General features: G+C 41.6%; 4 protein-coding genes across 21 annotated transcripts; 3 read left to right on the forward strand and 1 right to left on the reverse strand.

Annotated features, from left to right (window-relative positions):
- Positions 1-10,204: 10,204 nt before the first annotated feature.
- On the forward strand, positions 10,205-22,897 carry LOC120740557 (matrin-3-like). Of its 4 annotated transcripts, none has more exons than XM_040042989.1 (22): positions 10,205-10,388; positions 13,489-14,537; positions 14,696-14,757; positions 14,839-14,877; positions 15,979-16,040; positions 16,122-16,165; positions 16,252-16,374; positions 16,502-16,627; positions 16,957-17,073; positions 17,187-17,311; positions 17,409-18,043; positions 18,117-18,207; positions 18,314-18,450; positions 18,549-18,685; positions 18,778-18,850; positions 18,971-18,996; positions 19,079-19,210; positions 19,746-19,876; positions 19,961-20,820; positions 21,260-21,326; positions 21,456-21,577; positions 21,661-22,897. In XM_040042989.1, exons 2-19 carry the CDS (start codon positions 13,593-13,595, stop codon positions 20,499-20,501), a joined length of 3,546 nt encoding a protein of 1,181 aa, XP_039898923.1. In that variant the 5' UTR covers positions 10,205-10,388; positions 13,489-13,592; the 3' UTR covers positions 20,502-20,820; positions 21,260-21,326; positions 21,456-21,577; positions 21,661-22,897. The 4 variants fall into 4 exon arrangements, with proteins under 4 accessions (XP_039898923.1, XP_039898921.1, XP_039898924.1 ...); XM_040042987.1 differs by having other exon boundaries at positions 13,558-14,537; XM_040042990.1 differs by having other exon boundaries at positions 13,558-14,537; positions 16,122-16,156.
- On the reverse strand, positions 22,223-48,194 carry matr3l1.2 (matrin 3-like 1.2). 15 transcript variants are annotated; one of them, XM_040042992.1, is made up of 24 exons: positions 48,081-48,194; positions 46,535-47,421; positions 45,524-45,585; positions 45,071-45,109; positions 44,582-44,682; positions 44,162-44,205; positions 43,942-44,058; positions 43,375-43,500; positions 43,043-43,291; positions 42,022-42,146; positions 40,560-40,920; positions 40,341-40,469; positions 27,491-27,508; positions 27,216-27,413; positions 27,053-27,143; positions 26,849-26,865; positions 26,331-26,453; positions 26,017-26,145; positions 24,842-24,970; positions 24,629-24,759; positions 23,668-23,941; positions 23,436-23,574; positions 23,228-23,343; positions 22,223-23,107 (listed from the first exon to the last, which is right to left on the reverse strand). In XM_040042992.1, exons 2-24 carry the CDS (start codon positions 47,264-47,266, stop codon positions 23,048-23,050), a joined length of 3,510 nt encoding a protein of 1,169 aa, XP_039898926.1. In that variant the 5' UTR covers positions 47,267-47,421; positions 48,081-48,194; the 3' UTR covers positions 22,223-23,047. The 15 variants fall into 15 exon arrangements, with proteins under 15 accessions (XP_039898926.1, XP_039898927.1, XP_039898930.1 ...); XM_040042993.1 differs by having other exon boundaries at positions 46,535-47,424; positions 48,081-48,168; XM_040042996.1 differs by lacking the exon at positions 48,081-48,194 and having other exon boundaries at positions 40,590-40,920; positions 46,535-48,074.
- Positions 48,195-49,417: 1,223 nt separating this feature from the next.
- Positions 49,418-53,691, forward strand: LOC120740559 (polyadenylate-binding protein-interacting protein 2-like). Its single transcript, XM_040043008.1, has 4 exons — positions 49,418-49,554; positions 49,812-49,954; positions 52,256-52,435; positions 53,026-53,691. The coding sequence occupies exons 2-4, from the start codon at positions 49,814-49,816 to the stop codon at positions 53,089-53,091; spliced, it is 387 nt and encodes a 128-aa protein (XP_039898942.1). The 5' UTR covers positions 49,418-49,554; positions 49,812-49,813; the 3' UTR covers positions 53,092-53,691.
- Positions 53,692-68,322: 14,631 nt separating this feature from the next.
- Positions 68,323-69,720, forward strand: neurog1 (neurogenin 1). The gene has a single exon (XM_040043214.1). The coding sequence runs from the start codon at positions 68,493-68,495 to the stop codon at positions 69,078-69,080; it is 588 nt and encodes a 195-aa protein (XP_039899148.1). The 5' UTR covers positions 68,323-68,492; the 3' UTR covers positions 69,081-69,720.
- Positions 69,721-70,332: the final 612 nt, after the last annotated feature.

The raw sequence follows: 70,332 nt of genomic DNA on the forward strand, positions 1-70,332 counted from the left end.
TACAGATCAAATGCTCCTGGCTGTCCCGAGGTCCAGAGGAGATCTGCCCCTTCACATCAGGACCTCCCCAACATTAGACACTTTTAAAACCCGTCTGAAAACCCACTTTTATTCCTTGGCTTTTAAATCAGAATGAGTTTGAATTACTTTTATTTGTCTTATATCTCACTCAAATCTTCTAATTTTATGATTCTTTTTGTTAACTCTTATCATATCTCCCTATGTTTTCATTTCTTTCAATTGTCTTAATTGTACAGCACCTTGGTCAACAGTTGTTGTTTTAAAGTGTGCTATATAAATAAATTTGACTTTGACTTTGGTATTACAAGAAAGGCACAGAAAGGTTTATGCACTAAAAACTACTCGGGGAGATTTACATGCTACAAGACAGTTAGCTTTAGGTACTAAAAATATCTGCACTAGGTTTAAAGTTAACTGTAGTTGTCATGTATTACTTTAAAAGTTTTGGGTGCTAAAAACTACTTGTGGAAATTTACATGCAACGATCTACGAGTTAGCTTTAGTTGATATAAACTACTTGGAAAAGTTTTGGTGTTTAAAATCTACTCAGTTAGCTTTGGGCGCTAAAAACGTATCAGTTAGGATTATGTTCAGATTAAGATTATGTACTTAAAGCTACACAGAATTAGATGTTATAAACTATTCTGAAAGTTTTAGGCAATAAATACTACTCGATTAGGTTTAGGCCCTGAAAAGAGCACCAGGGATCGAACCGGCGACCTTCCGGTTACAGATGCGATTCCCAACCCCCTGAGCCACGGTCACTCCACAGCGAGTGGAGGTGCTAACAACTACTCATTGTGGTTTTGGTGCTAAAGATTCATGTCACATTAGTTGAACTAATACATTTGGAATTGCGAAAAACACAAAACAGGATTTGTTCCTGATTAAAATTCTGACTGGGAACTCAGAAATTCCAAGTATGAAGTGCCAACATTTAATTTCAGTGTGAACATGTTTCCAAACAAATCATTACCAACCTTTCCTCATCTGGTCACAGTTAGGTTTCCTCCCATTGGTGGTTCTGAGAGATGACAGCAGATGAAAAATGTTTTGGTTGTTTTTTTGTTTGTTTTTTCAGAAAGCCCAAGCTGGAGAGGCAGAAAGAAAGAGTGAGACGGCGATTAAAACCAGAGACAGAGAAATGGAGAGAAAAGAATAAAAAGAAGCTCAGAGTTCCTCTGGGTTCAACATCGAGCTCCTCAAACTTCTGCAATTTTAAACTGAGAGAAGAAAAGACAGAAAAAACTGCCTGTGATCAGGAATTAGCCTCCTCCATCCCTCCAGGATCTCTGCTCCATCATCCTTTCTCCCATCATGCCTCACCTGACAGAACATTACAGATGCATTATGGGGTCTGAGGGAGGAGGGCGAGGGGACGCAGAGCTTCATGAATATTTGATAAAACATGAGACGACCAAACAGAGGTCGTCAGGAGAGGAGGAGGGTCATCAATATTACATCAGAGCGCCACATTGACTGCCTCGCTTCACTCTTTTATTTCTGCTCTTTGTTTCATGGAAATTTAGGAAAGTTTGAAGAGAAGAAAGAGTTTATCCTCAGTACACCTCTCCGCTGCTGGAAAAAGAAAAAAAAAAAGACAAAACTTTCCTCTGCAGGACCTCAGACTCCAGTACAGTTTTCCTGCATGGCTGTTTTTGCATGCAGGGTTTTGGTGTTGTAGCTCCAAAAGTCATCAAATTAGAGTCAATTGTTTACTATAGCGTATAAATTATCCTTTATTTGATCTATCATTCTTTTTAAATTTTCCATGATGGTGGATTTTTTTTCTCTGTAAATGCAGATGGACTCAGCAGACAACACTGAAGTTATGAGCTGCAAAGATAATCAATAAGCAGAAGATGAGGGATGAAGCCTGTAGGGTTCAGATCTGTCACATAATTAAAGCTAACTAAGAATCAAAAGTGGGTTTCACTCATACAACCATGAATGTTTAGAAGACCTGCTATGAAGACTGAGATGGAGGTGGAAGAGTTGAAGATCATCCGTCAGAGAGAGCTCAGAGTCAAAGAAAGCGGAGATGGTTTGGATATGTGCAGAGGAGGAAGAGTGGATATACCGGAGCTGCCAGGCAGGAGGAGAGGAGGAAGACCTTAGAGGAGGTTCATGGATGTAGTGAAGGAGGTGTGACAGAGGAGGATGCTGGGATAAGAGGAGATGGCAGAAGATGACCCTGAAGGGAGCAGCTGAAAGAAGAAGAAAGATTTCCTGTTTGACGTGTAGAAGCTCAGCTCCTTAACTTTTAATACTCCATGTAAAAGTTCTGTTCTGTATGAAGATATATTTATTTTTTTAAATCTGTGTGTTTTTATGTGCACTCGTTTCCCCTGATAAAATCCAACTGAAGATAAAGAAACCACTGCACTTCACAGTTGCTACAGTTCATTTTGTACCTGTTTGCAGTGTCGCTACCTTATTAAAAAGGTAAAAACCCACGACAGACTGACAATAAAAGTTGGACAGAGTACTGTGCTGTCAGCTATGTGTTTGTAAACAGCATGTGATGAACGAGGGTGGCTCTGACTGAGAAACTGAGCATGGCAGTGACCTTTTATTGACACTATAGCTCGTCCCCGGCTTTATCGTCTTTTTTTACTCTAGTGATGTCAAAATTTACAAAATGAAAACTATTTTTTATTTAATAAGAGTTAAAAACAGCAACTGAGACCATAAAGTCATCACTAAAACATTCACTGAAAACATTAATCAAGTGAGCAGTAGGGTCATTTTCTCATAGACTTCTATAGAATCAGACTTCTTTGATCAGCGGGTGTGTCGCCCCCTGTTGGTCATTAAAAAAGTGCAGGTTCAGGACATTTTATTAATTTTGTGCTCGTTTTGTTGGTTACGTCTCGCTTTGACATGTTCTCCAGGCTTCAAAATCAGCTGTAGTCTGAAGTATTTTTATACCTGTATTTTCCTTTGTAAATATTATGAGTTAAATGACACTGATATAAGAGCAGGTGGCATTTTTTGATGCCTCTCATTATAAAATTATTAATAACCTTCCTGTCAGGTCAGCGCTGGCTCACCCTTGAGACTCGCTGTAATTACAGTCGTCTTTGTGTTCGGAGCGTCTGTGGTCCTGCGGGACGAGCGGTGACGTTGGCGGATCTGCCGCCGTCCCACAGAGTGTCACACTGCAAAGGGGATGATGCTGAGCTTGTTTCACGGCGGCTCAAAGTGATGAAGACGTGACTTTGATCGCGGCCCTGTTGATGAAGATCAGACTAAATAATCAGGTTGTCGAACATGGAGGAAACATGAAGCCGTGAAGGAGATCGGAGAACGCAACTTTGAACCGTGAAAGCATAGAACTCACATCATTCATGAGGTGCAGCGACCTTTGACCTCCACCCAAGTGCAGCGTCTTTAACTTTTTGAGTATGAGATGTACATTTTTTGAGAGTTTAAAAAATTTGTTATTGGGTTTGTTATAAGAAGCTCATGACAAACACTTTAAATCCAGAAAGTCCACCTTAATCCGTGTTAAGGTGGACTGATTGTTAAAAGTTGAAGCTTTTTTATGACGCAAGTTTTCATAGGGCTCATTCATTCTGTTATCTGGTATTAAAATAAAACTAACTACACTTATCAAACAGAGGGATAAGGAAACAGCTCCATCAGTCCTTTGTGACCTCCTGGAGGGCTGCAGACCTCAGTTTGGACCCCTTTGCTGGGCTCTCTGAGGCCTGATGGGTCCCAGAGGATGGATTCAGTGTAATAGTCCTCCTGAATGTAGCAGGGTTATTTAAATTGCTAATTATGATGGAACAAATAAATAAAACATGACCTTAGCGTGTTTTTATGTCGCACTGTAAAAACTTTGGGCGACAGTAAATCTGTTCGCTGATGACTCGCCTGTTGTCGGGTAGAAGCTGCTGCTGCTGCTGGGTAAATGTCACTGTGTTTAAACAGCAGAGAATCCACTTACATTTGTATTTAATTTTGCTTTTATGTTTTGATGCAATATCATTTTTGTCATGTTACACTTTACATATCAGCACTGTTGTTCAGAATAGCGCCTCAGTGCTTAATAGCTGACATTTCAACTATGATTTTCAGTTCTTTCTTTGCCTTACATCAGGTTTTGGTTCATTATCTATATGAAAAATGCTGTTTTAGCTCCTCCCTCCTCTCAATCAACTTCCTTCTGATTGGTTGCCCTTCTGAAACAGATTGTTTAAACACCAGGTGGGTGGGGCTTCTGTGCCTGACATCACTGATGGCATCATACAGATCCAACAGTTGAAAGCTCAGCCTTCAGACTTCACTGTTTCACTGTTTATTTTGGCTCTGTGTGACGTCATAGAGGGATTGTTTACTAAATATTGAGCTAGAAACGAGCCCTGTTCTGACTCCATTAACTGCTTGTGAACAGCTTCTGTAGTGGTTTTGCTGAGTACAGTGGGATTGGAGATTCTTCTGTAGCAGCTAATAAGAGACCGCTCTAAGAGGGCCTCCTTCGATGGTGGTTTAAAGCTAGCAGATTAAAGTGAGGTATGACATTTAACAGAGTGTAGAGAGGCAGTTACAATCGTTAAAATCTTCTTAGATTAACAGTTAGAAGTGCTTTTAAAAAAGGATGGAAAGGTGGGGTCAAGGGAGGTGTGGGAGGAGCATGACTTTGCCTTGATAGTCATATTTTTGTTGCAAAATCATCGCACCTGCCAAGTTGAAATAAAATCACCTGGTCCTGCATTTACAAACTTTCAGAGAACTTGTAGCTTACCCTAAAAATATCAGCAAGCATTCCCAGCTCAAAGCTCTGCCCACATGGGAAGCATTCAGCAGACATGTCAGTGACTCTCTGTGGTCTCTGGTCATCACCTCGCTGCTGGTTGCTTCTTGTGTGGACGCCCCTTCACAGTGGTTTAAAAAGACTAGAATCCAGTGTGGCTGAACCTGTCATTGAGTATGATGTGACATTATAATCAGCGGAGACCTGCATGCACAATCCGACTCCTTTCTACAGTAATTGAATCAATGAAAACAGAAAACAATCAAAGTTAGGCTGCAAATGTAGTTACTGCAGTCAAGAAACAGTCGCCATCTCTCCATTGTTTCTTAACCCACCTTGAATATCTCCGCCTTGTTCAGTCACTTTGTTTTTATTGGTTCTCTTGGATGTCATGATTGGATCCCCTGAAGCTTAAAGGTGAAGATTAACAGGATGTTATGTCATGTAATTTCAGGTCTCTGCTCCTTACAAAGCTCATAAACGACCTTTAAGCAATAAGAACTCCTCAGATGACTTCTGATTAACATTTATTTTTACCTTGATTTAACTTTCAGGGTGAGTTCTTAGAGCACAAGGGTTGTTTGTAAGTTTGTCTAAAGTCTATTATGGTTAATTAAATTTCTTAACTCAGCTTTCTGAGGAAACCCGGTTGAACTAGCAGCGTAATCTCGTGCGGTATAACAGCGCAAACTACACTGGACAGATGCTGATGTTTTAACATGTAGTAGAGGTCCAAACATTAACGAGATTATTGCAAGAACGAGATGAATGCATGTGTCTTTGTTTTAACACGGGTCACAGTGCAGCATGATTTTTAAATTAGTTTCAGGCCATTTATTTTTATTTATTGTGAATTCTGACTCATGTGTTGCATGGTGAACCTAAATATGGGCCTGAAAGTTGTAGGTTGGGGGGGGGTATTTTCTTCCAATTAGTTAGAAGCTCGTATAAAACAATTCTTAAACTCTTAACAAGGATGTCCAGGCAAAGTTATTGAAGTAGCACTTTCATTTTGTTTGCTGGCTTGCTTTTGTAATAGCTAAACTAAACTAATTTATTTTTATAAAATATGGATCATTGAACAGTGTTTTATGGTTTTCGGAGCAGTTTAAAAACTCGCCTCGATGTTCAGGAGCCACTTTAGCTCGAGCTGTTGTTACACAAATGCAGATTAACTTCACTGATGAATATTTTACTTTAATTTCACTTAGCAGGATTGTGTTTGAGAGAAGTGATGTGAGCTGCTCCTCCATTTTAATGACAAAACACTTGATTTAAACATTAATGCCGCTGCAGATGTATATCCAGAGGAGGGAAATGGGGCAGAAACCTGAAGGAGAGGATCTCATCAGGTTTGGACAGTAAGTGCTCCGACGAACAAAACAGCCATGCATAATGTAGAAACATCCATTTGTCATCTCTGAGTGTGACAGAGAGCAGAAACAAAGATCACCTCATTACTGTCATTATCACAGAATAAAAATCTAAAGGGAGGTTTGGAGAGGGCACAACATGGTCCCACAGTCAGCTTTAATTTTGGAGGGATTGTTCCTTTAAAAGCACCTGCTGTCAGATATGACTCCCACTAACAGAGAAGCAGGATCTTAATTATCCCCTCAGGACCAAATGTTGGACCCCATCAGCTGATTAAAGACACAAACTTCTTGTAATCAGTCAATGGACGAGTGTCTGCTGGATATTTTTATCTGTTTCCATGTATGAGGCTGACTGTGGAGATTTTTCAGCTTCTTTTCTTTTACATTATAAATAAATTAAACTTCAAGTAAGCGTAAGCCTTCACTGTGGGCTCCAACATTTTCCCCTTGAATAACAGCTGAATACATCATTACACACCAAAAATAACATAAAACACTTAGAAAAGCTAAACGCTGTAATAATCACTTTATTTCAGTCGGAAAAAACAGCTTCAAGCTTTAAAACACATTAGGCTGGCAAACACCAAGCAGATGTAGCTTTAGCTCGGTAAGCTGCCTACACTGGCTAACAGCTCATTTAAGCACAACTGTTTACCTCCAGTTAGCGTTCAGTTCAAGAGAAGGACAAATATATACTTAGCTGCTGTATAATTACAAAACAATGTTTTATCCCTGTTTACTTTATTTAAAGAATGCAAGAATATTACATAAAAAACTACTAATTATTATATTATATTATATTATATTATATTCTTTAAATAAATACTTTCATTTGCTGAAACCGATAATGACTTAAGAAGACGAGGCTCCTGTAGAAAGGTACCTCAGAGTACTTTGCTATCAAAATTGGAATTAAAGTTCATTACAGTGTGTACTTAATTAAAGCTCTTTGTATAAATTTCCAGCAGCTGAAGGATGGCTGTTTGTCATGCTTCCACCTGGTGACAATAAACAGTTACAACATGTAACTGATGGGCTGACGGCTCTGCATGGAACCAACACACAACTAAACTACACCCGCAGCACTGCTGCACAGTGATATACACAGGAAAGGATTTGTATCAAAGGAAGAATTTTTATAATAATAATAATAATCGTTGAAATTGTATGTGTTATCATTAAAATTATTACAGCTATTATGACTAGTATCAGTACTGTTTATATCATCACCATTTCCATGAATGAAGAATTTCTTGATGTATCATTTATGTATAAATGTATATGTAGACTGGTGTTAATCTAGCAGTAATGCATCCTGAAAACCTGAATATATTAAAGACAGATTTTTCCCTTTGTTTGAATGTTTGAATGCAAAGTTTTGTGACTGAAATGTTTTAAATACTGCATGTTTTATGTTACATTTACAAATTGTTACAAATTTTACAAATTACAAATTGTTCCGAGTTTGTCGATAAGCAGCGCTGATAAATGGACTGATTGTGAAGTTTATTGAGGTTGTGTATGAATTTACTGCGTAGTTCAGACACAAAAAGAAGAGTATTTTACTGAGTTATTTGAAACAGTACAAATACTTATGGTACTTACAGTACACATTCTGCTGTACTCACAGCTCTGATAGCGGCCTCAGTGATGTACAACATGTGGTCTGTGGCTCCACCTGCTGTATGACTCATACTAATAATAACAAGTTTACTTTTATTTCAGCAATTTTTCAGTGAGATGTTTTTGTTTTTATTGTGTTTCACCTTCATTTGTTTCGGCTGAAACATAATTTACTGTCATATTTTTAATGTATATGTTGCTGAATAAATTGTCCTTATTCTTATGATATTTGTGTCTTTAACAGTAAATTTTCTGTTTTTGATTTTAAGGCAACAAAAATGAGACAGGCTCAGTTTCTTCTTTCTTTCTCTCCTTTTTACGATTCTTCCTTTTTTTGTAAGTGTTATAATTTTCATGTATTTCTTCTCCTGGTTTGAAATCTTGAAGTGAAAGTGAAGTGAAATCTAGATTTGTCTTGGATCATTACAATACACACACATATATATATTATTATATATTATATAGTTTATTAATTCAATGTATTTAAACCAGTTATGTTATTCTGTTGTTACTATATTTGTTGTATTACGTTTTTGTTTATATTTTATTTTCATTTTGATATTTTATCTTGTTAACCTTTTATTAAAATATTTTACTGTTTTATCAAAAATGTATAGATCCTTGTTTTGTTCCTTTTTAACTTGTAAAACATGTAACGTGTTTTAATATTTAAATATTTATTTATATTAATTTACCCAGTGATCATTTTATTTTTAATTGCAGTATTTTACAATTATTTATATTTTGTAACTGTCATATATTTACTGCATTAAAACAAATTTCCTTTATTATTATTATTATTTTATTATTTATTTATGGTTTATTTCTTGATTTCTTTTTTAATTTAGCTTTTAAAAATGATTTTAAATTTTTGGTGCGTTTCATTAGAGACTGCCTGGTTATCAGTATATTAGTATACATTTATTAACATCACTTTGTTTTTATAATCCTTTCTGTGAATAAATGTTTTTGTTATTAGTTAAATGTGTTATATTTAGTGCGAGCATCATATGTAAAGTATATCGTGTTTTTATTTTTTTTTACTGTCAGCTCTGAATCTGAATGTTGTGTTCTTCATCTGCCTCAGCTTTCCAAAAATCCACACAGGGAGGAGGAGGAGAGGTAAACGTTTAACAAGCTCACCGAAGTCTTAGATCGCCACCTTGTGGTTACACACAACAACACAACAAAAAAATTACTGCAAATGAACTTCTCAAACATAATTCCACAAATTTATCCCAAAACATTTCATTTATCTATCAGATGAGCACCAGTAGGAGAAAAAACAAGTTAAGATTTTAAGTTTAGAGGACAGAAATCGAAACTAAACAAATTAATTAAATAAACTAAAAAACAAAACAAAAACAAAGTACATTAAAAGTACTTAAAAGCAAAATGCTGAATCACTTTGGGTAGCTTTGATAATATACATCATATATGATCATATACACTTTTACTGTATATAAACAGTAAACACAATCCATAAGAATATAAAAGAATAAGTCCCTCTAACAAATAAAGTAGCTCAACACATAAAATTACAACAAATTAAGTGTTCACTTTAGTAAAATATAGCAGGTCAGTAAAACACTGAGTGAAAAGGTCAGTAAAGTACAATAAATATATTTCTATAGACCAGTGCTTCTCAAACAGAGGCCAAGTGGGGCAATCAAAACATGATTTGCGTCCACTAAAATTAGTTTTCTGATACTATTCAGCTTCCTTGTTTTTCATTATTTTTTAAAATAGTTAATTCAGACATTATGTGTGACATGTGTGAAAATGTTGATAAGCTATAAAGTAACTTTAGTTATTTTGATTAATTAGCATTTATTTACATCCATATTCTCTAATATTTTTATTATATACATTTTATTTAATTTCCATTAATTTTATCTCAAATGATTGTTTTGTTATTTTTATTATTACTTTATTATTTTAGTACATACATTTTTGAATGTACTGTATTTTATTACTTACATTTTTTACATCATGTCATTTTACATTTAATCTATAAATATGTCTTAATTTTATTCATTATTTATAAATTTTAGTTTTTGTTACTTTTATCTCTGAAAATATTGTATTGTATTAATTTAGATTGTACTTTAAATTAATATAATATTCAATATATATATAATATATTACTAACCTAATATATTTTTTATGAATTTTAAATTTATGTACATATTATGCATTATTTTCATGTTTATTAATGTTTTCTTTAATAAATAATTTCAAGTGTAATATATTAATATATTAGATTATTTTATATTTTAATAATAAATATGTTTTCCTTCAAATTTATTTTATTTTGGTTTAATTTAATTTGACAAAATTTTTAATTGGTCTATTTTGTTTCAACTTGTTTTTCCCCACCAGCAGAGGGCGAGAATGCGTCGATGTACAGACCCCTGTAAACCTAAGAAGGGGAAGAAGAAGAAGAAGAAGAAGACGAAACAGCTAGGTTATTTGCGGCTTTCAATCGTCGACTTTCTGCATCTGTTTTCGTGGAAAACCAAACCAGCGGCAGGTCCAAGGTCCACGAGTTGTTTTTTTGCCTGGAGCTGCGTGGATCACCTGAGAGGGTGCAGCGGTGATTTGAGGTGAGCCGCTGATTTTATTTCCTCCTCTACATTAGCCGCTAGCTAACTGTTAGCGGAGTTTTTTTCTACACAGGTTAGAAATTAGACGGGTTTTTTGGTTCGGTTTTGTTCGACGATGTTTCTGATTGAAACTCGGCATTTTCTTAGATCACACTTTCAGTTCGACCATAATGAAACCACTGCGCGCTGAATTTCCTAGGAGCCTCTTTCGCTGAACGTTCAACACATCTCTGATCAGAGAGGATTAATTCGGGTTACACCAATCCTGCACAAACCCTGCTCTACATTAATGAAAATTACATGCATTTTCCCCGCTCTATGTCCAACATTTTATATGTTTCTGTGTCGCGTTATAGTTCCACCTGTAAAACACAGTCTACCTGCGTCAGTGTCTCTATATTTAAACTTAATACCAGCTGGTTAAACTGATCCCCCCCCAAAAAAATAAAAAATAACAAAACACTGATAATAAAAAATGGTCAAAAGAATATGGTAGGCAGAGGAGAAACTGATGCTGCATGAGGAAGTCAGGAGTGGTTGAGAAGTGAAGGTATAAGGGCAGGATATAAATGAGGACAGCGAGATGGTTTCAAGGTGGGAGTGGGATTGCATCAAGGATCTGCTCTGAGCTCCTTCGTGTTTGCAGTGGTGATGGACAGGCTGACAGATGAGTTCAGGGAGGAGTCTCTGTTTACGTTAATGTTTACTGACGACACTGTGATCTCTAACAAAAGTGTGGAGAGGTGAATATATGCTCTGGTGAGAAGAGCAATGAAAGTCAGTAGAAGCAAGACAGAATACATGTGTGAATGAGAGGTGGGGAGGTGGACATGTGAAGAGCAGAGAGAGTAAAAGTTTAGATGGGTTTGAATATCTGGTATCATGGACATTTGCAGAGGACGGAGAGTGGATATATCGGAGCTGCGAGGCAGGAAGAAAAGAGGAAGACGTCAGAAGATGTTCATGGATTTAATGAAGGAGGACATGCAGAGAGTTGGTGTGACAGAGGAGGGTGGGATAGGAGAAGATGATGGCAGATAATCTGTTGTACAGACCTCTAAAGCTAGCAGTTTAAAGAAGAACTGTGTTTATTTTTTATTAATTTCTTCTTTATTTTATTGAAGCTTAAACTAACAGCATTTAGGGATCAGCAGGATATATTCTTATCACTTTTCTGGTTTTCTATAATGTTACGTAGGGCTGTGCGATATGACCAAAATCTCATAACCTGATATAAGACATCTATTGTCCCGATAACGATACAAATCACAAAATTTAAAATTTTCTGTAAATTCTGTGAATCTCGGGCAGCTCGACTTGCGTGAAGCGTTTCTAGTACCTGGAGTCGAGTGTTTTAACTGATGCATGAAACGATGCATTTTTAGACATAAGTTGTAACGGCCGCCGTTTGCTTTGTGAGTATTTATTACACAACGTGCTGCGGGGAAAAGCCTGTTCTAACGTTTGAGTCCAAGGTTTATTTTTTAGCACCTGACGGCTCTTTTTGGCTTCTCATCCGTAAATAATCTGCTCTTTCACGTGATTCGGTTTATTTTGAAAAAGTCTCAACAGGATCTTGAGCTTTATTGTGAAAGGTTTATGTGCAAAGTAAACCAGCGGACACGCGATGGTTTTACCGTCGTTGTTGCTAACAACAATGCATAAAGCAGGCGCTTGTCCATCTGTAGTGTGGTTATATTAAATATAAGAGAAAGAAAGAACTTTAAGAAATTAATATAGCCACTACAGTGACCATCAAAACGATGAAAAAAATATTGCCGTAAACAGTTTATTTTGCGACACCACTAAACAAACGATAGCATAAAATGAAACGATAGATGTTTTTATATCGTCATCCGATATATATCGTTATATGAACAGCCGTAATTTTACGTTAACTGTGTACAACTGTGGTTAAAAAGAAAAGTACACCTGCTTCAAATTCAAAGGTTTTCAGTATCAGGATGTAATGAAAATCATCTGATTCTTAGCAGGCCTTAAAATCATTTAAATACAACCTCAGATGAACAGCAACAGATGACATATTACATGTGTCATTATTTATTTCACAAAAACCTAGACAGAAGCAGAGTGTGAAAAACAAAGTTCATCCTTACGGGTTACATGGGAATGAAGAGGGTAAGTAGCAGCCGGGTGCTGGTAATCAAACGCATTGATTAGTTGATCTTCATCGAAGCGGAATTATGGTGGTCTGGATTACTCAGGTGTGTTAACAGAACAATCTTCCCAGGAGGGGACATCCCAGCAAATTCACCCGAGCTCAGCCCGTGCAATGATCAACTACAAGAAAACCCAAGAGCTCCGTGTCAGACTACAGGCCTCAGTTAGCATGTTAAAGTTCATGACAGCACAATTAGAATAACATGTGTGGCTTGTTTGGAAGGTTTTCCAGGAGAAAGCCTCTTCTCTCTGAGAAGAACATGGCAGCACAACATAGGTTTGCAAAGCACAATCGCCTCAAACGAGCTGTCAGCACGGTGGTGGAAGGTTCATGTTTTGGGTACCTTGCAGTCCCTGAGTGAACAGTGAACTCTTTTCTCTACTAAAGTATTCTTGAGTCAAACGTGAGACCACCTGTCCCACAGCTAAAGCTCAGCTGATGTTCAGTTGTCCAGCAGGATGGTGATCCAAAGCACAGAAGCAAATCTCCAACAGTGGCTGAAAAAGAAAATAATCCCAATGCTGCAATGGTCCAGACCTCAGCCTGACTGAGATGCTGTGGGTGGGACATTCACAGAGCTGTCCATGAGTGATTGCTGCAAACCTCAATGAACTGAAGCAAGAAGAGTTTGACCAGAACTCCTCCACTGTGATAACTCAGTTATTGCTGCTGGGTGTGTCGTTTTTCACACGCTGCTTCTGCATGTCCTCATACTTAAAACCTTACATCTGAAAGAGGGTGTACTTCATCTTTCACCAAAACTGTATCAGGATGAACACTTTTTATGTTTTTGTTTACATTATCAGCAATTTCCTATCATAAAGTAGCCGAGGCAGACGTGACACCATCTAGAAAATGTTTTTTTTCTTTCTTCACTTCCTGAGCACGTGGTGTTCACTCTTAAGTGTTTTCTCTCAGGGCAACTCGTCCTCCACCTTCACATCACCTTTTACGTCTTCTGTCTTCCCTGACACCTTCTGTCTGCAGGAAACGCCCAGAGCGTTTCTCCACAGCTCGCCATCATGTCTCAGAATTACCCGTACAGAAAGCCGCCGTCTGACACCGACCTCAGAACTGATCCCGGGCCTTACAGATCTGTGGACTACCGCCACTCCTCAGCGGACCGTGACTTTTACAGGCAGCCACAAGACTCCTTCTCTGTCTCCTCCTCCTGCCCGTCCTCGTCCAGGGGCTCTGGAGTGCTGCAGTCATCGCAGGACAATGTTCTGAGCATCCTGAGCAGCTGCGGTCTGGAGCCCAGTGATCTGGCGCTGCTAGCCGAGCTGCCTGAAGACGTCCTCACTATTGAGTCTCTGCCACACATCCTCAGACAGATCAAATGCAAGAAAGGGACCGTCAAACCTTTCCCTCCCCGGGCTCCGTCTCCCTCCTCCTCTTCCTCCTACCCTCCCAGCTCCACCCATCGATCCGCCACGAGCAGCTCCTCCTCCTCTAGAGACTGGGACCAGCTCCATCGCACGTCGGTCCAGTACCCGCTGGACCACCTGCCACCACCACCTCCTCCCTCGGAGCAGCTCATGGATCGCTGGAATAATCCGATTACCGTGAGCTCCGGCCGAGCAGAGCTGCCACCATCGTCATCCTTATCATCGTCGTTGGGGTACACGGTGGACTTCCACCGCAGGCAGGGCCCCTCTGATTATGGTAAGGCTGGTCCAGTTCCTTCTTACAGCCCAGCGAGGCGAGGAGATAGAGCGCCGTCATCTCGATTCTCCGAGGCTGGACCAGCTGATTACAGGTCATCAGCGCTGGTGACGGCTTCTCCTCTTCCTAGCGAGCACCAGTCCAAACCTCTGGCAAGCCGCCGTGACACGTCCTCCACGAGGAGCAGTCAGTCCTCGCCCTCAATGCCTACACGGAAAGAAGCTCTGGATTTCCACGGGAAGGTCCCACCGTTGTTCCCGTACTCGTGCTCGCTGTGTGATATCACTGTACTGTCGCAGAAGGTAAGTGCACCTGTCCTCGAATCTCTCTCTCTGCAGTCTGTGTGGGTGGTGTGAGGGTCTGCATTCAGCAGCAAAGGATGATGGGAGCTGCACGTGTCCTACAAGACCGGAGTGCCACAAAGAGAGATGGTAACGGGTTTACTTCCTGTTGTTTTTAGGTTTGGATTCAGCACGTGACCGGCAGGCACCATGCAGATGGACAGCTCAGCCTCCTGCAGCAGTGAGTTTACTTCACATCAACGCCAAGTTTCTCCATCTACTGCTTGCAGGGTTTAATAACGCTCTCCCATCTGCTCCACAGGTTTCCTAACTGGGACTGCCGCATGCAGACGGTCCGAAGGTCAGTGACCGAAACCACATCATCGTTCTCACGCCTCTGAACAGAAATCTGAATTTTATCAAAGTGGAAAACTTTGGCATGCCTCAAAGATGAAATGTTGTTTTTTTTTGATGTGAATAAATAATCAGCGAGCCAAAAAAACATGGATCAACTGAACAACGTGGATGTTAATGAACCCTGAAAAACGTTGACCAATTTACAAGGATATGACATATAATTTAACCAAAGCGCCACATTTCAACAAACGACTGTAAAAATATTTTTTAGTAAGTTTCCCATTTTAAATTGCTCGATCTTTTAAAACTACTTCAGCCTGAAATATAAATGTCAAGTATTAATGATATAGTTCTTTAAAGAATAGGGACCCCAGCTGAGGTGGAGCAGAGGCTGCAAATGGACAGACTGGTTATTGTGGGTAAGCTTCCCACATGGCGCTGCTGGCTCTTCTCCTTCTGTTCGTGCAAAACTCACACCGCCCTTACGCTTGCTGAGGAGAGGGGCTTGCAGCAGCAGCAGCCAGCAGATTTGAATTGATTAACTTTTTGACTTGTGACCACCGAAAATGACCACCGAATTACTGTGTCCATGCTTTGAATAGTTAAAAAGTAGTGCCACCTGGCGGACAAATAAAATAAAAATTTCAAATTGAAGGCGAGTGATCCAACATTAAAGAAATGCTTTGGTTGATGTCAAGATAAATGTGGGATCAGTGATTTTCAATTGAGCATTTTTTGGCTCCAGGATGAAATGTGGCCATTTTTGTGTAGCTTAGCTATTTTAAACTAATTTAAGGAACTGAGACAACAATTCTAAAATTAAAAAAAAAGAAAGAATGGCAAATATGAGCGATGTTCATTCAGCACAGCCAACTAAGTCTGGGGAAAAAAATTAATAAAAAGCTGTGACCCGTGCCAAAAATCAATCAATTTTTTATTTTTCTAATAATTGAAGGACGGGTTTTTGGTCCAGATGTTAGCGGTCCTGATATTGATCCAAAGCTGCTGTGATCAGCTTTTTTTTTTTTTATTGATAAGATGTTTGTTTTTCATTCAGTGGCTCGGTTTTTAATTTGTTTGATCGTCCTCTTTTTGTCATTTTTAGGGACGATAAATCAGAGAAGAAGAAGAAAGATGGAGGAAAAGGCGCCCCGGCAGCTAGTCAAAGTAAGTCTGCCTCACTGGGCTGTGCCTTTGTGTTTATACGTTTAAGTTTTTCTGCTTAAACTTGTTCTTTCTGTTCGGCAGCATCGCAGTCGAATAGCAAGTCGAAGCAGAAGAAGGTAAAGAAGGTAGAGACATGTGTCTAAGATCTCGATGAGGTTCGGTTTAGCCCCTCCTGAATCAGCTGAAAGTCTTTGTGTTTGTTTCCTGTCAGACTTTGGAGAAAGGGAAGGTAGTGTGCATCAAGTTTCCGTCTCAGTCTGTCGATGAGAAATACCTCAGGAAGCTTGCTGAACCGTTCGGGAAGATCATCAAGGTCATCATGTTTCCGTCTCTGGTGAGTCTGCGAGGTTCTTCATCATCACACTGATGATATTTGCATGTTCGTTCATTTAAAGACGAGCAGCAGCTTTCTTTCTCTTTTTTGCACTTGAGCGTTATTAAAGTGGGTTTAAACCCTGCAGGGCTTCGTGGAGATGGGCTCGGTTGATCAGGCCAAAGACTTGGTGAAGTTTCACAGCAATTATCCTCCAACTGTGAACGGAGAGCAGATCGAGTTCAGCGTCTCCAACGCCTTCAACTTTCTCCAGGTAGAAGAGAAACACTTCCAGTGTCCAGTTTTTGCTGCATACGAAAAGTACAGAAAGTCCCAGTGTCAAACGTTTGGTTATTACTAAGAAAAATATCTCAGTCTGGAAAAGCTCCCGTCTCACAAACACAGCGAGAGGTGTCAGCTTTTTTTTTTTTTTTTTTTTTTTTACATGCAGGGAAATCCCTGATTGCAGGCAGGTGGGGCTTCTGTGTTACAGCCGGGCCATATGAGAGTATTCCCTCTTTGTGACGTTGTACAGTTCAATATTTAGAAAAACGTCTGTTTTCATTGTTGATAAAGTCTCTTCACACTTTGATGTCTCCTCAGAGCTCCCGGGTGGTGAGTTTCACGCCCGCTCCATCAGGAGAAGATGGAAAATCCGACCTGATCAATATCATCAAACGCTTCGGCCCGCCGCTCTACACCCTGTTCCTGCCGTCAATGGTGAGGCTCAGCCCATTTAAAAAACTATACCGGAGAGGAAGACAGTTTCTTTGTTTTTCTTAAATAACCACTTTAAAAGACTTTAGAAAACACATACAAGGTGTTGTTTTCAGGTGTTCGTTGAGATGAAGAACGCCCCTGATGCTCAGAAGCTGGTGGATTATTATCTGTCCAACACTCTGAGGATCAACAGTGACTTGATTTGTGTCTCCTTCTCTGGAGAGTACAAGACTCTCATGTGAGTACGACCGACCCGATAGGAAGGTAACTGGCGGATTATCATCCAGGGGGTGATCAGTGATAATGGTCCTGCTTTTGTCTGGTCTGTCCTGTAGGCGGGTTTCAAAAGCCAAGAGGTACGAAGAAGAAAACGAAAGTATGAAGAAGAGTACCACCAAGAGGACAAGGAGCTCGAGCCGAGACAGAACGACAGAAAATAAGAAAAGAAGGTCCAGATCCAGAGACAAGGCCAGCAAAGAGGAACGGACCAGAACAAGGTCCAGGTCCAGGGATAAATCTAAAGAAAAATCCAGCAGAGATGCCAAAACTAGATCTAGGTCCCAAGACAAGTTGGATAGAAAAAGGAAGAGCAGAACCCGGTCCAGGTCCAGAGATAAGTCCACTAGTGAGAAGCGGACCAGGACCAGGTCTAAGTCAGGGTCCAGAGAAAAAACAAAAGAAAAATCCAACAAGAAAAGCAAGAAAGGGTCCCAAGAGACGAAGCCAGACAAATCGAGCGAAAAATCCAACAGAGACCAGAAGACCAGGTCCGCATCCAGAGACAAGTCCAGCAGAGAGACAAAAACCAAGTCTACAACCCAAGAAAAGTCAAGCAAAGAAAGAAAAAGCAGGAGCAAATCTAGATCCGTGGAAAAATCCAGCAGAGATAAGAAATCCAGGTCTAGAGAGAGATCCAGCAACAAGTCCTCCAGACGGGACGGAGAAAAGACGGCAGAACCAGAGAAACCAGGTAAGAAAACGCAACACGATGCCAGGACCAGTCGCTCCAGACAGGCTGGTGTTAAATCTTCTTTTCTACACAGATGCAGAGTCCACATCCAAAGGACAACAGTCTCCTCTCGAAGACTCCAAACCTGAAGTTTCAAACACAGAAGAAGTGGAGGGGGAGGCAGCGTGAGTTCCTCATGTTGCTGTTTTTTGTTTTGGGTTTTTTTTTTTTTTTGCAGAAAAGCCTCTGCAAGTGAAACTAGAACAGTCTTAACTAAAGATGCCACTTCAGGTTGCCTGGAGAGGAGAGCGACATCGAGGGGATGGAGGTGATTGCTGAGGATGGAGAGAATCTGGCAGATGACGATGAGGAGGCTCTGCAAGAGGAAGAGAAAAAAGAGAGTCCTAAAGAGAGAGCACCTGAAAAAGGTAGAAAATGAGAGCTGAGCTTTCACAGCAAAGCTGGCTTTAAAGGAAAACAAAGGAAATGCTTGACTTTGTTAAAAAAAAAAAAACCTCCCTTACAGATGAAGTAAAGGAGGTGATAGGTGGAGAGCCTGGCATTGAGGAGAAACCTGCGTCGGAGAAGGAGATAAAGAAGGAAGAGAAGGAGGAAGTAGAGGAGTCAAAGGAAGCAACAGAGACTCCTCTACAGGAGGATTTGGTAAAGACTTTTAGATGAACATGTTAGTGTGGACATATTTTAAGCTTTAAAGTGGAAAAAAGGGATTCAGTTGGAGCGATGTGCTTTTTCAGGAGGACTTCCCTGTAGACCTGGAAAACTGCATCACTCTGGATGAACTGGAAGAAGATGACTCTGACGACCAAGGTATACCTGGAAGTCTTGTGATGCTGAACACAAAAACATATTGTTGTACCAGCACGTTTGGTTGACTTTTAAAGCTCACTGTTCAGTTTCTGATATTCTTCCTGTTTGATTTTGTTGCAGGTGGAGAATCAGCAGATGAGCCCAAGGTAAGTGTTACCTTTAATATAACGGCTGAGTTTTTGTCTGATATGTTGCTGATTTAACAGTTTGTTCTTTCTTTGCTTGCAGTCAACATCGAAATCCAGCAGGGTTTTTTACTTCGGCCACCTACCACCTAATTACGCCCTCTTTGACTTCTTCCAACTGCTGCGAAATTTTGGGAAGGTGGTGCGCTATTACCTGATTGGCAATCGACGAGAGGTCAGTAAGAAAATGAGATGAGATAAAAAATATAAAAAATTAAAAAAAAAATAATTTTTTAGCTTTTTAAAATTTAAATACCGATTATAAATACATGATACAAAGTGAATATCTTTGTAAATGAAAATCAAATTTGATACAGTTATGAGCCTGAATACAAACTGCATAAAGGATACATTGATCATATACATCATTCATCACAGTCATTTTCATGACCTCTGTCAGCTGATAGAGGAATCCAAACTGTGTTGATTCAGCCCAGCAATAGGAATGATGATTATAATCCCTGTGCATCATCAGGCTCCTCCATCCTATTGGATAAAAAAAAAAAATAATATGGAAGTTGATTGGCCAGCCAAGTTGGCTTGAGGCTATCTTACATTGCTGTGTTTGTGTATGTTGGCTTTGGTATTTGCTACTAGCAGTAAGAGTTATAGTAATTACGTCGATCCTGTTTATGTTGTGACCCTTAGTGTTCAGAGTTGAGTGGATTCTTTACCTTTGGGACCATTTTCAGACTCTTTTTGTGTTTCAGGGTTTCATTGAGATGTCGAGTTCTTCAGCGGCCCTGAAAGCTGTTGAAGAGCTCGTCAGCAAACCAGCCATCCACAACTGCCCCAAACTCAAAGCCCGCATCTCCACCAAATACTACAGACTTGACAACGGGTCCGAAACCGCCTCTTCACTCTTCCTAATTTCTTTTCTGTGAACTTTTAATCATGAAATTCATACTTTACCCCTTTCCTGCAGATGGGTTGTTCACTCGGACGGCAGCGATGACAAAGACAGTCGAGGCAGGAAGCGCGAGAAACGAAGCAAATCCAAGACCTCAGACCAGGACGAGACCGACAGGAGGTCTAAAGGGAGGAAGGAGTCCCCGAAGAAGACATCAGAGAAATCAGGCAAAAAGACTCCAGAAAAAGATTCTGGGTCAAAAAAGCCTCCAGAGAAAGACTCATCAGGGAAAAAGACCCCAAAGAAAGAGTCCACATCCAAAACGTCTCCAGAAAAGGATGCCAAAAACACCTTGGAAACGAAATCCACTGGGAAAAAGACTCCAGAGAAAGATTTGCCATCTAAAAAAACTTCAGGTAAGGATTCTACAACAAAAAAGACTCCAGCGAAAAAGTCCGCATCCAGAAAGACTCTGGAAAACAAGTCTACATTCAGAGAAACTTCAGAAGAAGAGTCCAAAAAGTCTCCAAAGAGGGAATCGTTGGACAAAGAGCCTCCAGAAAAGGTCCTTAAAAATGGCCCTGGAGAAGGAATCCGCGGGGAGAAAGACTCCTGAGAAAGGGTCATCGTGTGCAGAGATTCCAGACAGCGAGACGCTGGAACCAAAAGGAGCTCCTGACAATAATTCAGTGCCTCAGACAACTGTGAAGAAAGAACTAAAGCAAGAAAATACTCAACAAAATGAGGAACCAGCAGCTGATAAAGCGCCACCTGAAAAAGATTATATCAAAAAGGAAACACCACACACAGTCAAGCAGGAGGAGCAGGAAACACCAATAGACGTTTGTATGGAAGCAGGACCAAATGTGAAAGATGCAGAGAGTCCAGATCCACCAGTCTCCTCTACAGAGCCCTCAAAACCACCACCTGAACAGGTATAACTGAAAGCCCGAAGGTGCTGTGATCCCAGCTCAACAGAAATATTAGTTTCCCCAGGATAACATCAAAGTCTTAAATGCTATTTCACGTAGTTTCAAAACGCCAAAACAAAACAGCCTTTTTAGAAACAAAATTTCTAAAAAGGCTGACATTCCCATTGTGTTTGACAGATCTCAAATGTTGAATCAGCTGTTAAAATAGCTCCATTTATTTTATCTGCAATTCAGTCTTAAATATGTAGTTTTGTTCAAATTGCCTCAGCCATGAAATATTTCTTATTAAAATTACCTGTGCGATGAATAGACTTTAAATGTAAATATATCGCGAAGCAGTTAAAAACACGGTTAATGATGGAAAAAGATTTTTGGCCATAAATAAATGAAAATCTGCCCTGAAGTGCAGGATTAAAGCTCATGACTGATTTTTTACTTTCAGGACGCGAAGCCCCAGTTTGAACCTGCAGAGGGCGCTGCTGAACCTCAGAAACCCACCAAACCTGTTGGTAAGAAAGCCTCTGAGCTTATTTGAAATCCCATTTAGTTACAGTTTAGTTTGTTGCTTCCTGTTGCATAATAAGGAAGTTTAAACACGTGTGCAGCGGTGCATTCACTGTCGCTTGTTTGTTTTGTAGGGACGGAGTTCGTGCGACCGGTCGTCGGTTATTTCTGTAACCTGTGTCAGCGGATCTTCGCTGAAGAGGATGAAGCCAAACAGCAGCACTGCACCAGCCTGTCGCATTACAGCAAATACCAGGTGGAGGGAAAAAAGGTTTTAATGTTAAGTTTTTATTTTTCAGCTGAATTTAAATTAAGTCTTTGTTTTGTTTTGTTTTTCAGGAGAAGACTGGGAGGGATCCGTGGACGAGCTGAACATCTGCAGAGAAATTGGTTACCTTCAGATTTTATTAGTTGACTTTATCAGAGCTGAAACGGGACTGAGATCCCAAACATGATTTGATTTCTGTCTGTTCTCCACTGGACTTTAAGTTTCTGTGCAAAGATTTTTTTTTTTTTGTAAAAAGCTTCTGCTGAAAAATCCAAAAATGTGTAAATATTTAAGTTTTATGTCATGCAGAACAGCAACTGTATGTTTGAGAAAGAGATGTGACTGTAAAAAGCCACTTGCTTACATTTCTGTTAAGCTCCAGGCTCTCTCCTACTCACGTGCTCTAGTCCTAAAAGGTGTTGATTGGTCAACCCAGAAGATTTAGAAACAAACACCAGGTTCAGGTGCTGTCAGATTAAGAAAAATGTCTTAAAGAGGCTGTAATGTCAGAATATTAACAGCTCCCTGGGCTCTGATCAGTTTGTCTAATTGTACTCATGCCGCACCTTCACAGAAGCTATGTAATTTAAGAATCTGTGGTGTTGTCAAATAAATAATCTCACATGAACAACAGTGGTTTTATTATTTTATTTTTCTAAAACATCAACAGAAAACTCCAAAAAAAGTGAAACTTACAGTTCAACATGTCAACCCAGGAAGTCGTGACGCCGTCATAGATTTGTTCAAAGACTAGTTCACAATCACAGCCATTGATCTGTCGCTTCATTGTTTACAAACGTAACACTGATGTAGCGGTGAGACTGCGGTAAAGAGATGAAAATCGAGCCGTGACTAAATGGCACGAGACCAATGGTGACAGCACAAAACACTGGGTCTTTTATTTTGAAAATAACCAGATTATAGTGTCTGGCAGCCTGGAGCAGAACGTTTCTGAATATTTTAAGATCACGGAGGTAATCTGGAGTAAAATCACATTTTTATGTGACCTGCGTGAACTCAGGTGACATGTGTAAGGAGAGTCCATCTTCAGGACGCTGTAGCTTAATTATGGGAAAGATCTGAGCAGAGGGGGAGTTGGGGTCGCCTGATGATTCTGTTGAGCCGATGTTTTTAGATGAATAAAGAAAGTGATTGACAGCTGTGTAAACACCTGTACGGTATCAGTTTTTTGTTTAGTTTTAAAATTGGGATCTTAAACACAGTATTCCTTTTCCTGACAGTTTAGACAACAGAAGAACCAATAAAAGAGCTAATCAATACCTGCAGAAATAAAGCAAAAAAAAAAAAGGAGGCGTGGCTACAAACAGCGAGTCCTTCGGGGTTCAATGCCACAGAGCGGCAGCAGAAAGTCGCTCCGATGTGTGCTTCAAACGTTGCTATAGAAACAAAGATTTTTAAAAAAGTCCATCCACACTTCTTCCTCAGTTTCAGATGTTCTCACGGCGTTGTCGTCTTCACCTTCTTCTCCGCTTTGCTTTGCTCCTTCTCCAGGTATTTCTGAAAAACAAAACAAACTTCAGTTTGCTTGGTGGGGCCGTGTGTCAGATGTGTGGAGCTGATTCAGGCTCAAAGGTCATGTGTGGGTGGAGCTATGAGTGGGGCGGGGCTGGTTCTCACCTGGAGCTTGTCGTAGTGCGCCTGGCTGCTGCAGTGCGTCTTCTTCGCTGTGTCTTCGTTGGAGTAAAACAGGAAACAGATGCGGCAGTAAAACCCTGCTTTCACATGTTCGACACCTGCAGGAAAACAACAATCGTATTGATGACGCCTTTTTTTTTTTTAAAAACATAAACCAGCCAACTGCCTGGTGATCAGAAAGTGTCCTCACCAATGGGCGTGTTGGGGTCGTACGGTGGCAGCGGCATAGACGCCACGCTGGGTTTGTTCTCAGCAGGAGGAGGAGCCTCGGTCTCCCCACTCTGATTGGTCAATGTCTCCATCTGCTCCACCAGCTCCTCCTGTTTCTCCTGAGGGGAGAGAATTTGTTTAATCCAACTGTATTTTAAGTAATCAATAATCACGCCGTTGTCGGTCATTAAAGATCTTCAGAAACGACTCACGTCCTCGCTGCTCCTCTCAGCAGAAACTTCAGGAACTTTCTCCGCGGCCGACTTTTCTTCCACCGCTGTCTCTTCGCTCACATCAGGGGTCTCCATTTCTTCCTCCTGCTGCTTCTCCTCCTCCTTCTGATTCTCCACATCCTCCTTTTTCTCCTCCTCCACCTCTGGTTGGGCCTCCTCTTTAGGTTTCTTGGCCGGTGGTTCCTCGGCATCTTTCGAGAACTTTTGTGGCGAGTCGTCACTCGCTCTCTTCACGGTGTTTGGCGTTCGATGGCTGAGTGAACACAGTGAGATGAGACAGAGCGTTTAATGTGACACAAACACAAACTCCCAGCATGCAACTCTGTATGCTCTTCACCACAGCCTCAAAAACAGGAGTACAGATAAAACTGAACAGAACCTTTGGACTAACAAGGCGTGACCCTTGGTCAAAGCTTTAAAATGTGATGTTTCATCAACACTACAGAATAGTCGTCTGACCCGACAGTCAGCTGGTCCCAAGGCTTTCATAGAACCTCAACAAAGCTTATAAAAACATCAGAAAGAGCTGTTTGACTTTTCACCATCGAACGTTTTTCTCAAAATTAGCAAACCAAAGAGTGAAAAACCCCGGCCGACATTAGAGGGCAGGCTCTCGGGACACTTCAACATAAAAACAGTATTTAAAGTTTAAACAAGTCGAAGTTTTCATGACTGAATTGTTTTTTAAGTTTTGTGATAATTTTTTTTGTTTCCTGCACAGTGATGACATCATGCACTCAGATGTCAGCCTGGAGATTATTCTGGAAATACAGGATTTTCCAGCAGTTAATGGCAGAAACATGTTCCAGCGACAGTTCCTGCTGCTTGTGGTAAAAGAGTGTTTCTAGATTGGTTGTAGTTTTTATTTGGTCGCCAGTCGAACAGCTGTTAGCGGTGACTCATGCACCCAGGGGCCACAGAAGACGACGATGACACTCACCCGTGTTTCAGTTGCTTGTACTTCCTGCTCACGTAGATGGTCAGGCGCTTCCCGTTTAACTTTGGAGACTTCGCTTTATAATCGGCAGCCATCTTCTCGGCATCCTCGGCATTGTACATCTCGAGGAAACACTGAGGAAAAATGTTGGACAGTTTTAAAGCAGCAGTAATTAAATGGATTCAGTTCAGGCGTGCGTTTGCCCTAGTTTTGTACCTCTCTCCGGATCCTGTTCAGGAAGTACTTTTTGACCTTGCCAAATGGCTCGGCGAACTTCAGGATTTCCTCGTCGGTGTATTTGCTGTTGGGGAGCTGACCGATGTACACCACCTTGCTGGAACCGGACTGAACAGCAAGCAGAAAAGAAAACGTGATCAAATCAAAGAAAAGAGTTGGGGAAATTCAAAAGGTCTCAAAATTAATTCATTATAATCCTAAAGGCTGCCGTAAAACAGACGTCACTGATGCAAACTGAGCTTTATAGAACCTTAAATACACTCTGAATCAGTTAATCTAGCTCATAATCTGGATTAAGGGTATTTATATACATCTCTTAATCCAGAGAGACCGTAGATTTATTGAGGAAGCATTGAAGCTATTTTTTTTTGATATGTGGAGAATTTAACTTCAGACACTTCCTAAGCAAAACTGACTATTCATCCACTGCCCTGTTGTCCATCGTTACCAACATGAAGCATACTGGGAGTAATCCTTGAAGCCCTTTTCTAAACTGGAGTAGTTGCTGTCATGTTTCAAATGTTATGAGGGAAAGAGTATGAAATATACAGACTCTCGTGCAGAAGGTCAAACATCTCGCTTTGAGATTCACAATGTTTCAGACCTCGTCTGTATTTACAGGGATCAGAAATGACCTTAAAACTCAAGATGAGGAGTTCAGTTCCCTTAAATACTTTCTCACTCCATACTAAAAGTCTAACATGTTACAGTCAGATCATCAGCCTGCTTTTGTAGTTTAAAACTGGTTAAAAGAGACTCTGAGCAAATGAGTCTTCCGCTGCTTCTTTAAACAATCAACAAAATCAAGACAGTGCAAAGATGGAGGTATGGCATTCCACAATCTGGGGTGAAAATGAGATTGTGGGACCATTAACAGCCTTTGTCTTCTGTGGGGATATGAGATTTTGGCCATATCGCACAGCCCTACGAGAAGCTCAGAAATATACGCTGGAGATTAAAACTGGGGGCTGTCTTTATCTTCGCCAGTTTTTTGGATTTTAGATGGCCGATGTTTCACGTGGTGCATTTCATTTGTTCGTGGCTCAGTTCTGTGACAGAGCAGACTCAGACACATGAATAGAGGTTTCAAACATGTCTGACAAAGTCAAACAAAGTCGCGTGGTGTAATGAAATAAAACCAGCCGAATGCTCACCTGGATGGTGGGGTAGCTCATGGAGTGACTGATCCTCACCGGCCGCCCGCACACCGACGCCGTGATGTTCCCGTTGTAGAAGTTGGCCATTGCCCGTGCTTCTTCTTCTGTGGCGAACTGAAGGAACGCCTTACGAGGGAGAGGAGACAAACAAAGAGGTGTTTAAACGGCACAGAACAAATGTCTGTAACGCGTACGCCTTAACCTTAAAAGATGCTTCACAAGCGACTGAAAGGAGCTCTCAGTTTTACTGATTTTCAAAATTAATCTCTAATTTTAAATATTTTAAATACTGTGAGTGAGTTCTGGTGTACCTCGGGTCTCAGGTCCAGCACCAGGTGTTTGACCACCTTCCCGAAAGGCTGGGCGAGTTTCAGCAGCTCGTTGAGGTACTGGTACCCTCGCCTGAAGCCGACGATGTTCACCACCCTCATACCCTGATGGGAGGAGCAAGAATTGAGGAATTCCAGTGAAACAGAGTGAATGAAAACAGGTTTCTGAACAAAAGTTATGTTGGAAATCTCAAAATGTCTGAAGCTAGCGCAATTACATACAAAAGCAAAGATATTATGGATCAAAAATCATTATTAATGCAAAATTTTCCTCTGTGTGGAGGTTTGAGCAAACACCATTATAAACATATTGATTATTATAAACTCAGAGTATTTATCAAAGTAAACGCGTCTGACGAAGCACTAAATAGAGTTAGAGTGACAGTGTGACCTCAGAGGATCAGATTTAGAGGGAGTGTCATGCAGCTGAGATGCAGTGATCCACAGAAACATGAAGTCAAATATTAAAGGTATCAGAGCGACGGCGCTCGGGTACGTACCCCTCGCCTCGTGTTGTCTGCAGAGAAGAGGAGACACAAACAGAGAGGAAGATGTGCGTTAATTTCAAACACCTTTTTGTTGATTGAAGACATCGTCCTCACATCCATGAAGGAAAATGACTTTTTTAAGGAAAAGCTGGTGCTGCAGCAGATTACAGGTACAAGTGTTAACTTTGATCTCTAAATATTGATCTGATCAGGTACCAATATTGTCCGACTCTCCATGGGCTTCGTCGTTGTCTTCCTCCAGCTCGTCCAGCGTCACAAAGTCCTCCATGTTCTCTGGGAAGTCCTGCTGGAAGAGACATCATTAACACACCTGTGCCACTCCTGGATTACAGACTGAAGGACAGAGCAGGTGCGTCACCTCTTCTTCGGGTAGATCTCCCTCCGCTGCCTCCGGCGCCTCTGAGCTCTCTGCCGCCTCCATGTTCTCCTCCTCTTTGCTCTCGTGCTCCTCGGCCGAAGTTTCTGTTTCTGCCGCTTCCGTTTGTGGCTCTGACTCCGCCTCCTGCTTGACCTCACCCGTGTCTCCAGGTGTGTCATCAGTGACATCATCAGTAACCTGTGTGCAGTTCGGTTTAATTCCAGGAATCACATTTGGCTTTAATATATTTTTCTTCATCTTTTTTGTTTTCTCACCTTCTCCTCCTCTTTCTTCTCCTCCTCCTCCTCCTCCTGTCGAGCATCCTCAGACTCCTCTACCGTCAAATTCACAGACTCTGCTCCCTCCTCCTCCTCCCCCTCTCCATCAGTTGCTGCCTGCTCCTCCCCCTCCCCATCCTCCCCTCCTTCCATCACTCCTGAGACTTCCTTCTCCTCCTCCTCTTCCTCCTCCTCTGGCTCTGCCTTCACTTTCTTCTCCTCTTTCTCTTCCTCCTCCTTCTTCTCCTCCTCCTTCTCCTCTCTCTTCTTGTCTTCTTTGGACCTGGAGGTGGATGATTTGGATAAGGTGGTTTTGGAGGAGGTCCTGGTTCCAGTGCCGGAGGAGGTGGAGTTGGCTTTGCCACTCTTCCTGTTCGAAGCGTCTCCTCCGCCCTTCCTTGCGTTCACACTGCATGAAGCACAGAAGCATTAATGCATTACTGACTTAACTTTTCTTACTCAAGTTAGCTTTATTACTTATTTACTTTCTATAATTACTTTTTTTTTTGGTCAAATTTACTTTATTTTCTTTACTTGCTTTTTGTTAACTTAATCTAAGTTACAAAATTCTGTTAGTGTTTCCTACTGCACAGAAGAGGAAAGAGTCCTGCACCAGGTCACAGACCATGTCACACGTCTGAGGTACTCACTTGAGGGTTTTGTACTTGGTGCAGACATTGAGGCGGATCCGTCTTCCTCGGATGGTGAGGGGGTTCACAGTGTAATACTTCACCAGCATCTCTGCATCCTCTGCAGTTCCCAGCTGGATAAATGCCTGCACACATGGAAAGTCAGACTCATTTTAGCTCATGGAGGGCGTACAGTGACCAATAAAAACCACACTTTCCACACTATCCACAATCACGAAAAGCAGCATTAAAAAAACATTAATGAACAACTGAATGTTAGTTAGAACTACCAGACCACATGGCTGACATGCCAGGTTTAAGCAACACTGGTGTCTTTGAAAAATTTTGGGGTGGTGGTCGAGGGATGAGAAGTTTGGATCCAGACAGATCCCTGCTCGACTTTTAAGGCTTCAAACTTTCCTTTTTGCTAAAGCTTAAAGTCAGCGATGGCACCAGTACCTGGTCTGTTAAGAAGAGGTGTTTCTCCACAACGCCAAAGCGCTCAGCAATGGTCAGCAGCTCCTTCTTCTTCTCATCCTCGCGGGGCAGGTTGGAGAAAAAAACTACCTTGCTGGTTTGACCTTTGACCTCCCTCACAGGTCTGTCCATCAGTCGATCCATCGGTCGGTCCATCGATCGCTCGTCTTTCTGAGGGTCAAAAACGGAAACCTGTGAGGGTCTGAGTGTGTCAGAAAGCAGTGAGTTTTATTTAACCGGCGAGGGCAACGTTACCTCGATGAACATGAGGGTCTGGGACAGGTAGAAGGAGATGGATTTGCCGTACAGAGATGCCGGGTGCTGTTTGTAGTAGTTCACCACATCCAGAGCTTCTTCATGGGTGCTCATCTCCAGAAAAGCCTGATGGACACAGAAATTAGACTTCAGGTCTTACTGTGAAACAGGAAACAGGTCAGATCCAGTGGTTTGTGATCTTTAGGACGACGATACTGAAGCTTGGCTCGTTTCTGTAAAGTGTGAGGGCTTGGACTGAGCGATGGTCAAAGTTTTTCCTCTATACAGACTTTCTGGGGAAGTTTTTCCTTAAGTTCAAGTCACCCTTCTCTTTTTTGGTTTATTTGGTGCGCTTGTTTAAAAATCCTTCTGAAAAATCAACCCTTATTTGACCCGTTTAACTTTATGAGTTATGTGACATATTCAGCTTAATTAAAATAAAATTTGTAGTTAACATTTTGTTCTTTTTTAAACTTTGATTATATTTGATCCAGACATCATTTTTTGCCATTTATGCAGATTTTAACTTGCTGCAGTCAGTACGTTATTAACTTATACTGAATTTTAGTTTGATTTTTATTAAGCTCACTTTGTTTTATTGAGGCATATATTATTATTATTATTATTATTATTATATTACACCATTTTATTTAAGATGCATTAACGTGATATTTCTTTTTCTCTCCTTTTTAAAAAACATTTTGAAAATTGTTCTTCTGAGTCAGAGCAAAACACAAATACTTCAAACAACACATCAAAAAATAATTTGCATTTTCTTAAAAAGAAGAAGAAAAAAGAAAAAGTCCAGACATCTGACACATCTTCGACTGACTGACCTTCCTACAACTCATTAGTCTTCCCTTTCTGATTTATATTAAATTACATGAGTCGTCACATTTAAAATCAATCGCTACCTCCGACCTAATCCCGACAGAATCAGCTAACCTCGCAAAGCCCAGCAAAATCTTACCTTCACACAATGAATATTTCCAGTTACAGCCCCTCAGAGTTCATAGGGGTGCTCAGAATTTTGCACTTTTAATTTGTGTTATTATTTTTAATTTAATTTCATGAGTACAGCTGGTTTCCACATCAAATTCATGTGAGTGTCCCAATCTAAAGCCAAAATCTGTTTGTTTTTTTTGTTCCCTATGATTTTTAAAAATTATTAAAAGGTATTTTTTCCCTTCCTCAGATTTGAAATGAATGAAGTGGAAACAGCGAGGTGAGTTTTCCTACCTTGTTCTTGAGGATGAGGTGCTCCCTCAAGCAGCCGAAGCGCTCAGCGAAGGCGAACAGGGTCTTGTTGCTGAGAGGCTTCCTGTCGTATTTCACCACCACCACCCTGCTCCTCAGCTGAGGACACAACATTTAACACTGCTGCACCGTCACTGAAGCACCACAAAGCTTTTCAAAGATATTCTGGATGACGTGAACTTTTAAACAATGTGTTTGGCACAGAGGGAGGAAATATGTTTACTGAAACCCTCTGAAATCCACAGGGTCAGAGACACAGCAGGTGACACAAGCGTTCAGACTGACCTTATTCAGACCCAGCTGTCCAGGACCTCCACCTCCACCTGACACAGAAAAACACAATGTTTAGGCCACCAATTTAGGGTCTTTTAAGTGACCAAAATGACCGTGCAGGGTTTTTTATATTTTATACAGAAATAGACTTTTTAAAAGCTCTGATTACATTAAATTAGGGTTGTGCGATATGACCAAAATCTCATATCCTGATCAAAAACATTTCCCATCCTGATAACACTTTATATCACAAAATAGCGCATTTTCTGTAAATGCTGTGAATCTCGGGCAACTCGATTTGCGTGAAGTGTACCTGTGAAGTACACGACGCCTGAATCTATACATTTTTAGATGGAAGCTGTAATGCCTGCCATTTTCATTGTGAGTATTTATTACATGGCGTGCTGCTGGGAAAAGCCTGTTCTAATGTTTGAGTCTAAAGATTATTTTGAGCACCTGACGTCTCTTTTTTATCTGTGATGGTTTTTGTGCCCGAACATTTTCAGAGCAATTATTAAGTTTAATAAGTAAGGTAAGTCAGCAAGTAAATAAAGTAAGATAAGTAAGTACAGTAACAAAAGTATAGTAAGTACACTAACCAAATTAATAAGGTAAGTATAACAAGTAAAGTAAGAAAGCTGAGTAAAGTAAGCCAAGTAGAGCAACTATAGTTTATTTATTTTACTCACTAAAGTGATCACAGTAAGTAAAGTACACTAAATACAGTGAGTACAATAAACAGTAAATGAAGTGAGAAGAGTAAAGTAAGTACAGCTAATAAAGTGAGTAAAGTCTGACAAGGAATAAAACAAATTACAGGAAGAAAAGCAAAAGTAAAACATGTTTAGTTTTGCTACTTATCTTACTTAAATAGAGTAAGTATGTACAGTCAGTAAATAAACAGAAATAGTAAAGTTAAATAATGAAGTCATTAAGTAAGACAAGTAAACTAAATAAACAAAGAAGTACACTGAGTAAATTGAAAAAAGTAAGCAAAGAAAGTAAAGTTAATAAAGTACAGAGAGTTAAATAAGTCAGTAAGTAAAGGACGTAAGAGTAAAACTAAATTAAAGAAAATACTGGCGGCAGCCTCTGCCACCTCTCAGCCTCCTAGTAGATGCACCTATGGTATGAATTTCAAAATCCTGCATCACCTTGTTCTCAAATTGTTCAAACCTAAGTCAAGTCCATGAGAAAAATAAGAAAGCTAGGCTGATTCATTCAGATAAGTAAAGTAGGTAACAAAACTAGGTGTAGTAAGAAAAGAATGTGCGTAAGTAAAGAAGGTAAAGTAAGATATGTAAAACAAGTACCGCTAGTAAATGAGGGAAAATAAGAACTAGGTAAGTAAGTAAAGTAAGTACAGTATGTACAGTAAGATAAGTAAAGTAAATAAGACAGACAACTAAGTATTGAAACAAAATTAAAGATAATTTACTTAATTCCTTTAATTACATAAGTATAGTAACTAAATGAGTATATTATAATAAGCTAAAGTAACTAAATTAAATTGAGTAAAAAGACTAAGCTAAGGATGCAAGTGAAGTCAGTACATTAAATGAACAAATAAATGTTCATTATATTAAAAAAAAAGATGGATTTAAAATATCACGATCGGCCCTTTAGAATTTTAAAAAATACATAAGGACAAGTTAAGACGATTTATGTCCTGGAGTGGACTAAAACCTCCAGCAATAATGATAACAGTAATAATTAGAAGAAGAAAAAGGCATCTGCATGCATCTTACCCCAGCTCGAGGACATCCCTCCCATTGGTCCTGAAGACATGGGGGCGGGACCCAGCAGCCCTGCAGACAGGTTGGGGGTCTCTGAGAGACCTCCACTGGAAATAAATGAACTAGGGTGTGAGTCAGTTATCAAACATCTGGATTATTAGAACAAAATATAATATGATGTAATACAATATAAATATTACTCAATTAGCACAAACAAGCTATAGAAGCTGCAAAGAGTCTGTGAACCCCAGAATGTGATTTTTTATGATATGATGTCTGATTCTCAACTGCAGTGTATCACAGATTTTACTTTAATTTGAAGTATTAAAGTATTTTTACTTCCAGTGTGTGAACAGACTGAAGTGTAATGTCCCCCTCAGTTGCCTGTAGCAGCATGTGGGCCGACTCTGCTAGTCCATGTCATGATTTCACTTCTGAGTGCTTCAATGACAGCACAAGCTAACTTAGAAATGCTAGTGCTATCATTGCTATCACTTAGCTTAGAAATGGAGTCCACAATTCAGTCATGATTACAGAGAGCAGCAGATGAATTATTTTCTACACTATAATTACTGTTTTGCTAACAGTATCAGTGTCTCTTACCCTCTGCCTGAGCCCATACCGGGATCCCACTCAGGATACCTAAAAGAAAAAACAAACAAACAAAAAAACATTCACACAATATTAAACATCTATTAAAGAGGGAAAGACCTCTGAGTTCAATCCAGCATAAACCAAGTAGGTGACACATCTTGACTGACTGCAGATGGTTTCAATGTTTTGGCTCACTGTTGTGTATTAAGAGCGACTCACATGTCAAGAAGCTGCCGTCTGTTTTCAGCATGGCGGAGTCCATTAACGTGTTGATTCCACTCCTACAAACACATCTAGAGAATGAGTGACGCTCAAACCCTTTCATTTCCTAACATGGAAACTCTATATTAAAGGTCCAGTTCAAACAGTTATTAACCTTAAGTGGTTCATTCAGAAAAGCACCCAGGGAATTGTTTAAAAAACAAAACAAAAACAAAGTAAAAAAAAAAAATGTTATCACCTGTTACTTAAAGGGTATGATAAAATGGTTCCTGTACCGTTTTAAAAATTAAAAGAGTGCTTTTTAAGATCTTTTAGAAATGACTTAAAAAAAGAAAAGAAAAACAGCATTTGATGCCTTTTTTCCAAGAAAAGAAAAGGGTAATGTGGATCTTTTTGGATTCTAAACTGGCTAGACAAAACAGTAACAGTCACTGATTTTAAGAAGGTTATAAAATACCATGTGTATATTTCTCAAATCTTTAGCAAAGGCTTGGGAAATAGAACATTTTAAGACCATTTTAATTCCTTTTTTAAAAGTTCATAGTTAATGCCCCAGAAGAAACCCTGACACCACAAACTAAAGAAAAACAAACACAAGACCCCAGCTGCCAAAAGTCTCACAGGTTTAAAAGCTGCCAATTCGATAAGTCCATGAATGTGTGAGGAGCTTTAAATGTTTCATGTTGGAGACACAAGGAGCAAATCAAGATCCTCCCAGGACTTTGTTAAAGCTAATGAAGTGAAAAGATCAAGTATATCAGACTGAATGTGTAACATGAACAGCTTTACCAGCTCATGTGAACAGATACTAATTATAAAAAGAGATTTTTGGTTTAATTGGATGACCGCTGGAAAGATCCAAATCTAACTGTTCAATGCTGGAGAGCTTCAGCTGAGAAAATGGAGAGAGGGAACATGCTGTGAGGAGATACAACAAGGAAATTATATGAAGTAAACCGGACCTGAATCAGCGCCTGTCACTGACTGAAGGAAGACTGGAGCTCAAACAATTACAGTTAGTCCGAGAAGAAAAGAGGAAGCAGGTTGGACGTACTCACCATGGTGGAATGAACGTCAAAGTCACAAAGAGAGCACACGTGGGGGAACATGGGGGGCATGACTCCCAAGAAGTCTTGGACTTTTCCGTTTGACGGGGAGCCCATCCTCCTCTGCATAAAGACGGGCTCAGACGGGCCCATGCCGAGCCCACTGCGGTGGGAAAGCTCAGAGTATGGCCTCTCTCTGCTCCCACCTCCACCGCTGTAATTTAAGCCGTAGCCCCGGCCGGAGGAGACGTCCTGCAGGGAGCTGTACCCAAAGTCTGTGGAGGACTTGGCTGAACCTTGTCCCAGAGAAGAACCGCCCATCCTCCCCACGTGCCCCTCTTCCCAGCTTCCTCCTCGATACGCAGCATCAGAGGACATGGCCGCCCGCCGCTCTCCTGCTTCCCCCTTGCGACTCTTCAGCTGTCTGAGGATGTGTGGCAGCGTCTCCACACTGATCTCCTCCTCAGGGATTTCAGCCAGAGCGTCCAGGTCAGAGGGCGACAGCCCCAAACTGGCAAACAGCTTCATGGTGCTGCCAAGATTGCTGGTGCTGCCGCCACCGCCGCTGCCACGTCGGGGCATCTGCCCGCTGCCGTCCTGGCCCTCCATGCCCATGCCCATGCCCACACCCACACCCACCCCCATTGGTCTGTTGGGACGCTGCTCGTTCATGTTGAAGTTCAAGGTTTCTGCAGCGGCCAGGAGCCCCCGACCCACAGCGAAGTGTTTCTGAGCGCCGTCAGCCTGCGTCTTCTGAGACATGATATCAAAAAGTCTGTCCCGCCCGCTCTCTGGATTCAGCACAGAGAGCCAAGATAAAGAAGGAAACAGGCGCTGGAAAAGGTCTTCAAAGATGACAGGAACTTAATGTGGTCAAAGTGAGCAGGAGCTCCTTTTCTTCTGTGGTGGCAAGTCTTATTTCTGCTGAGACACAATGAGGTAGAAAAAGCTTCAAACAAAGCCTCTCCTAAGAAAACAGGAGCCAGTGGAGGCCCTGAGCAACAGACGGAGGAGCACGACTCTGATCTTTACTGCAAAGGGAACATAGGAGGCGGTTAAAGGAGGAGAGAGAGAGAAAGATTCACCTCAGCCCAGCAGGAGGAACATGACCTGATGCAAACAGAGTGATGGAGACCTCCTCACTGAGGAAGAGAAACTCTGAGTCCACGAAAACATCGACAAGAGGCGAGATTACAACGAGCCTCTGAGTGAATCACAGCCTGACACAGACCAGGAGTAACATCTGTGCAGGTACAGTGAGAGGAGAAGGAAAGCTGCAGCAAACACGCCTACGGGGGAGGGGCTAACAGCTAAACTAAGCTAAGGGCGCTAATATCATCCATAAACACTACTCTGTTTAGCCTGACATGTTTTAACTAAAAGCATAGATAATTAAAACTAGGTGTCCAAAAGTGAGTAAAAGCAGACCGACAATGACTCAGACAAGCTGTGTAGCTAAGGTAGCTAACATTGCTAACACACGTCGCCTGCTACATGCTAACACTAGAATAGGTAAAACTCTTCAATTATCTGATATTTAACGTGCAAACTGTACATGAAGCTGTTAATATATAACGTGTATAATGAGGATTAATCTGTAGACACAGACGCTCTTACCCTTTCTCCAAAACCTTTTAGATCAGTTATTTATGAGCCTGCGTGAGAGACAACCGCACACTACGAAGTATCGCGATATTTCGTCTCAACTCACAGCGGGTTTTACTGAGGTTTCTCCGCTCTTCGCGGTTCTTTTTCTTCTTTCTAGTGCAAATAGAGGGCTCGGCAAGTTCTTCTGTCTTTATTACTAGTTAATTAAACTACTCTTATCATCAGCAAGACCGAAGAGCTGGAAGGACAGTTAGGGCTTGTGAATAAAGTTTAAACAATGGACTCTCCCCCCCGTGCTCCGTTTAATGGTACGTCTCAGTACGATCACGTGTCTGAATGTAACGATCAAACAAAAGGTGTCTGTTCAGTTTGTATGAAAGCTCAAAAATCTGCAGCCAGTTTTAAATACATCATTTAAATACATCATCTTGAATGTCATCTTTTTGTAATTTTAGGATAATAAAAAATAAGAGGAGAAAGGAAATAAATCTCCTTCGCTCACATTTATTTTAGCTTCACAGGTTTACTTATTTCTGCTTAAACATCTTGTTTTTCTGTACAGCAGCATCAGTCAAACTAGAGGAAGGTAGTGAGGAAAACTGTTGAGAGAGTGAGGTTGATTACCTGGCAGAAAATAATCCAGGTAGATGGATCACCTGATCAACCGGGTAAATTACAGTGGAAGCCCAGCCAACCACATGCTGCCTCATGCAGAAGTACAATTTTTTTCCCCTTTATGTGGTACTGAAACTGAAAATTATCAAAGAAAAACTGATGTCTTTGAATGAAAAAAAAAAAAAAATCTTATTATTTTTGGAACAAAACAAACTACAAAAAAGCTAACCCTAAATAAATAAAAATACAAGATAAAAATATCTATTTTAACAAAATTTTAACACATTTTATTGAGAAACCAAGAACAAAGTCAAGTCCGTTTCAGACGTTAAACAAATATTCACATCTATGAGTCTTAAAAAAATAATTTATTGTTCAGATGTTAGTTTGAAAAACCAGATGTTTCAAAAATCAAAGGAAAAACCTGCACAGGCAAAATGTTTTTGTACTGTTTGGTCAACATTTTGTTTTGTCTAATCAATAACATAACTAATCAATAACAGAGTCTTTGAGGCTTTAAGCCCACAGAGCAGCAGCAGGAAATCACTCAGATGTGTGTTTCACACATGGCTAAAGAAACAAAATTAAAACCTTAAAAAAAAATCTGACATTCACGCCTCTTCCTCAGCTTCAGGTGTTCTCAGGTCGGCAGCGCCTTCTTCTCTGCTTTGCTCTGCTCCTTCTCCAGGTGTTTCTGAAAATAAACATATGCTGTAATGTGGGCGGGGCAGTGTCGCATATGTACTTCAGGTATGTTATAATGTGGCTAGGTCTAAGGTGTATCATTATGTGGGCACCTGCAGCTTGTTGTAGTGAGCTTGGCTGCTGCAGTGCATCTTCTTCGCCGTGTCTTCGTTGGAGTAAAACAGGAAACAGATGCGGCAGTAAAACCCCGCCTTCACGTGTTCGACACCTGAAATAGTAACAATGACGATGATGACGGCGAGTTTTTTTGGACGTGAACCTGACGATGACCTGGCGAAGCTTTCTCACCAATGGGTGTGGAGGGATCGTACAGCAGCAGGGGCAGAGACGCCGTTCTGGCTTTGTTCGCAGCGACAGGAACAGCCTCTGTCTGCTCATTCTGATTAGTCGATGTCTCCATCTGCGAAAATAAAAGAGAAAAACAAAAGATTCCTCTTGTTTACCTGTTTTATTTCTAATCAAAATTTATTTAAATAATTAAAATGTGTAAAAACAAAGTTTCCCCATTGTTAGCATGTTAGCAATTAGCTCAAATATCTGGTCAGTTGATGGAAAGATGTTTAAATGAATTCGATGTCACCGAAGTCGTCTTTGATTGAACGTTTCAATAACGAGCTGTACAAACGACTCACGTCCTCGCTGTCCTTCAGCTCCTCAGCACCCAAATTTTCATCCATCACCGTCTCTTCACCACTGACTTCACAGCTCTGCACTTCCTCCTCCTTTTTCTCCTCTTCCTCTGGTTTGACCTCCTCTTTGGGCTTCTTCACTGGAGGCTCCTCGCTGTCATGGGAGGATTTTAGTGGCGGGCTCTCGCTCGCTCTCTTCTTGGTGTTCGGCACTCTATGGCTTAATGGACAGACGTGATTGAGGGGTTCAGAGGCTTCAGCTTAAAGCAAAGTACATCCACAAGCTGTAAAAGACAGGTATCATCTCCAGGTTTACATTTAGATAAAAGGCCTGAAGACGACTGCTGCTGTGAAGAGAAACTAATAAATCAGACTCGTGCAGCGAGCACACAAGAAGAAAAAGAAGAAACTCACCCGTGTTTGAGCTGCTTGTACTTCCTGCTCACGTAGAGGGTCAGGCGCTTCCCGCTGAATCTCAGTGGCTTCGCTTTATAATCGGCAGCCATCTTCTCTGCGTCCTCGGCATTACACATCTCGAGGAAACACTGAGGACAAGCATCGGACGGCTTTAAAGCAGCAGGAGTTATGTGGATTCAGGTCAGACATGCATTTGTCCCAGTTCTGTACCTCTCTCCGGATCCTGTTCAGGAAGTACTTCTTGACCCTCCCGTATGGTTCGGCGAGCTTCAGGACCTCCTCGTCCGTGTATTTGCTGTTGGGGATCTGCCCGATGTACACCACCTTGCTGGAACCGGACTGAACAGCAAACACAGAAAATGAGCCCACAAAGAAGAAAACAAACACCGACTGTCCTCATACGGTCGTGTTTCTTTTATCTGACAAATGTCACAAATATCACATTTTTACTGGCCCACAATAATCTGGAACACTAATAACATTCACATCTTCTCTGATCCTGCTTCCTGTCACCGATTTCCAGTGTAAGTCACAATTCATTTTAGTTTTAGTATAAACATAAAGCCCAACACAGCCAGGCACCTGCTTATGTAGCAGACCTGCTGAAACCTTAAAACAGCAGTTTGATCATCTGATCAGAATCTTTTAATTGATCCATGATCTTATTGTAAATCCAGAGCCGATCACACTTCGAGGTTGTAGCTCGTAAACATTGGAACAGCTGAATCTGGGGTTTGTTTTAAATGACTGCTCAAAGATAATTTTACTTATTTATTTTTTATATTTTAGCTTTAACCAATGACCACTGCAGTCTGGCTAAGGTGTATGTATTTAGAACATTTTAGACACAAACCTTATTATCGGGTTTCAAATTTTGTAGAAATTAATAAATCAGATGAAAACATAACATGGAGGTTAAAAAAATTTAAATAAATCACCTGGATGGTGGGGTAGCTCATGGAGTGACTGATCTTCACCGTCCGCCCGCACACTGACGCCGTGATGTTCCCGTTGTAGAAGTTGGCCATCGCCCGTGCTTCTTCTTCTGTAGCAAATTGAAGGAACGCCTTACGAGGGAGAGGAGACAATGCGATATTCAAAAATACTTTTCAGGAAATATCCAACTACTTCAATTGGATGCAGGTTCGTTTACCACTTCTATATTTACCATTTCTCCAAATTTGCATTTGAAACATTTTTCAACTGATGTTTGAAAAAGTTGCTTTACTGGTGTGATACAAATGTCCAGGATTAAACTTTCACTTAACACTGAACAGAGTACCTCGGGTCTCAGGTCCAGCACCAGGTGTTTGACCACCTTCCCGAAAGGCTGGGCGAGTTTCAGCAGCTCGTTGAGGTACTGGTACCCTCGCCTGAAGCCGACGATGTTCACCACCCTCATACCCTGATGGGAGGAGCAAGAATTGAGGAATTCCAGTGAAACAGAAATCTCATAAAATGTCGAAAGTAGTGCAATTTCATATAAAACTAAAGTTATTGTGAATCAAAAGTTCAATTGCAGTTGAACTTTGTCAATCTCCCCTCACTCACAAACCATTTGAACTACTCAACTTGAGGGAGTCATTAATTCACCAATGAGCTCTCCACCCTTCAGTTGTAAAATAATAGACCACAGAAAAGGTCAAAATATTTCAAATGTATTAATAAAGTGAAAAACTGAGATTCTTGAGATGCAGTGATCCACAGAAACATGAAGTCAAATATTAAAGGTATCAGAGCGACGGCGCTCGGGTACGTACCCCTCGCCTCGTGTTGTCTGCAGAGAAGAGGAGACACAAACAGAGAGGAAGATGTGCGTTAATTTCAAACACCTTTTTGTTGATTGAAGACATCGTCCTCACATCCACGAAGGAAAATGACTTTTTTAAGGAAAAGCTGGTGCTGCAGCAGATTACAGGTACAAGTGTTAACTTTGATCTCTAAATATTGATCTGATCAGGTACCGATGTCATCCGACCCTCCATGGGCTTCGTCGTTGTCTTCCTCCAGCTCGTCCAGCGTCACAAAGTCCTCCATGTTCTCTGGGAAGTCCTGCTGGAAGAGACATCATTAACACACCTGTGCCACTCCTGGATTACAGACTGAAGGACAGAGCAGGTGCGTCACCTCTTTTTCGGGTAGATCTCCCTCCGCTGCCTCCGGAGCCTCCGAGCTCTCTGCCGCCTCCATGTTCATCTCCCCTTTGCCCTTGTGCTCCTCGGCCAAGGTTTCTGCTTGTGGCTCTGACTCGGCCTCCTGCTTGACCTCACCCGTGTCTCCAGGTGTGTCATTAGTGACATCATCGGTAATCTGTGTGCAGTTCGGTTTAATTCCAGGAATCACATTTGGCTTTAATATTTGTTTCAACTTTTTTGTTTTCTCACCTTCTCCTCCTCCTGTCGAGCATCCTCAGACTCCTCTACCGTCTCCTTCACAGACTCTGCTCCCTTAGGCTCGTCCTCCTTCTCCTTGCCATCAGGTACCTGCTCCTGCTTCTCCTTGCCATCAGGTACCTGCTCCTCCTTCTCCTCGCCATCAGGTACCTGCTCCTCCTTCTCCTCGCCATCAGGTACCTGCTCCTCCTTCTCCTCGCCATCAGGTACCTGCTCCTGCTCCTCCTTGCCATCAGGTACCTGCTCCTCCTTCTCCTTGCCATCAGGTGCCTGCTCCTCCTTCTCCTTGCCATCAGGTGCCTGCTCCTCCTCCTCCTCGCCATCAGGTGCCTGCTCCTCCTCCTCCTCGCCATCAGGTGCCTGCTGCTCTTCTCCGTCCTCCCTTCCTTCCATCACTCCTGACACTTCCTCGTCCTCCTCCTCTGTTACCATCTTCACTTTGTCCTTCTCCTTCTCTTCCTTATTTTCCTGTCTGCTCCTGGAGCTGGATGAGGAGGTTTTGGAGTTGGAGGACTCGGCTCTGCCGTTCTTCTGGCTCGAACCGTCTCCTCCGCCCTGTTTGTGCTTCACACTGTATGAACGAGTGTGTATGAGTTTAAGCTTCCATGTGTATCCTGACATATATACACTGTGTTAGCAGTTAGCCAGCTAACACCACCTCTCATAACGAGGTCAGAGATGATGTTCAATTTCTAACTTTTAATAAAGAGTCAGGTTTGCTTACTGGCTAATCTGGAGCTACTTCTGCTGACACCCTGCTGTTTTCAACATGACGCCTGCTATGATCTACGAAAGCTGAAATATCATGGATCAGCTGTGCTGCACCAGTTTAAAGTCTGTGACACAGAGGAACAGGAACAACCATTGGTACCCTGCATGTTTTCTTATAATTGACTTGACAGAACTTGAAAAAATGCATTCTGGGTACATTTTCACAGCTTGTATCACCACAATTTAGAGCAGGGGTGTCAAACATATGGCCTGGGGGCCAGAATCAGCCTGGCAAACACTCCAATCTGGCCCACTGGATGACTTTGGAACATCTGGAGGAAGATCTTTAAGTGTCTTTTCATAAGTTTTGCAGCTTTAACTACTGATACAGATGCTCCCCATACCCGTCCATTTTTCTTATATTAAAATATCTCATGGATTAGAATTAGATACATACTTATGGTTCTGTACGCCGGCAGAAAGGAGAGTTTTTTATGGCTCGTGTAAGTAGGCTGTATGTGGCCTGAGATTAAAAATGAGTTTGACATCTCTGATTTAGAGCATATGACAGATACCAGGCTCATCCTCTAGCTTCAATTCCTTCTGTTTCAATAAAAGGGCATCTAATTCTGACAATATTCATAATATTCACACTTTCATTAAATACACTAAAGTGTTTGTCCAAAATAATAACTGAGTGGTCTTGAGGGAGCTTATGAAAGAGTTTATAAACATGTCTTATGTAAAATGACCTCCAATGGTTAATAGTTTCATTCACTTCTAGTTCTTTCAGTAGAATAAACCTCCAGTCACCAGGTCAGGTAACTGTCTTTTATGTCATTTATTTCCCACAACCTCCAGTCAAAGGGTGTATCTGTCCCTTTCACTGCATCTCATTCATGTATGTGTTTACAGTTCCTACACCATGTCATGGTAGCAGTGTCTGAAGCCGGGCACTCACTTGAGGGTTTTGTATTTGGTGCAGATGTTGAGACGGACTATTCTCCCATTGAAGACAAGGGGGTTCTCAGTGTAATGCTTCACCAGCATCTCTGCGTCCTCCACAGTTGCCAGCTGAATAAACGCCTGGACACACAGACGAACACAAAAGCAGCCATCATTCAAACTTATTTCACCTTATCACAGACTATACTCAGCCAAATCTGATCTCCACACTTTCTGTAGTAATGCTGGCATCACATGAGCACTCAAAGAGCAGCAGTGTTTCTTGCTCTGTCTTGATGCACGCTCAATCATCCAGGTAAGTAAATCTCCAAAAGTTGATTCTGTTCATCTGGACGTAGCGTTTTGTGGGAGAAACGTTTCGTCACTCATCCAAGTGACTTCTGCAGTCAGCTGAGACTGAAGGTTTCCCCAATCTTATAAACAGGACATTTGCATAATGACTGAAACCAGCCCACTGAAGGAACAATGGGCTGGGAGGTCCTTAATCTTAATTATGCAAATTCTCATGACCATTGATCTACAACCACTGACCAAAGCTCACTGATCAAAGCCCACTTATCAATGGCCATGAGTACCATTCACAGAGAGTTGGGGAATGGCTGCAATCACAGCATTGTAAGATGGTGACAGATGTACCCTTAGGCCCCCTCCTCGATTCAGAGATGGTCTTTCCCTTTTCATGTAAATGGCCTCCTTGACTCCACGCTCAAACCAGCGTTCCTCCCTGTCCAGGATGTGCACATCCTCATCATTGAAAGAGTGTCCACTGGCCTGTAGGTGTAAATAGACTGCAGAGTCCTGGCCTGACGAGGTAGCTCTTCTGTGATGTGCGATCCGCTTCGCCAAAGGTTGTTTGGTTCCTCTGATGTATAAGGTTGTTTATAAGGCTGGGGAAACCTGCAGTCAGCTGAGACTGAAGAAGTCACTTGGATGAGTGACGAAATGTTTCTCCCTCAAAACGCTACGTCCAGATGAACAAAATCAACTTTTGGAGTTTCCTGCTCTGGTTTATTTACCCGGTCGGTTAAGAAGAGGTGTTTCTCAACCACACCGAAGCATTCGGCGAGGGTCAGCAGCTCCTGTTTCTTCTCGTCCTCTCGGGGCAGATGGTAGAAGAAGACCACCTTGCTGCCTTGACTTTTGACCTCTTTCTCAGGTTTGTCTATCGGCCGCTCCACCTGCCAGGTCATCGGTTGGTCCCCTGGTCGGTCCACCGGCCGCTTTGTCAGTCGGTCCATCAGTCGATCCATTGGTCGCTCGTCTTTCTGCAGGTTAAAAACAGAAACTTCTGAGGATCTGAGTCTGTGGGGAAGCGGTGAGTTTTATTTAGCAAGCGAGGTGATGTTACCTCAATGAACATGAGGGTCTGGGACAGGTAGAAGGTGATGGGTTTGCCGTACGACGACGGTGGATGCTGCTGGTAGTAGTTCACCACGTCCAGAGCTTCTTCATGTGTGCTCATCTCCAGAAAAGCCTGATGGTCACAAAGATTAGACTTCAATGCTGAAATTCAGTTTTCCTCAGAGAGGTTTGCTTTAAGTTTCACAACCACGTATTTAATGTTGTTATTACTGGATTATATTTAGACTTCTTTAATCCCCAGCTATCTATAGTCTCTTATCACAAGCTCAGTCTGACTCCATTTCTACCATCTGGGACTGCAGCTGGTGCCAGCAGTCCTCCTCCTGGTGTGGAGATCCTCTGTGAGTGGGTTCAGCTCAGCAAGGCTGCGAAGGAGAATGAGGACTACCAGCTGCAGTTTCAGATTGAGGAGATGAAGTTCATGTGCAGGATGAAAGAGTGTGAGGCAGCTGATTGTATTGTTCAGTTACATTTATGAAGAAGAAAGTTTAACTAATGTCTACATCTAAGTTAGAAGTAACTGAGGTGGAAACAGCGAGGTGAGTTTTCCTACCTTGTTCTTGAGGATGAGGTGTTCCCTCAGGCAGCCGAAGCGCTCAACGAAGGCGAACAGGGTCTTGTCGCTGAGAGGCTTCCTTTCATATTTCACCACCACCACCCTGCTCCTCAGCTGAGGACACGACACACAGTCTTTACTGAAACCAGCTGAGCTCTGCAGAAATGAGCTGATCCACAGAAAGACACAGCAGAGAGACAGAGGAGGTCAGACTCACCTTATTCTGTCCCAACGGACCGGAACCACGTCCTCCACCTACTCCTGACACACAAACACACCGATGTTCGCACATAAGCAAAGACAGATTTCAAAAAGTGTCTGCAGCTTTCTGAGGGCACTAAACAGCCGGGTCTCTTAACCCTCACCCACTCTTTTTAATGGCTCTCTGTATTTACTGTACCTGAGCTTTTTAACCATTTTTATCCCAAAGTCAGCAAGCGTGGCACATAAATGTAACACTGAGCTCACAGGAGAACCAGACTTGATCAGTTGGAAGTTAAAGACTTGACGTCAGCTGTCTGAAACCATCTTTATGAATAAAATAGTGACTCCCCGCACAGAGAGAAAGTGACAAATGACTTAAAATAATACTAATAGTATTAATAGTGATAAAATAAGACATCTGTGGGTCCCTCACCTCCACCCCAGCTCGAGGACATCCCTGCCATTGGTCCTGAAGACATGGGGGCTGGTCCCAGCAGTCCTGCAGACAGGTTGGGGGTCTCCCAGGGACGACCACTAGAATTAAAAACATGTGACTGTCAGTTATCAGACACCTGGATTATTAACACACAACACAAAGCTTTGTTAACACCAAGCCACAGAGACAGTGTGTGAACCCTCTGGAGGCAGGAGAGTTTCTGAATCTTTATCTAATCTAATGAAGCCCATCTGACCAAACAGGAAGTTGCCTGTCAGGTGTACAGTATGCTTCCTGCTCTCTCTGCTGCTGTGGACCATACATGACATACAATGCAAACAACAGAAAGACAAATCAGTGCAGGACAATCTGTTTGGGCATGGCTGTCAGTAATAACACTTTTCCGAGGTTAGGTCGAGGTCCTTTAGGACTCTAAATCTAACATCTGAAACACTAAAGGAGGAGCTTAATGTTAGCATCTCTTACCCTCTGCCTGGGCCCATACCAGGGTCCCACTCTGGATACCTGAAAAACAACATTCAGTGTTACACATCTGATAAAGAGGAACAGACCTCAAAGGAACATTTAGTCAACAACGATGAGCTGAAACATTACAACCTCCTGCTGAGGTCAAACAGAGATCGGTACTACGTAGCAGGATTTCATCTCATTCATGTAACTTCAGGGTTAACCTTAAATTTTCTGTACTACAAAGGTCGGTTTACTTCTTACCAGGTACGTCATAAACTAATCTGACTAACGCCAGAGTCATCCCCGTCCAGCGCTGGGATTTTGGAGGGCTGCACAGAAGCACGTTTGTGTTGGTTTGGGTACTGAAACTCTAAAAACCAACCTAATTTCTTCTGGTGTGAACATGCTGTTAACAGATTCATAACATAATCTGTTTTGGCTCACTGTTGTGTATTAAGAGCGACTCACATGTCCAGAAGGTGCCGTCTGTTTTCAGCATGGCGGAGTCCATTAACGTGTTGGTTCCACTCCTACAAACACAAACAGAGCATTACTGACACTCAACAGGCCGTTTCTCCTAAAATACAACCTGTATATTAAAGGAACAGTTCACACAGTTATTAACCTTCATAGCGTCACCCAGACAATCACTTAGGACCAGATTTACTAAGAATTTAAATGCACTTCATCAGGTTTCCATTTTAAAACCAAAAATTCATGATTAAGATCTTTTTAAGACCTACAAAAACAAATAATTCATTATATTTTGTGTGCAATAATCACTATAACAGACAGTAATTGATGCTTTCTTAAGCCATCAGTGACAGTCATACAGGCAAGAAGAGCTCACCCGCATATCTTCAAACCTGCTCACTGTGTGACTTTGGTCAGTAGATTACTAACCTCCTGTTGATTTTTGGTAAATTATGTTTTTGTCAGCATTGAAAAGAACCATGTTAAAAATTTTTGCTTTAAAGACAAAAAGTGTACATTTCTTCTCAGAGAGAATTTAAATTTCCAAATTCGAGTGATAATCGATTAAATCCTTCTTTCTCACTCCTGACACCACAAACTAAAGAAAAACAAACACAAGACCCCTGCTGCCAAAAGTCTCACAGGTTTAAAAGCCGCCAATTCGATAAGTCCATGAATGTGTGAGTGTGAAAAGATCAAGTATATCAGACTGAATGTGTAACATGAACAGCTTTACCAGCTCATGTGAACAGATACTAATTATAAAAAGAGATTTTTGGTTTAATTGGATGACCGCTGGAAAGATCCAAATCTAACTGTTCAATGCTGGAGAGCTTCAGCTGAGAAAATGGAGAGAGGGAACATGCTGTGAGGAGATGCAACAAGGAAATTATATGAAGTAAACCGGACCTGAATCAGCGCCTGTCACTGACTGAAGGAAGACTGGAGCGCAAACAATTACAGTTAGTCCGAGAAGAAAAGAGGAAGCAGGTTGGACGTACTCACCATGGTGGAATGAACGTCAAAGTCACAAAGAGAGCACACGTGGGGGAACATGGGGGGCATGACTCCCAAGAAGTCTTGGACTTTTCCGTTTGACGGGGAGCCCATCCTCCTCTGCATAAAGACGGGCTCAGACGGGCCCATGCCGAACCCACTGCGGTGGGAAAGCTCAGAGTATGGCCTCTCTCTGCTCCCACCTCCACCTCCACCGCTGTAATTTAAGCCGTAGCCCCGGCCGGAGGAGACGTCCTGCAGGGAGCTGTACCCAAAGTCTGTGGAGGACTTGGCTGAACCTTGTCGCAGAGAAGAACCGCCCATCCTCCCCACGTGCCCCTCTTCCCAGCTTCCTCCTCGATACGCAGCATCAGAGGACATGGCCGCCCGCCGCTCTCCTGCTTCCCCCTTACAACTCTTCAGCTGTCTGAGGATGTGTGGCAGCGTCTCCACGCTGATCTCCTCCTCAGGGATTTCAGCCAGAGCGTCCAGGTCAGAGGGCGACAGCCCCAAACTGGCAAACAGCTTCATGGTGCTGCCAAGATTGCTAGTGCTGCCGCCACATTGGGGCACCTGCCCGTTGCCGTCCTGGCACTCCATGCCCATGCCCACCCCCACCCCCATTGGTCTGTTGGGACGCTGCTCGTTCATGTTGAAGTTCAAGGTTTCTGCAGCGGCCAGGAGCCCCCGACCCACAGCGAAGTGTTTCTGAGCGCCGTCAGCCTGCGTCTTCTGAGACATGATATCAAAAAGTCTGTCCCACTCTCTGGATTCAGCACAGAGAGCCAAGATAAAGAAGGAAACAGGCGCTGGAAAAGGTCTTCAAAGATGACAGGAACTTAATGTGGTCAAAGAGAGCAGGAGCTCCTTTTCTTCTGTGGTGGCAAGTCTTATTTCTGCTGAGACACAATGAGGTAGAAAAAGCTTCAAACAAAGCCTCTCCTAAGAAAACAGGAGCCAGTGGAGGCCCTGAGCAACAGACGGAGGAGCACGACACTGATCTTTACTGCAAAGGGAACATAGGAGGCGGTTAAAGGAGGAGAGAGAGAAAGATTCACCTCAGCCCAGCAGGAGGAACATGACCTGATGCAAACAGTGATGGAGACCTCCTCACTGAGGAAGAGAAACTCTGAGTCCACGAAAACATCAATAAGATTGCGAGATTACAGCGAGCCCCTACGTGAATCACAGCCTGACACAGACCAGGAGTAACATCTTTGCAGGTACAGTGAGAGGAGAAGGAAAGCTGCAGCAAACACGCTTTACGGGTCGAGCTAACAGTTAAGCTAACAGCGCTATGATGTCTACGTTGTTTAACCTGACATGTTAACTAAAAGATTAAGTACGCTGTCATTAATGAGAAAAATGAAACCAAAAACGACTCAGATAAGCTGCGCAGCTAACTTTGCTAACATACATGTCCTCCTACCTGCTAACACTAGCATAGCTAACAGCCTTAAGTTATCTGATATTTAACGTGCAAACTGTGCATGAAGCTGTTAACTGTGCATTTACGTGTATAATATGATTTATCTGTAATTACGGACACTCTTACCCTTTCTCCAACACCCGATCGCAGCTGATTAGTAAATAGCACGAGACAGGTGACCAAACTAGAGGATGTGAAGTATCGCGATATTTCCTCTCCTCCTGCATCAGGCGGTGTTTTTGTTTCTGTTAGCTGCTTAAACGTTTTCTATGAAAATAGCTATTAACACAACACACACTTAGCTCCTCTATATTAATAATTTCTCTCAGGTTCTCTTATCACTATAGAGGATATGTATTTGGTTTAGAAAATGGGTTTAGGCTTGTTAAATCAGTGGATTTTATAAACTTTTGGAGGAAGGCGGGCTTTCAGAGTTTGGACTACAGTTTGGACTACAGTGCTGCATTCAAGGTCAGAAAAGGTGCCAGCACCTAACGTGATGAAAGCCCTTCTCAAATTGAAAGAATTAGATCAAATTGAAAGAATTAGATCAAATTACAAAACAAAGAAATATGCTGGGTGTGAGTGGATGTCCAGATAAAAAAAAACAGCTACACAAGGACTGCTCAAACATGGACTTTCTTATCCTAGGCAGATTATAGTTGTGTAAAAGATCTACAAACATTTTACTCTAGTTGTAAACCCACACAAAATAGTTATCTCACTGTTTGCTTTTTAATCCAGACAACACTGAAACCGTTCTACATAAAAGAATCACAACACCTACACTTACTGAACCTTTATACTTTGGCTGCTCCCTTTATGGGTCACCGCAACACTCGTCTCCAACCACTCCACCTCACCCAGTGTGCACGCTCTTCTTCCCCTTGTGCAATGTTTATTGCTTTAGATTGTTGACTCCAATTAATTAAACTCATCAACCTTCAACCTGAGCTCTTTTCATGTACACCTTTTCACCCTTTTCCTTCTCATTTACATGCATGTATTCTGTCTTGCTTCTACTGACTTTTACTTCTCTTCTTTCCAGAGACTACCTCTCCTCCACCTACTCTCTGCTCTCACTGCAGTTCACAATGTCATCTGTAAACATAATAATCAACAGAGACCCATGACTGTTCTCTCGAATGGAAACTGTAGCTACATCAATTTAGAGAAATACCTAAGCTGATATTTATTCATGATGTCCAGTGATCTACTTACATTGATGACTAAATATAAAAAAAATAACAAGTTAAAGTGTAGCGTCAGTTATAATGTGCATCCAGACATAAAGTTCTGTACCCAACTGTGATATTTAGGGAATGAATAAAAAAATGAAACAGAGACCCAGAGGAGATTCTTAACCTCTGGTATAAATAACGTTTACCTTATGCGGTCCTCTTGTTAGATTCCTATTTTCCGATGTTAAACCACGAGGCCCGTGAAGGGAACACGTCAACGACCAATGAGGAGCGAGCGCACGGTGACGGTTACGGTGGAGATGTAAACAAACAGAAGCAGCGCGGCCATTACAGCAACAACCGAGTTCCAGCGAGTTGACCGTTTGTCTTCTCTGTCGTCGAATAAATCACCCCCGAAGGTATTGTGCTTCATAAAAACACAGCTCCCCGTCCCCCCGTGCTCCTCTAACGCGGCTGGGTGCTCGCGGTGGTGTTTTCGCGGTGATATTTTTCTGTTTCTGTTGTGTTCTCGCCAAAAATTATTCGCTAGCTGCTTGCTATTGTTGTCCGTCAGACAGCGGCCATGACGGCGAGCCTTATAACGGCCGAAGCTACGTGTTTGTTCCCGCTGACCCCTGTCCCTCTCCCTCACTGTGTCCTCTGGTTCTCCTTGTAGACATGAAAGACCCGAGCATCAGCAGCGGGGGCCCGAACATGACCACCGGCACCGAGTTGATCCTCACCAGCCAGTTCAACGCCGAGGACGACCCGTTCGCCGAGTATATGTGGATGGAGAACGAGGAGGAGTTCAACAGGCAGGTGAGGAGCTGGGACGAGGATGACCTGGACTGCAAGTGAAAAAATCTGCGTTTAAGGCGGAAAAATGGTTAAAGAGTCTGAAATTAAGTTTATTATGGAGGAGGAAAAGTCATCCAAAACAAAGCAGGCTGATCTTTTAAGGTAGAACAGATTTAGCTGGCGTTTAAAGAGAAGTTATACCTCAAACCAGTAGCTACAGAAAGACTCAGTTGACTATTAAGGTGGAAATCTAATGTTTGAATAATATGTTGAAAGAGTAATTATTGCCTGAGATTACAGACTAATTATCTTTTTTATTAACTATTGTTTTATAGATACATTATGTCCAATGTAAGGTGGACTCAGATAACTTTTAAGGTGGAAATCTTTTTTTTTACCTTACACCTTACACCCCGAAATTGTTCTCTAAAACTTGTGTATGCAGACAAATGTAGCTTTCCCCTTTAAGATCGAAATCTGTCATTTTCCAGACAGATTACACCTCAAGTCTGTATTCGTCTACTTAAAATGAAAGATCAGCATCTGCACATCTCCTCTGACTGCTTTAAGGTTTGACTTGAGGGTGATTTATTTTGGGAGACAGACAAGGCATCTGAAAAACACTCCAAGATTAATTTTTAAGGTGGAAATAAACAGATGAAGTTGCGGATTTGTTAATTTTTATATGAGCTCAGTGAGCTCTGTTTCTGAGGTGGAAATCTGCAGATTAAGATAAGTTGTACCTAAACTGTTGTTTTTAGTTGTAAGCAAAGATCAGTATTTTCAAACAGACTCAGTCAACTTCTAAGGAGGAAATCTGTTCTTTTTTTTTATAGATTACACTCACGTTGCTCGGATGTGAAGCTCCCATATGCGGATAAAGCAGTATGTTATGGTGTAGATTTCTGCAGACAGACTTTCCTGGTTGGAATTGGAGGTTTAAAGGAAACTACATGTCAGAATTTTGTTGTTTTAGTCATAGTGTTGCAGTATAATTCCAATCTGCTTTGCTTGGAAGATCAGTTTCCATAGATAGACTTTTAAAGTGCAAATCTGGGGTTTATGTTACAAGAAAAAATAGCCTTAACTTGGACTTATTTATTTTAGAAGTATCTAGAAACATATTCATTTTTAAGGTGGTAATGTGAATTTTAAATTGTAGTTTATTGAGATTAAGAGAGATAAAGTGAAATTAGGTTGATTTGATTTGAAGGCAGGGAAAGTATCCAAAAGCATGATGGGTGACTTTTTAAAGTGGATATCTGTAATTATCTTTACAGGCTAAATCCAGAAATTGTGCTGTTGTACATCTTGTATATACAGATGACAAATCTTAAGGTAAAAATCTGGACTTCTAAGTTGAAGATAAAAAGAAACTTTGTATGTTTACGTACAAACTCAGCTGATTTTGGTTTTTAAGGTGGAAATCTGTTTGTCAAAAATTGCGATTTTTACAGCAAAAATGTGCACTTTAAGGTGAAAGTATGATTAAATAGAATATTTCCAACACCTGTGTTGTTCAACTGAAAACAAAGGTCATTGCCTACAGATTCACATTTTTAAGGTGGAAATCTAGGGTTTTGTTTACAGATTAAAAGAAGGTTAACATTTAGAAATTGTGCATTCTTAAAAGTAGCTGTGATTTTAAGGTGGAAATTTACAGTTTGAAGGAAAATTACACTGAGCAGCTGAAGCCTGTGTGCACCACAAAGCAGTGGCTCCTTGAGCTGGAATTCAGGTCAGGCAGTGGCCTGATTATGCAATCAGCTGACAGCGTGTGGAGTCGGTTAACAGAGGAGTAGGTGGGAGGCGTCCGGTTGGAAATTTCCATAAGGATGTTTTGTTTGGAAAAAGGAAACAGTCTGTGGAGCTGTGTTTTAGAGAGCGTTACGTTTCACAAAGGAAGGAGGACTGCAGCTGCTGTGTTACTTTAACTCTGTTCTGTGTTAAACTCTTTCAATGTTTCCGATTTATATTTGTAAAATCAGCCGCTCTGTTTCGAGTAGTCGTCTCATTGTGATTGGTCAGGTGCTGCAAACCCCGCCTCTGACATGTGAACACGCTCATTGCTAGATTAGGAAAGCCTGGGCTTACTTATTGAGCTGCTAACCAGCATCATCTTAGGCAGAGAAGGAAACAAGGATAACTGGATTAGTAGAAGGGGGTGCAGAGCAGATTCACCTGAAGAACATTGTAGCATCTCTCCTTAAAGTGTTATCTGTGTGATGTTCGCTCTCGGGTTGGACGACATGTTAAAAGTTTTGGTTCTTCGTTGGTCCAACAAACGTGTGACTGCTGCTTCTCTGCCTGTGTTTTCGGCAGGTGGAGGAGGAGCTGTGGGAGGAGGAGTTCATCGAGCGCTGTTTCCAGGAGATGCTGGATGAGGAGGAGGAGTGGGAGTGGTTCATCCCGTCCAGAGATCTCCCTTCTCAAAGCGTCAGCCAGCTGCAAGAGCAGATCAGCCTCCTGGTCCTCGATGGTGACAAAGACCTCGATGTGGTGGTGAGTTTGTCACCTTTACCATTGGTTACAGAGAAAACTCGTGTTTTGGCCATAAGAATAAAAGGACACCAGAAGATGGCGTCCTGTCAGCTGACATTATTCCAACACATTATAAAAAAAATGTAGGATTACAGCAAATATACTCTAAAGCCAAAACATTAAAAACAACCACTAATAAAATAAAATAAAGTTTGAAAAATAGAATAAAAACTACACAAATAATTTAGTATAGCCAAATGGAAAAAGACAAAGGACCTTTAATTCAGTAAAAATCTGAAACACTGAAACACGTTTAATCTGAATGAAACGTGTAAAGCTGAATATGATACAACAATGTGTAAAATAGTGCAATAAAAAAGGATGAAATCAATATTACAGAAAGAGCTGCTGAGTGAGACACAGCACAGTGCCTGAACGTGTCTGATAACATCTCCACACTCATTGGTTTCTCAGGGGTTTTTTTTCTTCCCAATTAGTTGATTATTAAATTAGTCTCTGACTGTTGACCCTCATCTGTCCAGCAGAGGTCGCTGTTTCTTTATTTTCTTCACACAAATAACAATGACGGTTTTTCTTCTTCTCTCATTCAGGTGACCAGCAGCTTGAACCCCAATGCCAAGGAGTTCACCCCAGGCATCCAGAAACATGCCATGTGACCCGGCTAGGCTCCTCCCTCCCCCCCAACCCTAGTCCGCACTGTGACATCATCACCAAGATGTCTGCTGTATTTTCCAGCTGCCACTCGACCTTCAGCCTGACGTGTTGCCAAAGTTCTGCGCTCGCATGTCTTCACAGTTACAGGTGTGTGTGTGTGTGTGTGTGTGTGTGTGTGTGTGTGTGTGTGTGTGTGTGTGTGTGTGTGTGTGTGTGTGTGTGTGTGAGAACTCTCTGAATGTACATCAGCTGAGAGGAGTGTTTGTATGACTCTAAATCAGAACAAACTGCTTCCTGTCTCCACTTTAATTATTATTTTTGGGGCACTTTTATAAAACCTGAAATCAAACTGTGTGCTTGTTTTTTTGTTTTGTTTTTTTCTTTTTAAAATTCGACTTCCTGTTCAGAGGGTCGCCTTCGCCGCCTCGTGGCGTCTAAAAGCACTTTTCCAGTCGTGGTTTGTTTAGCTGGCTGTTCTGCTGTTTCTTGCTCTTTTTCCCAGCATCCTTGGCGTTTCTGTCAGCTCTGACTTGTCTTCGCTCTGCTGCCTACATCAAATAACTCGTGTTGACTTTTTTTCTAAATGCACAGAAAGTACTGTATAAAAAGTCATATAAACAAAAACAATGTAAAAAAAATCTATTTTTTCTTATACTACTTGAAATAAATGTTTATGAAAGGAAAAAAAAAAAGTGTTTGTCTGTTAATGAAAAGCATCCACACAGCTAGGAGAGCAAAAAGGACTGGGCAAAAGTCTTGAACCACCCCAAAAGTGCAGCGATCAAGCGAAACGTAAACATACATGGAGATGCAGTATATGATTTATGTAAGTATGGTAATTTATAAAGTAAAAAATATATAATTTTTTACGTTTTTTAGAATGTTCTTTAAAATTGTTAAATACTAATTTTTAAAAATAAATATACATATTTTATTTATATGCTAGACACTTGACCTCGAATAGTTCACTGAAAGTTAAAAACTTGTGTTTTAAGGGAGTTTTGCAGCTCTGCCTGCAGGGGGCGACAGAGTCTGCCCAGCCTGTAGGCCCTCAGCAGGGTTTCTAACCTCCAGAGCTGCTGTCTGAGCAGGAATTTAGAGCGAGGACTAATTTATCTGACAGGAAGTTCCTCCTGCTTGCTCTGCTCTCTCTTCTTCTGTGACAGAGGCACAAAGCAGCGGCGGCCATAGATCAGCCGCAGCCCCCTATTGTTGCCCGACAGGTCAGATACAGACCAGGACTGCAGCCATGCATGCTGATGAGGGTGTGTGTATCAAAGGAGGCGTGGCCTCAGGGGTGGCAGGTCACACATTCTCGCCGAGTGCTGATTGGTCAGAGGGAGATGTTGGGGAATGTGCAACAGCCACAGATGTCTGCAAAGTGCTGCGAGGTCATGACCCCTGTGTTGGTGTCAGGACGCCCAATCCCCACCCATCCATCTGCATGTGATCACCTTCAGCATCATCTTCATCATCTCCATCAGAGCGTCCGACTGGGAGTCCTCAACAGAGGCTCATTGTTCCTCTGGTAGAAGAGGAGGAGGAGTCTGAACATCATGCTGCTTGTTCTTCACCTCCGAGACGAAGGTTCAGGTTCAGGAACCGTGGTGGTTGGGTTTGGTCAAAGAAACACCCGATGAGACCTTTTCTTACATTCGTTAGGCGTGATACTTTTCGCCGCATGGAAGGAGTGGTTCTCATTCCAGATCTGGGCCACAAAAAAGCCAAAACATGAAACAGATCAAACTTTAATGGACCAGACTGAAACATGGTTTAAGTTACTTTTTTCATGTTACATGCTTTCCACTTACTCTTATAGCCTTTACACACCGGACGCCTAAAATTCCTGAGAATATTTAATGCGTTAAAAATATTTTTCACCTTTTTCGGACCAATCAGATCACTGCATTTGACAACAAGTGCACTTGAAGTTTAAAATGAGCACGAGTACTGAATACACAGAGGTGACTTTTGAGAAGTTTCTTGAAAGACTCTAGTGACGGGACATTGCGATGCTCAGTGCTCATGTTGACTCCATTTATTATCAGTCATCCTCATTCACCTAAATCATCCAATGAGCAAAAGGAAGGAAAAACAAATCTCTTTTAGGGTAAATGGGCCTAAGAAAATCTGACAACTCCAGTACGGGAAGCTACTTGCTGTGGTTTTAAAAGAAGTTATTTGAAAAAAAATTGCACCTAAACCCAAAACGAAATCAAAGCTGTGCCGGAAATAAAACTTTTGCAGAGAACAGCTGTCATTGGCTCATGCAGGCACACCATCAAGCATTGATTTGGGGAGCGGTTGATTTGCTTTTCCTTTGCGTGTTAATTGGTAAAACACACACTTTAAACATTGCACAGTCATGGTAATTTAACTGTGTCAAGTGAAAATCATAATCAAGATTTAAATTTAATTAATTGTGCAGCAGAAATAATAAGAAAAAGTTGTTCTATCCAGTAAAACCATCTTACCGTACATCAGCAGGACACTGAAGTCGTGGAGGAATTATTCTGTTTTCAGGATCAAAGAAAGAATATTTCTTCTTGCTAAACTAAGCTAATGCTAGCCTGCCTGCTAACATGGTCAAACTGTAAGATTTTATTAGGTTTTATTAGTAAAATGTTATCTTGAGTGTATGAGGGTTGGCGTAAACATTCAGAACTCCGGAACTGTTTTAGTCACTTAGCTGTCCATTGTAAGATTACTTTATCAGCTATAGTTACAACTGGATTCATCCATTTTAACTTCACATGATAAGATAAGATAAAAAGAACTTTATTTATCCCGAGGGAAATTCTTTTGTCATACACATGCTCAATGCAGCAAGGGAGACAGAGGAGCAGAGGAATAAGATATTCAATATGTACAATAGAATACAAGTATACAGTAATATACAGTAGGATAGTGCAAAATAAATATCAAATAACTGTAACAAGTAACAATATAACTATATCCTGAGAAATAAATAGCTTAGCTATCAGTGCAGATGATTCTAAAAGTGACATAGTATTGTGCAAATGGATAAAAAAATCAAAACTGGATTTTTTTGCCATCCATAATTAGAAATTTCAGGTTATTATCTCAAAATTTCAACATACTGACTCAAACTTTGGAGAAAACAATTTGACATTGAGAATTTATTAACACGTTTGTAAAACGTGTTAATGCAATTCCTCAAATGTCCACTAGAGGCTCCAGGAGTGAGTCAGTCCACATAGACTCCCATGCTAAAATAAAACTTTACAGCACAAATAAATATGTTTACAGCCTGATACAAAACTCTCCATGGACAATTTCCCCTTCATAACATCTGTACAATGGCCGAATGCTTTTATAACTCACCTGTTTAAATGGCATTCCAGTTTAAAGTTCATATCATTTTAGGGGTGTGGCCTATGTGACTCACATGCATCTTGTTGTACCGAAAGAGCCTAATTGTAAGCGTCACCACAGCAACCATTACCCATATATCACAGGTAATTGTGGGGCTAACTTAGCAGTCTGCACTCTTTTCTACTTATGGTCCCTTCTGGCTTCAGAAAAAAACCAACATGGGTGCAGCTTAAATATTCCCACTGAAGCTTCGCAAACCAAAGGGTGACGTCTGAGTGTTGACGTGCATCTTTGAATAATGTGTGTGGTGCAGACTGGGTTTTATAAATAACCGTCAGAGCTTTGGTTTGACCCAGTAGACATCTCTTTCACGTGTTTCTGTTTGATTGATGCTGGGATGCTAAATGAAGGCTTCTCTTTATGGAAACCTGCAGTCTTCACACTCTGTATTGGAGGCTCCATGATGAGTTGGTGTCCAGCCCGGTGACTCTTTTCAGGTGCTGTGTTTTCTGGTCGTGACGTTGTCATGACGCCGGGCAGCCGCAGATAAATCCAAACTGCTTCCCTTTGTGGCTGCTAAAGCAGAGGTAAATTATAACCCTGAGCAAACAGCCTGCAGACAAGTGAAAGGGAAGCTGCTCCCAGAATGCATCAGCAGATTGATGGAGGTGGAGGCCGCGCGGCGCTGGCGGCAGCAGCATTCATGCGCCTGATTCACGGCGGCGTTCCATTACATTAAAACCTTCCTGAACAACAAGACGGCTGTGAGGAGAGGGGAAGATATTCATAAGAGCAGACAGATGGGACAAAGGACTGTATTTGATCGTGTTTGTGCGCAGAGACGTGATGGAGGAGCAGAGGAAGAAGAGGAAAAGGAGGAGTGCAGAGAGTGTTTACTGAAGCATCACTCTTCGACCTGGAGCTTCTATAAGCATAGACACAAAGGTTCTGATGCATGTTTTTAAAGAGCTTTTACAAACCGAACCCAAAGCTCACCATACATTCAGTTAATTCAGTTATTTTGAGTTTTAGCCAAAAATCTTCAAATATTACACTTTAATAATTAAAACTAGATAAACTGATTGTATCGCTAGATCCTCCAAAACCAGGTCATTTTCCAGTTTGTTCTTTAACAGAGAGTCTTTAATAAAGAGTCAGGTAGTGAAAAACATAAAGACAAAGCATATGCAGAAGTCGAAAATCACATCTCGCAGCCGTCCCTTCTTTATCACACATCAATCTGTTGCATGCATGTGTGAAATGGGTTTCTTCCTTCCACAATAAAAGCCCAACCTTTATACCATATATGCTTGTTTATGTTCATTGACTTAATTTGTTCCATCTTTCCTGACAGTCAGCATGACTGTGAAACTAAAACATTTAAGGGGACTGCGGAAAGACTGAAATGTATGTTAACCTGTGGAGTTAAACCAAACCTAATGAGAAGTTTTTTTATTGCCTAAATCTAGCTAACTGACTGGTTTCTCATGATATTGAATTAATAATGTGGTTTAATAATAATTGTGATTTCGAACTATTGTTTTTGATGGTGCCACCTATATTGTTAATGCCTCTGCATTGTTATACCTCATCCCTTCAAATTGAGAAGTAGATAAAAATATTCCAAAGAATCGGAATTGTACTTGTCTGAGCTCATCAATTCTTTTACTAATGCCTGCAGGTGCTGGCAATGCACAATGATTCCAAACCAGCAGTGTCATATATGCACGTCTTGCAAGAGTGCCATACATTTTATGCTCAGTCTTTGTGCACCACAAGTGCTGCTACTACTGTTCTGTAACCGGGAAGCTCATCTGTGTAGATGCCTCGAACAATTTTATCTGAGTAAGAAAGCCTGAATGAAAATGAATGCCATGCAAATATTCTCTCACATTCTCTCATCATTAAGTCTCCTCCGAGTGGTCACAGCATTATGGATCATATCCAAAATCCTTAATGGGGAATATGAATGGGATTTTCACTTCCTGAGTCTCACTGTTAAGTTCTGATAATGGGGAATCAACGGCAGTGAGGGGAAGGTGACAGGAACAAATGCTGTTTCTGGCACCCAAAGCTCCACCCTCCTTTGGGGGTGTGGCGATCAGTTTGAGCATTGTATTTGTATGAGATGCAAAGTGTTAACTCATCAGGCTCTAGGGATGGGTATTGATAAGATTTTCACGATTCCGATTCCATTTTTGATTCTGTTTAACAATTCGATTCTTTATCGATTCTCTTATCGATTCTTTTTAAAAAAGGAGAACACTAAGGTCGATTAGCTTAGAACTTTGTTTTATATCTTCTCTTTGAACAAGATAGAAATTTAGGAGTAACATGGCCTTACAAACCCAACAGTGAGATCTTAAGAGATCCACAGAGCCTACGGCTCTTCAATGGGGTGTCACAGGGTCCCCAGGAAAAAAATGTAAATGTATAAAATAAATATTCTTCTGTAGCAATAACAAAGTATAACATAAATTATTCTGTAGCAATTACACAAGAATATCCAGTAATGTCCCTGCCTACAATTAAACACATTCACTTACCTGAAAATCGGGGGCATCTGCTGTGGCAAATGGGTGCAAGCCTTTGACCACAAACTTAGTCACTGCTCGGTGACATTCGTCTATCCTGGCCTGAAAGGAGACGCTACCGGTAGACTGCAGCGAGAACTGCCAGCATCTGAGCCAGACTCTGTCTGTCTCTCTCATCATGGTCACCCAAATGCAGCGCACAGTAATGGCAGGTTTTGTAATAAGGCAGATCGCGCTAACATATTATGCACTGTTAGTTGATTATTTACCTGCCGCATTAACAGGAGAGGACGTGCAAATGTTACCGCTGCTGCTGGGTTGAGATTTATTAAAAACACGACATTCATTTAAGGTTATCGCGTGTTTTGTGAGCAAATGCTTTTGCATATTCGTAGTGTTTCCTCACTTAAATGAAATATCTACTTTGCAAGTATTGCAAGTTGCCCTGTTGTCATCCGTTCTCGTAAAGTATAACCAAACTTTTGAGCGTATAAGCCGCTTAGGCGCCGTGCCAGATAAATGACGCTCCGCAACGTGGTGACGTCATTCGGGGCGACTGGAATCGATAAGGGAATCGTTTGCAAAATGGCAAACAACTCCAAGGAATTGAAACAGTGGGAACCGGTTCTCAAGAAGAACCGGTTTTCGATACCCATCCCTATCAGGCTCCATTTCAAAAAATAAGCTTAATTTTTTTATGTGGATAGGAATGGTTTAAGCACTGAAAGAAGCAGAAACATAGAGAAGGAGGAAACACCTTTCAGTTTTTTAACAGACATTTATCAAAAGTAATTCTGCTGCTGATAATCACATGTTCCTCACACATTTTCTTACTTTTCCCCTCTGGTTATTTTTTTTTTATCTCTACAAACATTTTTGTTCAGGTAGTGCAGAAAGAATATTTTAATAATTATTTTTAAGAAATAAGTGCAGAAACCCTGGAACAATACGAGCTTGTACATGTCACTGCTTATAAATATTTAAGTTAATTGTCGCAGATAACAGTTTGAAATATTAATCATTTCAGGAAATAAAAGTTAAAGTGAAGATACAAACTCAATATTAAGGATTTTAACCGTGAAGTTAAACGTAAACAAGCGAGGTTTGAGAGGGGGAGAAGGAGCAGGCCATATGGTTTGGAGTGCAATAACTTGAATTTGCTCCAACAAAGGAGTAATTGAGAAGGGGAGAAGGAGCTGTGAGTCTTGACTCGACAAAGCTGCGAAAACTCTCTTCTTTCAGGCTAATGAAGCTGTTGTCTGGGGGTGTGCTGCAGAGTGCAGGGGGTGGAGGAGGATGGAGGAGGTAGAGCGGCCCTGGACGTGATTTGTCATACAATCTGAATCTTTAGGAGGGCCACAGCGGAGGGAGACCTCCTCTCCATATGTCTGCTTCGTTTGCATCTGAAAGCTGCAGGGCTGAAGGCTGGGGGACGAGGAGGAGGAGGAGGGTCACACTGCTCTGTGCATCATCAGGTTTGAGGGTATGTGTGGCTCCTGTTGTTGTGTTTTTTTGTTTTGTTTCACTCAGCTGTCGAAATTCTTCTTTTTCTTTAGGAGAAAAGAAACTGCAACAGTATCAGGAAAAATCTTAAAAATGAGAGGCTCAAAATTAATCTCCCCTCACTTCGACTGCTACAACTCAAAGTCCTGAGGTTGGAAATGTGTCGTAAGAAAATTCCAATGAAAAAGTCAATAAAGCTAAAGAAAGAAGAGCCAGGAGGAAATAAAGAAATACAAGCAAGAGATCAAGGAAGAATCTAAGAAGATAAGTAAAAATTATAATTGACACCAGAAGGAAAGCAGACAGAAAATATAGAGCAGATCAACTGAAGGATGAAATAAGTGAAAACAATAGTAAAATAAACTGTTCTCTGATTCCAGCTTTTTTCTTGTGATTTTACAAAGCAAACTACATGTTTAAGAGTTTGTCCCCGTTAGCTGAACACGAGGAGACATTTAAAAGCACGTTTGTGGTTCTGAATACGAAGTCAATAATGAAATTAATGACTTGTTGCAACTCTACTGCTGGTGATTAAAGCTCTCTTGTTCTGCAGGTGGATGCACCTTTGAACTAGAAGGAAGTAGCAGTTCATGAAATAGACCTCTAATCCTACGATTTGTGTTCCTGGGAGCAAAATTTCCCGCCCTCACCCTTACACAGGCCTAGCGACTGGTCCATGACCATCTGGCAACTACTGTCGTGAGGGAAACAGAGTAAACCTTCTTGAGATCATTGATCTATTGATTGCTAGCAAATTGCTAACTGCCTGTAGTTTATACGTCCACTCTATGGTGTGAAAAGCATGACGCAAACCGGAAATATAGACCATCTACTTTCAAAGTAAAAGTTGCACCCTTTGAATCATGCTGGCACAAGTTTATACTACTTTTATGCAGCGCTTTATTAAGCTGTACTACCGCTCAACGAGTAGTTAGCAAGTATTTGCAGACAAAAATGTAAAACTACAGGTAACCGTGGCAATCTGCTGTCAACTGTGGCAATCATGGTGAGGTGTTTGGTGCAGGACTGTCTTTAAAACCAATTTAACCCAGCGAGAGCCAGCAACCTCCAGGTACAACCGCGAACTCCCAACCAGTAACAATGGGAATAGCCTATATGTTTCCTAGCAACCATATTGGCGAATATCTCTCAAACAAGGTGCATATGACGTCACGGGAGAAACTTTGCTGTTGGAGCCTCTAGTGGCAAATCCAGGAACTACAGTTTTGATGCTCGGTCACGTGAAAACTTTTGGCACTCCGTGTGATTTTATTTTTAATCCTTTCAGCTCTCGGTCTGAAAAATAGAAAGCAGCAGCAACAAATAAAAAACACTGATGTCGACCTTTCTCTTCGCTTTCACTCACACAGAGGTTTTGTGTTCATCTCCACAGTCGTGTGAGCAGGATTTTCTCAGCCAGAATATGTTTGTGAAGTGATAGATTTTGTTCTGCTTGTGTTACGGGATTACTCGATCAGAGTCTGAGAAGATTAGACTTTTTCTCTCCTTCAGCTCAATCACTTGTTTTTGATTCCTCTTTTGCCTCGAGAGTCCTCCAGCTTCTCTCTTCTCTGTTTTTTTGGAGGGTGTTTGGGAGTCGGGGGGGTCCTTTAGTTCATTTCTTTCTGTGTCATTTTCTCACGTGTTTCTCTTCATTGAAATTCAATCACATCTCGTGTCGCTGAGACTTAATCCTGTCAGAGCTTCACCCCGGACGGACCTCTCACTCTGCTCCCTTTCTTTCATTCACTCCTGTTTTACTTGTATTTTCTTCTGTCTTTTTTGTTCTCCTGTCCTCATCTGTGTTCATACAGAACCTTCCCATACAAAATACAACACAAAATACAACGTACGTGTTGTTTTCTTCCTGAATCAACACAAATTCATAATAAAAAACACACTTTACATAAAACACATCATACGATAAAAATGAAAAAAAAAAAAAAAAAAAAACATTACTGTGATTATCGAGAGAATTTAATTTCTTAAAGACATCAAAGATTACCATTTAGCGACATGCAGATATACAGACAAAATACCAGTTACAGCCAGCACTGAAAAAAAAGGCCATGTTGGATTTACTTGATTCAATAGTGGACATTAGTTGCACACAAACGTTTTGCTTTGGCAGAAACTTAAACAACTGAGTTAAATCAACACAACTTATTCATAGTCAATAAACCTGTGCATTTTGTGTTCATAAAACGTGATTGAAACATGTTTAGATGAAGTAAATTGAGCTCTTGGAATATTTTAATACTTCACAATTTTGTCATTTTATTTCAACACTATTCAATAACCTTTACCACAGTACTACTTGATTACTTAAATACTACATGTTGTCTTCATATTACATAATGTTCAACAAAGTCCAGTTATCATAAAAGTTTAATGGATCTACAACAACTAACATGCTCCTATCTTTATCCTGGTTGCAGAAGGGGGGGGGGGTAGGTTACACACTGGACAGCTCACCAGTCAATCACATAGAGACAAACAACCATTTGCATTCACGGTGAATTTAGAATCACTAATCAACCTAAGCTGACTCCAATAACTGCATGACTTTTAACTGTGGGAGGACACCAGAATATCCAGTGCAAACTAGCCATACTGTGGATTTGAACCTAGGACCTTCTTACTGTGAGGCAACAGCGCTAACCACCATGTCACCAATCCAGGGTTGACAAAAGTAGGAAAGCTATGATTTCAAAGCTTGATACAGAATTTTCTGTACGTTTTTGTCCTTGACAGGTTAAACCACAATAAAAAGCAATAGCATACACGTTGTGTGTGTGTAGTTATCTGCCTCTTATAACTCTAGTGATTTTCCTGCAGTTTGAAATCTCATGTAATCTTGTTAATTTCATGAGTCCAGCAACTAACCACTCTTACTAGATTGTATCATGTCATCTCAACAAGAACAAATTAAGTTGTTGAATTTCGTACAGATCCTACATGATTTAATTACGTTCAAGATAGAAACATGAAAATTTTGTGTTCAATTTACAAGGTAGACTTTTTTTTAATGTAACAACCACCCAATTTACTTTTTTCTGTTTACCAAAAAATGTAGAGGTGGCTGTTCGACTTGACTGAGATGGATGTCTTCCTCAAACCACGATCCAAAGCGTGCAAGACTGAAATCCCGTGCAGTGTCGCGAGATTTAACATTGCTATATCATTGACTTACTTCACTCGAACATGATATGAACAATTTAATCTACCCGCTCTGCATATTATGTAGTTTCTAAACTATATAGTTACGCTTAACTTTAAACCATGAGGCAATTGTGTTAAATACACGCAAGATGCTTACATAAATCCAAGAGCTGGCCAATCCCTTTTTTTCAGTGAGGTTACAGCAGCCGTGTTAGTTGTTATTTTACAAAGCAAGCCTTTGTAAAACATGTTTTTTGTTGTTGTTTTTTTAAAGAAAGAAAAGAGAAAAGTATTTTAATAATTACTGAAGTGTGCTGAAATAAAATAATCATAGTGGTCTCTTTCCATTAGAAGTAGATATACTTCTTTATACTGCGTACTGTGATGATCCCCTCACTGGGCATGGTAAGTGTTTTCATTGTACCTCTTTTTAGGTGTGTTTTGTGTGCTACATTAGTGCATTAGCAACAGCCAGCTGGGAAGTGGTCCAGGGTGAGCTGTAGAAGCTCCAGGTGTATAGCTTTAGAGGTCACTGGTCAACCCAGGTCCTCCCCACCTCTCTGCATTTCATGACTGCTGTTTAACAGGTTGCTTAAAGCTAAAAAAAAACCCTCCATATTCACACCGATGACCTTCATCCTTCAGCCTCACTCAGAAACAACATCATGCAAATCTAAACTGTGCCACCCACGTGTCCATCAGCTCTCAGCCAAAAGGATGTCAGCCGTAAAGTGTTTCCATACACTTTAACTGCAGCTCGACAAGCTGTTTGATCACTTTGAAGTGATGGAGGCTGTAAAATAAAAAACCTATCTCCACCTTGTTCTTCTTCTGCAGTCTGTTGGGGTTTAAGCTGCTCCTCCTCCACACTGCAGGACCGCTCTGTGTGTGGTTCAGACAAGGCAGCGCAGCATCTGCATCAAAAAGACCATTTTAGAAATGACTCTGGGTTAAAAACTAGAAAACTAGACCACATTTAGACCACATTTATTTGGTCAAGCTGCCTCCAGGGACAATAGTGAGCTTTTACACTCTGATCCCCCTCAGTTTCCTCTTCTCATTGAGCTGCAGATACCTTAGATGTTAGTTTTTTCTATCAAATTATCCAACCAAATGTCCCAGACCCTGCAGTTCCTCTAATATGCACATGACGCTGGTTCCAAAATTGTATTAACAGAAATTTACAGCCATGTTTACATCCTGCTATGAAAAACAGATTCACCACTGTGTTGTCAAAAAGTCTTCACCCAGCGAGAACGAGCAGGATTATCCTCCTTTCTGAAACTTCGAATGACCAAAATGTGGAAAATGGACTTCGTGTTTTATTCAGTGACTGAGCCCAAAAACTCCTCAGGAAAGTTTTACTGTTTTCTCCACAGACTTCTATAGGACCAAAGTCTTTCTACAGAACAGATTTAAGACACTTAGTTTCTCGTTTTAGACTTGGAAACTACATCCGTCTTTGGTCTCAGCATTACGGAGAAGGTACCAACCACAAAGAGATAACAGTCCTGTTTTAGAAACCTACAAAGAGTGTACTCAGAGGTAGGAGGTTTAGAAACTGTGTTCAGTTTGGATCTTTTTGTTTGTTTTGCTTGAACCTACTAAAAATGTCTTAGGTTTACAAAAAGATGGTGTTTGGGGTTAAAACATGCCCCATCTCTGGCTTTATTAGATTATTGTTATCGTTTGAGTTTAGTCAAAGTTTTTTTTATGTTTAACAAATAAATCTTAATCTGATTTGCGATTAAACAGACTATATGTGAATCAGAAGTAAAAACTATAAAGGTGAGAGTTTCCTGTCTGCAGGGAAGAGCTGGTGTCTGGGTGGTGTTTAGCGCCCTGGAGGAAATTATAAAGTCCATGTCAGGTCAGTGACACAGACCTCTGATTTTATTTGAAGAGTTTTAATGATTTGATTTAAGAATTCTCTTATTAATCGGACTCTCTTTCTTCCTTTCCTTCCTTGTTGTTCTTTTCCTCTGGATCGTTTTCTTTCCTGTTTTCTGTCTTTGTTTCCTTCTTTAACTCTTTTTTTCTTTCTTCTGTTAATCTAAAGTCAAACTCTTCACTGAGGGGTTTACCTTTCTTTCTTTTGCACACCATTTTCTTCTTCTTCTTCTTAAACAGGTGCTTTTATTTCATTCAAACCCACACTTTCTTCTTTATTTTTAAGTTCAATTATTTACCTTTTTCCATCACTATTTCTTAATCCTTCTTAACTCCACTTTTTCCGTCCTCAGATCTTTTCTTTCAGCACTGAAGGTTCAACCTTCTTTCCTTTCTTTTCTTCCTACTTTGCAGAATTTTAAATTTCATTAAAATCATGCACCAAACTAAGCAACATGACAAATTCTGCAGAGAAAGGGATTTGTTGTACACTTACACTCCTTTTTCTTACTATTTCTTTTTGACCTGACAATATTTCATCTTCTCTCTTTTTCTCTTTTTTTCTTTCCTTCATAAAAAAAACTTCCCTGACATAAAACTAACCTCTGGAAGATTTATTTCTCTGTTGCAGTCAATTGTTTGTTTCTGAATTTCATCTCTTATTCATCTTCATGGGTTTCTACTCATCTTACCTTTCTTTATTTCCTCTCTACTTTGCACTCCCTTTCTTTCCTTCTTTAACTCTTTCTTTCTGCATTCAACAAAACCTTCCCCAAGGGTTCATCTTTCTTTCCTTTGAAGGCTCCTTTATTTTCTTTCTCCTTAAAGAGTTTCCAACCTTAAAGCAAACATGAAGTCTATAAAATTCTGCAGACATGTCCCCTCAGAAACATTTGTTTTTAAACTTCAGTAAAATGCAGAAAACTGGATTTCTTCTTGTATTAAGCATGCTTTATCCTCTTTGGGTGAAATAGGATTTGCTGGCTCGTTGTTGGGGCCTCACGGAGGCTTGTGCCGGCCCTGCAGCCGGGGCAGAGATGATTTGTGTGCAGCCTGGGTTTGGTTTTGTTCCTGCTGGGGCCTATTTGAATAAGAATGATGCCAATAGAGTGGCTGAGGCAGAAAGAAAGCAGCACAAAAGGCGAGAGGAGCTGAATTTGGACCAGGGACAAACCAGGAGAGGAGTGAAAAGAAGTGCAGGGCGGACAGCCACAATGGAACAATTCACCTTATAATCGCTTTGATATATTATACATGCCTGAAGACTCTAAACATTGTGTAATTATTTATAAATGAGTGTCCCCCCCCTCCTCATGCAGAAGAAAGCAGCAGAAAGACTCTGCAGGTCTCTGCTTCTCCTCCGCTGGACTGCATACTGAATAAATGGAATAATTAATGGAAAATTGTATGCCTGTCTCATAAAGATGTCTTTAAAAAACACTTAAAGAAAATTGGTCTGTATGCGCTCACGCTGGATGGGTTTACTGCTGCCTGAAGGGATGAAAAGACGGACAAAAAAGCAAGACTTCATAAGGTGAAACAGTTCAGCCGAAGCCTGACGTGTCAGATAAAAATGACCCAAAGATCGAGGTCATTTTTAACACTTGTGTTCAGATGCTGGGGTTGTGGTTTACATTCTATTTATCTCTTACAGAAGCGTTCTAGCAGCTCTCTTAGTGATGTCTGCCGGTGAACTCTGGAGCACCTCAGGGCGCTGTTGTAGCTCCCTGTTTATTTTACATGCTGCCATTCAGAGTTTTAGAAACACCGAGGTCAGAAGTGCAAATGTTCCCCTAGCAGAGCCCCCCATCAACCAAACTCTCTATATTTTTTAAAGTGTTTAAGAAGAGAGATGATTTGATTGTATTTTGTGGAGTGTGATGCTAATGTAGTGTCTGTGTCATGCTCTGAGGCCATGTTTGTAATTCTGGTGGAGACTGTAATTATTTTGGTTCACATACTTTTAGGTTTTTGGACACAAGGGTATATAATGATCTCTGGTGAAATTAAACAAACTTGAGATACACTTTTTGGTTTTATCCAAACTGACATTTATGCAGAAATCAGGTTTGATTTTTCACATTTTCCCAGTAAAGATAAAAAATATATTCTGTGACAGGAAAGAAACTTTAGTTGTTAATCTTATGTTTAAAAGCTGTTGGTGGTCAGACTTTTATTGTGAAAGGCTTCATAGTTGCACGTCTGTCGGATTTAAAGGTGAACAGTAGTTTTTTGTATGGCTACTGAGGTGCACAGAATGAACAGGTGCAAGTTAAACTTTGAGACGTGTTTCCTTCACGTTAAGGAAAAAAGCCGAGCACTGACGAAGACTTCCGGGTAGAAAGAACTAGTTTTCTTTGTTAGGATGAAGCTCCTTTCTCCTCCTGCTGCTGCTCCTCTTTCTGTGTTTGTGGAGCAGTAAGCAGAGGATGGATGGATGGATTCTCCGAAGCGTGTCTCAGCCCGGCGGGGAGGAGGAGGTGGAGGTCTCTCTGCCTCTGCTTTCTTCTTCCACCTTTTTTCATGTTTTTGGTTTAAACTCTCGTAGTGGGTTTGGTCCTTTCTGTCTCGCGGGGGGGCATTGCGTGTAGTTCGCGTGGCCGGCCGCGCGCTCTGATTGGCTGGCCGTGATTACCGGCACGCTTCTCTGTGCGGGGCGGACAAACACCGCGGGCGTCATTATGTTAATGAGCTTCTCCCGCGGCACGGGGCAGACCTGCCGCAGCATTCATCCCCTCATCCTGCGCGCTGATGCCAGGCCGGGGGGGGTCACAGGGGGGCGCGGGGGCAGGGGGCCGGTCATTGTCCTCCGCGCGCTATATAAGCGGGCTGAGGCCGGTCGTGTGCCAGGCTCACCGGCTCGCACGAGCTGATCCAGAGCAGAAAACAGGCAGAGACACGCGCGCCTCTCCGAACTGACACAGACTTCTGGTGAATTCCTCTCGCGTGGATCCCTCACGCCTCCTCTCCCCGCAGTCATGGACTCGCTCTACTCCGACATCGACAGCAACAGCTGCGACTTCTTCCCGCACAGCGAAGACGAGGAGTCCAGCAGCCCGCGCTGCGCGTCCCCGCAGCCCGAGCAGCAGCAGAAGAAGCAGCGGCGTCGCGGCCGCGCGCGCAGCGACGCCACGGTGCAGGTGGTGAAGAAGAACCGGCGCCTGAAAGCCAACGACCGCGAGCGTAACCGCATGCACAACTTGAACGACGCGCTGGACGCGCTGCGCGGCGTGCTGCCCGCATTCCCGGACGAGACGAAGCTGACGAAAATCGAGACTCTGCGGTTCGCGCACAACTACATCTGGGCGCTGTCCGAGACCATCCGCATCGCGGACCTGCAGGCGGGCAAGGCTGGAGAGCCGCCTGTGCTGCTCAGCCCGTGCCTAGCCGAGGCCCCGAGCCCGGGCAGCGATGCCTGCTCCTGGAGCTCCAGCGGCTCCTCGTCCTCCTCCTCCCCGGCCTACTGCGCCTCCAGCCCGGGCAGCCCCGCCGCGCCCGAGGACTACAGCTACCTGCGGCAGGACGCGCTGTACGGCTTCCGCAGCTTCGTGCCGGGCATCTACTGATCCATGAGCCGGGAGGTCCCGCTGGAATAAGACTGAGAGCCGCTATTTGCCTTACTCACACCTCATCACCATCGTCGTCGTGCCTCTACGGATGGACTGGAAATGAGAGGAACTGAATTTGATCTGTTTTTTTATTATTAGTTTTGGGTTTTGTAAATTTCTCCAAAAACCTTTGCACTTTCCCCTCTCCCCCCTCTCTCCCCCAGAGTCTGCAGGTTACAGTCAGTCTCAGTTTTTCTGTTTTCGTGTCCGAGGTGAAAAGTCAATTTTACAATTAGTAGAGTGATTCTGCAGAAAAGAGAGCGTGGAAATCGAGTTTCAACGCTCCCACAATAGACTGAAAGGAGCTGCCCGCATTCATTATGTATTACACACACACACACACACACACACACACACACACACACACACACACACACTACTCTCTACTACTCTCTACATCTCTCTCTCTCTCTCTCTCTCTGCTGTGTTTTTATTTATTCGACTCGTTTCGTTTTGTCACGTGAAATTTGTATTTTGTACATAAAGAGATTTTATTCTATTTACTTGGAGCTTTGGTGCCACTTTTCTACTAAATAATAAAGTTATAACGTTTCTATAAAACTCGCCTCTGCCTGCTTCTCCTTGATCCCGAGCCTCAGTCTGCGCAGATATGCTGCAGTAATCTGAGTTTAATCCGGGTTTAACCGCCGTGCACGGGCGCAGACAATGGCTTCAGGGATCGTGCGTGAGTTTTTCTTTTATTATAATGATAATTAATATTAATAAGATAACGGTTTGCTGAGAGCAGCAGGTGGAAGCACGTCACGCGACACGGAGATCGTTTAAAGTTTGACTGTGATGTTAATGAGGCACAAATAAAAAGCGGTGGAAGATCATAAACAAGCAAACTGCAACTAAAGGATTTAATGTGATTTAATGAGCTTTACAGATGCACCAGCCTGTTGTTCTGCGCATGTGTACAGGCGATTAGAGAGCCAATTTCAAAATAAAACAATAAAATGAGACCTGGAAACGCTTCAGAATAAGAGTGTTTGTGAAATACAAAATTAAAATATAATGAAAGATATTATGGCAGAGGAGGGAGGTGTTTAATCTTCTTCCCCCTCTTCTTCCTCTGGGAGTCACAGCAGTCTTGTTGTCTCTGCACGTGTTGAGGATCTACAGACAATCAGGGAACACCCGAGGGAGGACACAGTGCTACCAACTGCTGGAGGAGGAGAAAAGAGGAAGGAGATTGGAGTATAGAGTG

Source organism: Simochromis diagramma, unplaced genomic scaffold (assembly GCF_900408965.1).
Source record: "Simochromis diagramma unplaced genomic scaffold, fSimDia1.1 OVJJ01000433.1, whole genome shotgun sequence".
Lineage (NCBI taxonomy): Eukaryota > Metazoa > Chordata > Actinopteri > Cichliformes > Cichlidae > Simochromis > Simochromis diagramma.

Bases quoted from the DNA above. Each gene is read 5' to 3' on its own strand.
- LOC120740557 (XM_040042989.1), top strand. From the start codon at position 13,593: ATGTCTCAGAATTACCCGTACAGAAAGCCGCCGTCTGACACCGACCTC. The intron at 16,166-16,251 runs GTAGAGACATGT...GTTTCCTGTCAG, and splicing joins AGCAGAAGAAGGTAAAGAAG to ACTTTGGAGAAAGGGAAGGT. The intron at 17,312-17,408 runs GTGAGTACGACC...TCTGTCCTGTAG, and splicing joins GGAGAGTACAAGACTCTCAT to GCGGGTTTCAAAAGCCAAGA.
- neurog1 (XM_040043214.1), top strand. From the start codon at position 68,493: ATGGACTCGCTCTACTCCGACATCGACAGCAACAGCTGCGACTTCTTC.
- matr3l1.2 (XM_040042992.1), bottom strand. From the start codon at position 47,266: ATGTCTCAGAAGACGCAGGCTGACGGCGCTCAGAAACACTTCGCTGTG. The intron at 44,206-44,581 runs GTGAGGGACCCA...TTTGTGTGTCAG, and splicing joins GTCCTCGAGCTGGGGTGGAG to GAGTAGGTGGAGGACGTGGT. The intron at 43,501-43,941 runs GTAGGAAAACTC...TGTGACCATCAG, and splicing joins ACCTCATCCTCAAGAACAAG to GCTTTTCTGGAGATGAGCAC.
- LOC120740559 (XM_040043008.1), top strand. From the start codon at position 49,814: ATGAAAGACCCGAGCATCAGCAGCGGGGGCCCGAACATGACCACCGGC. The intron at 49,955-52,255 runs GTGAGGAGCTGG...TGTTTTCGGCAG, and splicing joins AGGAGGAGTTCAACAGGCAG to GTGGAGGAGGAGCTGTGGGA. The intron at 52,436-53,025 runs GTGAGTTTGTCA...TCTCTCATTCAG, and splicing joins ACAAAGACCTCGATGTGGTG to GTGACCAGCAGCTTGAACCC.